Raw genomic sequence first — 60,948 nt, 5'->3', positions numbered from 1 at the left:
ATGTAAATGCCTCATTTGTTGGTCTTTGTCATTTTCCAAAAATATGAAGTAGGGTAAATTAAGCTAATTCAAAACCTGCTTCAAATGGAAATTTTTCGCTACTCTAAATGGAAACGCCATTGTTTTCATGATAAATACAGTACTAAATTACTATATTTATAAAGTGCGTACCATTACCATGAGGTCAATTCAATTCAATTTATTGTCACACTCAGTGTCTTACAAATCCAATGATTTTTCTTAGACTATACAATTAATTTTTTCTTTGTTGCAACCGACTCTGCCAAACTCCTACCAAAGCGTCACTTTATAGAACTCAAATTTTTTTTCTGTATTCGTTTTATTTAAATTTTTTCTGCAAAATACTTTGAATTGAATTAATTGACAATAGATTATTGTAATTTTTTGACACTGCAACGGCTTTCCCATTTTCCATTGAAGAAATGCTGATTTTTATGGTTTTCCAGTGTATCAAAACCATGGTCACTTGTCAATAATCACATTTTCTTCTATATATATTTTTTTTTATTTAATTTTTTCCACAAAATACTTTGATTGGATCCTATTTATGATAATTTTTTGACAGTGAAACATCTTTCTTAAATTTGAATTGAGAAAATATCAATTTTATACGCTTTTTGATCGTAAAACTACGATAATGTCAAACAATTCTTTTGTAATGTTGTTATTAGAGATAATTTTTATGCAAATATTTAAAATTAGTAATTCCAACGTTTTTCTGAAGTATTTCAAGAATGTGATTAGGCATACTATCGATTAAATTTTCGATGAAATTATCTTCAGGCTTATTCCAGGTATCTAAAATTGGAGATTTTAACGCCAAAACGTAAGTGTATTGGCAAATATCGGCGAAAATATGGCAAACAAGAATCCCCCAAATATTCTCAATTGGATTGAAGGCAGGAGTTCAAGAGGTCAGGTGGTCACGCCAAGATTTTAATATTCTGAGCTCGGATCCAAAATAAAGGTTTTGGGCTCATATAGTTTCGAGTAAATTGTAAATTCAATTTAATTTTCAGATGAATTGTTCCTATGCGATATTTAGCATAAAAAAATATTTGAATTAATAGGTTTTCGCTTATTTATTGATATAAACTAATACTTGGCCCAGAAAACATGTGTAAATATACTAAAATAGCATAAATATGGTTGCTCAAATTAATTTCAACTCAGCAAATTAAAATGTTAAAATTGCTCAACAATTCCAGATAAGCCGTGACAGGCGATATAGGCACCCTCATTTTCGTTGTTTCTGCAAATGAGGTCCAACTATGTGAAGTAGTTCCTCAAATTCTTCAGTAGCAATACGAAGAAAATTGTTGTGTCCAAAAAAATCACCTGTTGCGATATCATCGTACATTTTTTCAATGAATCCGTGGGCAGATCTCTCTTGGATCCATTTTCTGGCCCACAATCTCTTCCTTTTACCTTGAGACACATTTTTATTGAACATGTATCCTACATAAAGTAGGAAAATTTCTTCCTCATCACTGGACTCACTCATTAGCAAATTTCTCGCAAAAATGTGTCCTGGCTATGAAAAATTTCAAGTGGTTCTCGCAATTTTAATGCTCAATTTGCTGAGTTCAATTTAAAATTAAATTGTGAAAAATCCTAGTGTGATAGCGTGAAGTTTAAAGTGTAATATTTTTAATACAAATTGAATTTTTTATTACTTCTTTTTAAGGAATGTTGTTTGGAACCTTGTAGATAGTTTATCGTCTTTGTTTTCTCTAAAATCGATCTTAATGCATTTTAAAATTAATAAAAATTGTAGACTTATGGCGCTGGCACACCTTTTCAATTTAGTGAAATTAAATCGATTGAAATTTTACCTTTTACTCTTTCAAACTGAAATAAGATATGTTTGTCTCTTTCTGTCAAATGAAATTTAAAATTGAAATTGAAAATGAAATTGAAATTTCAATTTTCATTTGACAGAAAGAGACAAACATATCTTATTTCAGTTTAAAAGAGTAAGAGGTTAAAATTTTAATCGATTGAATTTCACTAAATTGAAAAGGTGAGCCAGCGCCATTAGCTTTGGTGGCCTATTTCGGCCAACTTGGTTCTCATAGTTCCGTGTCCTTCCGGAATTCTTTCAGTCTTTTTCATATCATCTCGACCATAGAATGGACATTTTTTGCTAATATTTTGCATTGTATAGTCGCCAGAATTTGCAAAAATTAAAAATTCATGGAATTTTGAGGAATAAAAGAGATGGCCGAAATTGCAAGCTGGCCGAAATTTGGTACAATTACCCTAATATTTAAGGTCTATGAGTGTCAAAATCTCTAGATCCAAAATTTTGGCACAATCTGACGAGGTCGGATTTCACCTGTGATCACAAAAACAGATTGTTAAGAATCTCAGCTAAAATCTAATTTTGACGTCATTGCCCGTACAAAGCTGCATAGACTTCCCTTATGGCAGTAAAATGCAAGTTATTTTTCATTTGAGTCGATATAAATTTATTTTTTGTAAGCCAAATCTGCGCCTTTTCATCCTTAAATAATCTAAGTTTAATTGTTTGATTGAGACTTCATTGAATTTAGTGTTATTGAAAATCATGCGTGCGTGAAACTGCCCCACTGCTGGTTCTAGGGGGAAGTGGGGCACCTTTGAAAGTGGGGCACTTTTGAAATTGAGATTTTTTTCTATGTTTAAGTGGAATTGAGCCATATCAAAAAGTAATTTAGCTTCGCAGTTTGTTTGTGCAGCTAAATTATATCACGATAGGGCTCAATTTTATTTAAAAATAAGTGAAAAATCCCTATTTCAAAGGTGCCCCACTTCCCCTTATCCTTTTTTAATAAAGTTTATTCATAATTTGTAAGATATTACGATGCCTTTTTAAGTAAATCCTTCTTCAAAATTATTGCAAAAATATTATAGACTGAACTATTTGTGTAAATTGTGCAAAAGTATATTTCAAGAACTATCACTTAAATAACTTCCATTTGAGCGTTGTAAAAGTAAATGTAGGTAAAATTGGCTTGTAAATTTTCATCTCGAATCATGATGAATTTTTCATGTGCCAGACACTAGGACGACGAGCTTATTGATCTTTCAGCTTGATGCTGAGGATAAATATCTCAGCAATAATGATTATGATTCATTAAAAAAAAAGTTCCAACATTGTGGGTGATATTTGTGCAACTGTGTGTATTAAGTGCAAATGATACCCGAAAGTGACTCCTAAAGTGTTATTTGAGACTAAAAATAGCTCAAGAATCGGACAGTATTCCCCCATTCGGGAGATATCCAATGCTCCACCCATCGGAATGGTGGCTGAGAACCAATGAGACGCTTCTGGGAGAATGCCATGCGCTGTTCCGGGAAAGTCGGGGTGATTTTCCACGGGACAGGGATGAACTGGTGGAATTTGCTAGCAGAGATGGCTGTGTGTGATGTAGGGGATGCTAGCAGGGATGAATCCATCCCTGAAGTGGGATTCTATGGAGAAGGGTACAATTTTGGCGATTATGTGTGATTGTAGCGATTGGACTATGCCATAAAGTTCATTCTCATCATCACAAGTCCTTTGCTCTCTCACCTCTCTGGGTGCTCTTTGGTCCTAATGACGGTCTGATTGCCCACTAAAGTGTCTCGACGATCCGACGGGATGTGAACGGTGATTGTGATTCCCCAACAATTAATTGAATTTTCACTTCCGCCAAAACCAGACTCTTTTGGATATTCTTTCCTCTCCTTGTAAGTCCTTGTATAGCGTAAAAATGGAACAACTGGCGGATTTTGTGACCAAGTCCTTTGAGTACAATAACAATGGTGTTCTGGACATTCAGACCACTATGAAAGTGGTCAGTGAAACACGTCCCAGTGACAATGAAGCCAATGGTTTCAGTGCTGAAAGTGCGTCGGATGAAGAAACTGTTGATGTTGATGTGATTGATTCGCAATCAGACACAGAAGACAGTAAATTCATCCCACAATCGCCAGCCAAAGTGCTCCAGAAGAAAACAATAATGGATATCTCCAATAGTGTCTGTTCAGTTGATGACAAGGATATCCCTGTGTCGTTGATTAAAAAGAACAAGATGAGTAGTTTTCTTACAACGAAAAATTGGTTGATTTCCGACACAGAAGTCTCCAAGACTCTCCCAAATCTTCAAGGTAAGCCTCTGGATTGTGCTTCACACTCCCTGATCTGATCTTCCAGGGATTTGACAGTGATCTTGTGCATTCCAGAACCGAAGAAGCAGGAGAGTGACATGGACACGGATGGAGTGCTCAATCTCAAGTGTTCCCTCGAGAATGGACAGAACAAACCACCAACGGACGTTTGTGTGAAATCAGGAGGAGATTTGAGTGCCAAAAATTCAGGAAAATTGAAAAACTTCCAGAACGTTAAACCAGGTTAGTATCTATCAATTCGAAATACGGTAAAAAGAAATAATTTACAATCATCTCCAATTTAGTTTAAGATGAGCAAAACAAAAAGAAATGACGAAATGCTGTTCTTTTCGTTCTTGCTTTTTGTCCCTGTAGGGAAATTCTGTAATAGTATGACAATGTCATATGACAAATTTAAAAATATTTATATATGGTAAATTCGGAAAAATAATCAAAAATGAAGTTCACGTCACGTATAAAGAGCTTAATGGAACTCCTTGCAATGGTCATTCGAGAATTTGCTATGAAAATTTGTCATATGACATTGTCATATCGTTACAGAATTCGCCTACTGGTCTTTTTCTGCTCTTTTCCCACCTAAATCAGTGAGGAAATCTCAAAATTCCAAATTAGAAAAAAAAATTTAAATTACCCCACTTTATCCAAAGTTTTCTCGAGTAGTTTGATAAGTTTTCATTTAAAATTGTTCTAAAAGGCGGTCATATCTTTAAGGAAAATAAATGAAGTGGATACTATTTTTTTTTATACAAACAAGACTTCAAAGGCATTATCACAAATTAAATGAAATTTATCTGACACAAGTAAATTTTTGTTATTATTTGTTTTATTCATATAGAATATAGAATAAGAAGAAGTAATGGCCTCTACACACTAGAGAAAATTATGTCCATATTGAAGAGTTTTTCCTACGCAAGCGGAGGGAATTTGCTTCAATATGGACATAAATTTCCCTAGTGTGTAGAGGCCATAACTTTGGTAGTCCAAAAGAGACAACACGTAAAGGAAAAGCGTCAAAAAGTTGGTTAGTTTTGACGCCTAATCACTTTTTTCACCAAAAGTTGGTCACTTTTAGTCAACAACTTGGTTGACACACTCCCTAAACCAATTTTTGATTCTATTTCACAACTCCCGACCTCTTTTGTCTAATATTGACAAAATGAAGATAAAAATAGCACTCTCATTGTCAACAAGTTAGTTGACTTTAAATTAAACAGAATGAATTAACTAACTTTTGTCTCCTTTTGATCCTTTTTGACAATTTTCAACTTCTTCTTATTCTCTCTAAAAAATCTCTCTAAAAATAGGTGAGATCGTTAAGAATCTCACCTTATATGGTTGATATTCAATTAGAGGAGATTTTAAAATTTAAAAATAATTCCTTATTTGAAATCACATGTCCTCAAATGGAATCCAAACTCAGCCATAGTATTTTATGGAACTCCTTTGTAAATGACTAACTTAAAAACTTTTCCTATGTTTCTGAATAAATGTAACTCATTGACCCCACATTTTAAAAACTAGGGGAAAAGTGCCAAGTTTTTAAAATATATTGCAGAGTCACATTTATTCAGAAACATAAGAAAAAACTAGTTATTACGAAGTTTAGGAATGTACAAATCATGGGCACTTTCCCTATTTCTGAGAAGTTCTTGAAGATTTCCCAATATTTCTTGATTGCCAGAAATAAAAAATATTTTTCAAAAAGCGATATTAAACTTATCAAAACTTGGCATTATAATAAGCAGTTTTGGAAAAAATAAACAAAATAAACAAAAAAAAAGTTTTATACCAATTTACAGGGTTTTCTATGTTTCCTATGTTTCCCATGTGTTTCTAGCGTGCCGAAAAAAATTTTGAGTTTATTAGCTGTTTTCTGTAATTGTAGAATGAATTAGCAAAAAATACAAATACAAAATAAAAGCCTATTTAATAACGAATAGGCAACCAAAAACCCCAACTTGGCAACCTACGAAGTTTTGGAGATATCTCGTGAAATGTGTACGAAAACAGGAAAAAAAATTACACTAAAACCGGTCGCATTTTTCAGAACTAATGTTACCCCCTGCCAATTTACGACCGTTCTTTCCTCCAAAAAATAGAATCAAAAATTGTATATAAAAGTTCTTTCTTTAAAAGAAAAAAAAAATGAAAATATCTCTTTCCAAACTGGAGGTATTTCGCACTATGATTGCTTACCGTGATATAGATTGTATTGAACGGTCTGCAGACTGTCTCTAAGTTAAGTGCCTTTAATATACAATATTAAGTTAAAGTTTGTTTAATAAATTTGCATATTTAACAATTAGAGAAACTGAACTATTTGAATAAAGCTTGTGCCCTAAACACGCTTACGACTTATGCCGAGAGGCGGTTTAACGTAATTATAAACAAAATAATCATTCGATTACATTTCTATCAGTTTCTGAATAATCCGTCTCTCGACTTATACGACTTTACGGACTTCAGACCTAAGTCTTAGCCATATGGCTTAATTCTTCTAAATTCTTATCAATGAAGATGTTTTAGAAAAAAAAATAACTTAGAATTGGATTATTAGGGACAACTGATCTATTACATTCTGATAAAACAATAAAATTGGTTGATATTTAGGATATCGAGACCTTCAGAAACTGGGTTAAACCTCTAATCTGAAGACCGCTTTTGTTAGTGGAAAACTGATGGGAATTTATTCATATCATTACTTTGATTATAATTACGTAAAGCCGTTTCTCTGCTCAAATCGTAAGTGTGCCTAAGGCGTTAGACCGCTTTATACGATCCTCAGACAATAGGTTTAACTTCGATTTCGATTATGATAAGTACACTGTATTCTAAGAAATTAATGATTATTTTTTTTCTACCATTCTAAATCCAATAGTCTTTTTAAATTTTTCTGTTTTGAAATTGTAACACAGAAGTCGTGAATTTGAACTTTAAGATTAAGTTCAAGATCGTAATCAGCACAAATCTAAGAATATGACACTAAAAACAAATTATCTAACCCTCTAACTTTCTAAATTCCTCGTCTGTCTCCTTTTTAGTCTTTGAATTGAAACAAGTGTTTATGAAAACAGCAAAAAATGTCTTTAAAAATTGAGACAGGGTAAATACGTCGATTTATCAACATTTTTGTCATTTACTTTATTCATTGGTAATATATTAAGCATAAGTATAACACTTCAATAACTTTTTAAGAGGAAAAGTTTGAGCATTATTCACTGGATACTGGATTACTAGGTTGATTAAAACAGTTTTGTCCTTTTAAAGATGAATCTTATTCGAAATCTATTTGAAACTTCAAAAAATACGGAAAAGTAAAAAAACACACTAAAAATAGAAGTAAATTACTCATATTTCAAATATTGTAAAATAATACAATCACATTATAAGGGGAAGCGCGCTACCTTCGGAAAACTCAAGCTTCGAATAATTCATTTTTTTCAATATGTTTTTAAATTAATTTGGCCCTTTATAATATTGTGTTTTAATAGCTGGTTCAATGCCTTAAATATCCAGAAAAGAGTTATGAATGAAATCCATTAAAAACATAGAAAAAAAATGTCCGAAGCTAGAGGCGTCCGAAGGTTGCGTGCTTTCCTCTAAATAAAATAAATTATAATCAGAGAAATAATTTACAATTTTGCAAGAACCTTTTAGTCTTGAAATTTATAGAGTGTAACATTTCGAAATTATGAAACATTATTAGAGTTAAAAAATGACAAGAATTAACCTAATTTATAACGAGGTAAAAAAAATTTAACCCAAGATTCTTGTTTTAGTTTAACCCTTTAAGGACGATTGGAACACCGGTGTCCTATAAAGAAAATAATTTTTCCTGACTACCTAAAGTTAATTTTTTCTCATGTCTGTACATAATTATAAAGTAGAAGGTTGAAAGAATCTAGAATATTTTTTGCAAGTCTCTAGCTATTTGCTATGTAGTAAATATTTATGCTCAAAAATGTCGAATTTTTAAATTCTCAAATTCATAATTGATTTTATTTATTTTTTATACTTCTAATATTTTTTAAGCAAAATCCTTTTGGCAATAAAAACTACAATACTCATACGTAATTATTTTTCATTAAAACGAAAAATATAATTTATTGGTATTTATAAAAAAATTACTCAAATTTTTGGGCTATTTTTGTCCCTATCGTTCATAGACGCACAAAATACCTACACAAAATACACCGAATCAGACTCTGTTGGACTTTCCAAGCTTAGATGTAAGACTTATCATTGATTATGTTTTCCAGTTTAATTTTTATTGTTGATTTTCAGTCCGTAAAAACTGTCTCGTCGTTAAAGGGTTAAATAGGTACATTTTTGGGTTTTTGCACATCTAATAATTAAAAAAAAATAAATAATTTTTTTTATTATACCCAGGAATTATATTTAGCGTACGTTAAGGCTTCCGTAGCAAGGCCATAATCTACATGAGATAGAATTGGATTATTTTGAAACATTTCCAATTTGGAATTTTGAAATTTCTTTACTGTTTTAGAACACGAAGTAGTGTTGTTCTTTTTCTTCTAGCTTTTCTTTTTAGTTGTTTTTCTTCTATTTAGTATAGTCCTAATTTTCACTATGACCATTTGAAACAGTGAAGTGTGGAAATTTAAAAATTGAAAAATTGGAAATAATTCGAAATAACCCGATTTTATTATTTTTGAAAAATTGGAGGAATTTAGCATTTTGCTTTAAATACTAGTAGGGTAGTTCTGAAGCAAAACTTGAAATGAGATTCCTTTTCTTTAAAAATAAGTATTTATCACCCCTGTCGATATTATGGAACGTGTTTAGCAGGAAAAAAATTTCTAATAACTGAAATCATTTTCAAAAAACAATATAATTAAATTATCCCACTTCCAAATGATTCTAAAACGAGATGAACCGAAATATTGATGTCTTTTTTGTAAATCTTGCTTTTGTTTATCGTATAGCGAGTTTTTCCTCACTTCAGAATATTCAAAATAAAAACAAAATTGCCCAGAAATTTGGCAAATTAATACTTTTTCAAAATATAAAAACCGATGAATAGTGGTATTAATTAGGCCTTTATTTTGTTGAAAATTATTTGCTAACCTAAACTAAACATTTAAATTAATTCAATAACACAACTAATATCATAAATCCAACAGGAAAATTTTACGAAATTCAGTATATGCTTTTGCATTATATTCAATCACGATAAATCGTATAATAAAATCTATGTTCGTTCAAACCAATGAAATAAATCGATTTTATCTTCTAATATTTTTTTGAAAATTGATACAAATTGAAACTCAAATACAATTGCGCTAGAGTTTGCTCAATAAATTGCACCGTACATATAAATGTTGTATTTATTGATTTTCCCAATACTTTTCAATATATCAGTTTTTATTCTTAAATTTAAAATAAATAAATAAATAAAAATTGAAACAAAAATCCGTTCTGTGGATGTTAGATTTTATTGCATTTTTTTCCTGCAAATTTTCATGACCCATAAATTATGATGATGTGATATATATTTCATCAAACAATTTTCCGTATAGTCAGACCAAACCCCCGAGGGTTGTTCTCATGGGATTTCTGCTGGAAGTTTATGTGATTGTGGTGTGTGATTTAGATTGAATTTTCGAGCATTCAAATTCAATATTATCAGGGAGATAGAATTCTAAAAAAAAAGAATAAATAACACTAAAATACGTCTTTTTGTATTTTAATTGATTACTTCCTTTTTCTTTCTACAAAAACAGTTTTTCCAACATATATTCCCGATGAAAGGCGAAATATTAAATCCACCTCTTATCACATTCAATTCACCCTGCATCAATATTTCTTCAGTAAAATGTCCCTATGAACCCTTCTCATCTCTTTTTCCGTGACAATTTGCACACAGGGGAATGTGATTCAACTTAATCAAATTACTCGGGACTAAATCAAAATATATTTTACACACTTGACTATTAAACTATGCAAGTGGTAAAATGTCGAGTCGACCCTCTCTCTTGAAGAATTTTCAACCGCGTAAACATGAGGAACATACAGACAATGTCAGCATGTGGCTTTTGCATGAAATAAAGGGTCGGAATTACTCACCCTTTTTTAGTTCATTTGGCACACAAAGGGGATAATTCCCAAGAAGGGTTCACACCTTTTCAGAAATTTGTACATCAAGTCAATTGAAAAAATGTCGATTCCGCTTTTTATTCAAGGGGAAGATGCCTTTTTGTTGAGATTCTTTTGATGAGTCGGAAATTGATGTAGTTAATTATTGAGATTTGATACACAGAGCACATTTTTATGCTCGAATACATTATTTTCTATACCACTGATCTATTTCTTGTGAATAAAAATCGGCAATAAAATATTAGAATGAATAAACTGAAAATCATTAATAATGATTTAGGGAGAAGTGAAGACTTTGGGGCACTTTTGAATTGGAGAACCTTTGAAATTGGGCTTTCTCTCGTATTTTTAAATGGAATTGAGCCTTGTCGTGATATAATTTAATTCAACAAAATGATTGTGAAGTTAAATTACTTCGTGATGAGGCTCAGATGCATTTAAAAATTGGAGAAAAAAATACAATTTTAAAAGTTCCCCACTTACACTATGGGAATCTGTAACAGTAAACAGGAAGTTCAATAAGGCTCAATCGAGAAAAGGCTGAAGGCCCCAAAGAGATCCCACCATTGGAGAAGTCGCCAAGCAAAAACTAAAATCATTAATAAAGGGAAACCAAAGAGAATAGGTTGATAGAGATTGTTCAAACTGTAAGTGCACATCGGAACCAATTCATCGATCGACCTCTTAGAGACCCTAGATATCTTATCGTTAGACCTCTAGACTTGACAAATATGCAGGAAACCCAGGAAACGACAAAGCCTGGGATCATGTCCTTTTAAATCATAAAATTAGGAGTTATTTAATTGAGTTTCGGATAAAAATTAGTTATCGATTATAAATCTTGGCTTCTAGGATTTGGTATAGTTCACAATTGCTGTGCCATTAATCTGCAATGGACTATATTCCTAAATGAACCAGAAGTATTTAAGGCCTTCTGGATCCCGTTTCAATCCTGAAGTATCGGACCACCCAATCGGTTATAAATCCCAAATCGGTTATAAATTAGTTACAAGTTAACGATTCTTAACAAATTGCAATCGGTTCAGGCGTTTCAGGAATTCCAAGACTTTTCCAACATGTCCAAAAGTGACAAAATTCGGTTGAGAATTGCGCTCTCTAGAGTATCTTAAACATTTTGATCTTAATAAATCATTATTAGGAATCATTTAACGGTATTTTCGTTTAAGAACGAAATATTCGCCTAAGGTAATATTTGGAAAATATCCTGAGCTTAAAAAATATAGCACGACGTGTTTTTGAATAGTCCCAGAAAACATGGTTTGGTGTGGGAAAATTATAGGGTCATGCTAATGGTCTCAAGATCTACTAATGGAGGGTCCCCACAAAGTCCGAAGTTTCTATTTCTAAACGGTTGTGCTCTAGGCGTGATAACGCTCGGACGGATAAACAGCGTAACTAAACTCGCTCGTAACTTCAGATTTCCAAAATTCTACCACAATTCGACTCCTTAAAGGGGAAGGGGTCGAAATATACAACTCTGTAGAGTTCGAGCAGTATAAATTCTATTTTCAATAACGACAATTCCGTCGAAAGTCTTAATTCACTTTCTTGTCTTTTTTTTTTTTAAATAATTATAATTAGTTGTTCTTTTTCTTAATTAATTATTATTCCTATTTTGTTGAATATCTATCAGTTTCTTTAATTAACTTATAAATATAAGTTCTTTATTTCAATTTTCATTTTATTTCTTGTATTTTACTTCTAAATATGTGGTATTTTTTGCAAATTTTAAACATTGTAACCTAAGAGGGGTTATGAACTATCCAGCAAAAGATTTATTCTGAAAAAGATTTATAAAAAGAAGTGTTTTATTAGTCTGATAAGTCTGGCACTATGTATATTACTTTGATTTAATCGGAGTTTGCCCTATATTCTGTATTCCATCGAAGATAAACTAGAACATCCAACTTGTGTAATTACATTCCAACTTCCTACAAATCCTCCTTTCCATATATTTTTAGGTATGACCCATACTCAAACCTATTTAGCTTCTCTAAAGATTTTTTTTTAAATTATTGCAAAATTTAAAGTGGATAAAAACTAAAGAACCAAGTTAAAAATTCTTGTTATTTCCTTATTACTTCTTTTTAAATGAAAAACTTTCAGATAGAGGTTCTTGTATTTTTAAAACTTAGCCGAATTTAGTACTTACAGAGTGATTTTACATTCAAGAGGGCATTTCGGAATCCCTTTATCTCTTTCCATTTGAATCAATTTTCCAGACAAACAAGAGACTTCAGCCGGAGATCGTGACACAAATAGATATGGTAGTTCATCTCCCACACCTCCAGCCAGCGGTGGCTCAACGAACGTGGCCTCAAGTTCTGGAAGTAGCAACAAACAGCGTCGCTCGCGAACGAATTTCACGCTGGAACAGCTCAATGAACTGGAGCGTCTCTTCGAAGAGACGCACTATCCGGACGCCTTCATGCGCGAAGAATTGAGTCAGCGTCTGGGACTCAGTGAGGCTCGTGTTCAGGTAATAATTGAATTTCCATCATAACTTCTTTGGGGCAGTTGATTAATGATGAGAGTCTCTGGATTATTATTTTTTTTTTGCAAAAAGGTATAGCCACAAATTTAGTTAAGAATGGTTGAATCATGATTTCCCCGCGCCAAGAAAGTGAACAACGTCATTTATTACAGGCGAACATCTATCCAATCAATTAGTGGAAATAAATGTCTATTTGAGAGCAATCGGCGAAACGATTAAATCTCATTTATGGGAGCACAAGAAGGGGCTGAAAGTTGTGTTGTTCTTGAGGAGGGTGTCGGAGTCAGAGTTGCGCAAGGGTTTCCTTGACACCATCCTCTCTGGATGTTAGCCCTTCTTGTCGTGATTGATAGCGCAAATCTTAATTTAGTTAAGTGGAAATCTTGTTTGGGGGTTTTGTTGGCTTTTAAATTTTTATTGCATCGTCGTTTTGGGTGTTTGGAAAAGTTCTAACAGGAGGGTTGACATAGTGCCATGTGTCTCCTTTTTTTTGGGCATATTCTCTAGAATGAGAGAGAGGTGACAATATTTCTCACCACCAACTTCTGCAAAAACTTAAAATCCCAGAAAGGTCTTCCCAAAGACAACGTTGGAAAAGACAAATACGAGACAGTTTGGAGGCAAAAGTGGCGCCAAGGCAATAAATCACGTCACTCTGTGTCACCCAAAACTGAATTTATCGCCACGATCGTCACCCCAAAAAGCAATTGACAATTGGCTACCGATGTCCACATTCGAGCCACTTATGGACACTCTCAGTGGACACTTATGTTCAACAAATCTTCATTTTCCCTATTAGCGTCCAATCATAAATTTCCATTTCGACCATTCGACATTTCCTCATGCTCCAGGAACTAGATGAGTAGTTTTGGAAATTACAAGAGAGATTTTTGGCGAAGAAAGATTGTACTTCTAGAAATCAAAGAGACGCTGCTTAATATCGGAATAACATTTCAGAGATGAGCTAGGCCTTCCCGCAAGGGAAGCTCAGAACATGCATTATCCAGGAATGGAATGGTCAGTTCCATGCCTTGGGGAATCAAGTACAGTGAAGCTCACTTAATGCAATTAGAACATCTTAAATTCCAAAAGAAAAGGATTAGAACTTGGAACACTTGCATCTAAGAGAGTGCTCCACTGTTGGACCCATTAAGTTTAGCGCTAAAACAATTAAGAAAGAAGTTTCCTGAAAATTTTGCTAAGACTCATTTGTAACTCTTTGGAAATTTTGAATTGACAAATTTGAAAAACAAATCTGTACTTACAGCCAGTAAATGTTCTGATTCTGGATTGGAAAAATGAAGAATTTTATTACAAAGTTGAATATTGAAAGCCTAATTATAAATTTTTGTATAAAACACTCCCAAAAATCCAAATTTCATTTTTCCAAAAATGCTTCGTGCAAGTACAAGTTTATTTCTGCCTCCACCCAGGCACCCAACCCAGGCCTGGGTGGAGGCAGGATTTTTTTCCTGTCTCTATTTGGGTTAAAATTGTGGATTGTGAATCATTTGTTCTGATTGTCGCTCTCTGTGCACAAACACAAAACTTCTTGGGATTACGTACCAAGCGAACAGAAGTCTGTTCAACCACTTTCATAATAAGTTTATTTCGTGCGTTAACAGGAAATATTTCCTTTTTTTTACTTTACATTAATCTACTCTATAATCTTCAATCTGTCCACTGAAAAGTAAATTTATTGTAAACACATCTCCAAAAATCAAGTTACAAGCTAAATTTTTAACATTATTTAATAAAATTTTTTAGATAATATAGTTTGAATGTTGTACCTTTGTGTGTTGAAGAGCTTTAATTAAATAAACTTTTTATTATGTTGAAAAAAACATTAAAACGTACGTTAGCATGTTTTTAGTCTTTGTAACCTAACATCTTAAGGCCATTTATTGATACTTTGTTCAATTACTGGTCTGAATTAATATATTACAATTGTAATTCGAACTTCAAGCCTCTTAAATAAAACCAATCCTTATTAAATCGGTTTAGAAATAAACTCTCTGAACTTGTTTAACTTTGAGCATGAAAACTCAAATTTGAGGACGATAATAGGTACAAATTGACAAAATATTTAGACTGAAATCGAAATCAGATCCAAAGACTTCTTGGAAACAAACCTACATAATTCAACTTTTGAGAATATAAATAGGAAAGGAGGGGTCATTAAAGACCAGAAGTCAATATCTCTTACGGTTTGATCTCTAAGCCATTATAGAGGAATTTCCGGAAAAACCGTTATTAGGAATGATTTAACGATATTTTAATCTAAGGGCGAAATGTTCGCCTGGGTAATCTCTAAAACATATTCAAAAATGAAAAAAAAATCGCACGACGCGTTTTCGAGCAATCTAAAAAAACATGGTTTTCGAGGGGAGGGGAGGGCTGGGGCAAAATGAGGGCCATTTTAACGATCCTTATGGGGGTCGACTTATGGGGGGGTCCCGCGAAGGTCCCAAATCGTTATCTCTAACCGCTTGACCTCTAGAACTGGCGACAGCCGAACGGACAGGCGGACAAACAGCGTGACAACATTTCTCAGAAATCGACTGAAACGTGGAGATTTGTTAACAAAAGTGGTCTCCGGGGGGTGTAAGGCGGAAATTTGGGAGGGGGTATCAAAAAATCGAGGGATTATATACTGCTCTTTCCGTGGAGTTCGAGCAGTAAAAAATCAGTAGTTGCTATTCGAAAAACTAATCTGTTCATTTTTTTTCTTTTCATGGAATTTCGTAAATATGATTTTATTTATAACCGTGAAGGAAAATCTGTAAAGGGCTAGAATTTTCGTTATTTCGATCACTCTGTATCTGTAAATCATTTTTTCGAAGAAACATATATTTCGTAATATTCTTTATAAATGTTTGTGAATTCCTTCTGTGGCCTTACGCTTGGAAATCGTATTAATTCACAAAAAAGTTCGTAAAAGTTTGTACCTTGTCACAAACTGGCCTCAATTCTGAGATCAAGATCAAGAAAATTTCAAGATTTTGATATTCTAAAATCAAAAAATCAAGATCAAGATGTCAAATGGCTTGGAATCTTGAAACCCAAGACACAACCCGTGTGGATATCAAGATTAGCAATTCTGGAACCAATATTTTAAGATTTCAAGATGTCAAATTTCTTGTTTTCTTGAATAATTCCAAGTACCTCTCGGAGGTGCTTGGAATTTTCAAGATACTAACAATTTGAAGAGTTTCATACGGAAATGACTATTGATGAGAAATATTTCTATAAGAGAAGGTACAAAAAGAGAATTACTTCGAAAAATACTGTAATTAAATCTTGTAATCTAATCGAAATGGTACGTATTTCTAGATGTACATATCGAAGTACACCACCCTGAGGATACCTGAAAAAATATCACATCTTGCATAAGCATTTCTTGGTTTATCACAGGTCACAAGCTTGGTTTGCACTTCCTGTACTCCCGTTTATAGCCTCTCATTTATTCTTTAATACGTCCTAAAGTTAATTTTCCTAATTTATATGACGCAATTTCGACAAATTCAACAGAGAAATGAAGATATTTGTAAGAAGTGACGTTTCGCTAAAAGTGTGAAAAGTCTTGAAATCTTGGTTCTTAGCTAAGACATTTTAAGTTCCATAAATACTTCCCGTCAGAATACGAAATCTTGATTTTGGAAATATTTGACAGCTTGAAATTTTGATCTTGATTTTGGTCTCAAAATTGGGGCCATTGTTCGTAATATGATCAATTGACAAAAATTTTTTGTTTTTATAAAATATATGTTTGTAAATGTTCGTAAAACACACAGAAATGTCATTTGTTCGTAAAATATTACAAGAGTAACAGAAATTTACGAATAAGGTAAAGTACCCTGTATTCGACCGGTTCCTCTATTTGACCGGTAGATTTATTTATTCAATTTAATTATATTTGCTATAATATTTTGTGTATGATCTAACATTAATAGGTCAATTATTCTTTAAATAATACGAATCAGTGACAAATTCATAGAAATTGATGAAATTCACCATCAAATATTCAAAAATTGACCCACCTGTCGAATAGAGGAACCCGGTCGAGTAAGGGTACTTTACCTTATATGTTTGTAAAGTAATGAAAAATGCTCGTCAAGTGCTCAAGTTACGAACAATTTTTGTGAAAATGTAAAAAGCTTTTGCGAAGTTAGTGTAAATTACTTCGTAAGTTCTTAGCAAGAATTCATAAACATTTAGGAACAATTTTAGAAAATATTTTTTTCTGTGCAGGAATTTACAAACATTTATGAAGAATTTTACGTAAAAAAGTGTTATTTATTGCTTTTTTGTTTTAGAAAGTGTCATAAGAATTAAACTAATGAATTTTCCGGCTTCGATGTTTCTTTTAGGTGTGGTTTCAAAACCGTCGTGCTAAATGCCGAAAACATGAAAATCAAATGCATAAAGGTAAGAATTGTATGTTTTTTATTTCAAAATATTTAATAAATAGCATTAAGGTTATTGTTTGAGAATATTTTAAGAAGTACTGCCATATTTCCTGAAATTATAGAAAATTCACTTGAAAGGAAAGATAAATTTATTATTGCGGAAAAATCGAAAATTGCAATAGCATTGTAAAAAAAAACGAAAACATAGTTTTCTTTTTAATAAAAATACTAGAAATTTTAACTTTTAATCCATTGAAGACGTTGGTCATTCTCAGGAAAAAAATACTCAAATTTCTTCTAGAGGCAAAAAACAAATCAGCAATAAAAAAATAAATTCAGTTAGTTTCTTCGGTTTGAAAAATTATAAGTATCAAAAAATATTTTCTTTCTGATTGATAGTCTATTCTTCCACAAAGGGTTGAAATGAAATTGTCATAGATATGAATAATAAATTAATAATATTGATGCCGAATTAATAAATAAATTTATCAATAATTTCATTAATTTATAAATCAATTCTGTTTATAATAATTTATCATATCGCTCATTTGAACTTACAGGAACATAACTCTAGCCACAAGTTTATTTTCAGTGAAACAGCTTTTTACTTTACATTTTTCATTGCTTTTTTTATTGTAAAAAAAACCAAAAGTGAAAAATTTAAGAGGAAGGATTTGAAGATATTCTACTCAAAGTATACTGTGGCAAATAATTATGTCCCTGTTATATCGTATAGAAATAGAATACAATTTCTAATTTAAAATTCAAGTTTAAGATGATTGCCATGTTTTTTATTAAACAACAAATAAAATATTGATATTTCCCTTGATAACCTTTTTACTGGTCGTATTTTTTTTTGTGAAATGCTTAAAAATTTGATGAAACATAATATTTGATTTGCCCATATTTTTTTCCAACATTGCCAATTGAATAAGTCCCATAAATTTTGTGTATCTGAGCAATTATGATAAATTTAGCAGAAAATTCATTGCATGGTGTTTTTCCCTGTCCCTTTCCATCGATTGCCGACAATATTGTATAAAATTGAAATTCAATTTTTCAATTTTTTTACACACCACCATCCTTCTCGTTAAAACTGCGTTCCGGGCTTGCACAGGATAAACCCCAACATTTAAATTGCCTTTTATTAAATTGTGTTTATTTTTCGTTCAAATACAATTTCCACTGTGTAATATTCACAATCAAATGGGATTATCAATTGGCTGGAGACACAAATGGTGGACGTTTTTTTTTGTCCTTTTTTTCTTTGGTATATACAACCTTCGTGAGATGGAGTTTGAGCAATCAAGTAGTAAATTTACATTAAGTACAATCTCTTCCTAATCTAATAACTTGGGAGAGAAATGGAGAGAGAGAGAGAAACGCATTCGTGACTAAATTTATAGTCCTTGCCACTTTTCCTGGGTATCGAGATGAAGAAGTGGTAAAATGATTTTGAGACCATTGAGACGCATTTTCATTTGCCTAACATTTATTTTTTATGACCAATAAATAAGAGTGAAACTCAAGGGTTTTTCCCTTACCGTCTGGGGGTAATTTTCCGGTACAAAATTGCACAATATTGGAAGGATAACGATGCGTTTCGCATTTGGCATTCGGTCATAATATTAGAAAGATAAAAAAAAAATGTTCAACAAAATTGCAAAATTCAATTATGTTCTCGGAAGAAAAAGAGTCCGTACAAGAAAACATTTATATTTTTTACCCATCTTTCCTTTCCAATGTCCCTGCTGCTTTTTTCCACCCTCCTCTTTGTCCCTTCACATCCCCATTCCAAATCCACATACGCGGGTGAATTTAACAGATTACAAATGTAACGCAATCATGTAATTAAATTAGAGACTTTATGCTCATCCTCCCTTCAAATGGTTTTGGCGAGTGAGGGGAACTTGACTATTTGCTCAACGAATTTATTCTAAACACACTAAACTCACTGCAAATCACGGAAAGTCCCTGGATCCTTCAGGGAAAAAAAGAAACAGGAAGGACAAATCGATTGATGGATTTTGTGCTAGAACACTCAACCGCAGAAGCCTCGTTAATTAATTTCCAAAAGGACCATCAGACATATCAATTACATCTAAACGGTCTGTTCTATTAATTGTGCAAATTTACTAAAATTTTATTACCTGCCTGAATGTATATTACCCTATGGGGGTTGTTAACTAACTACGTTTTGTGGTTAACTGAATATTTCATGTATTTATTTGTATTTATTTGTATTTATTTTTCCTTCATGTGTCTTGACAGCAGCCCCCCACTATTTTATAAAGTCAATAATAAGAATTTTCTGCTAATATGTGGATTATTCTGATGAATATGAAGAAAGAATAACACTTCGTAGAATGCTCGATATTGTAAGTTCGAGGATATATCCTAAAAATTGCTTTTAAAAATAAATATGTAGGGTAAGTGTGCCAAATTCCGGCCAGCTTGCAATTTCGGCCACCTTTTATATTCCTCAAATTTCAATTCCTCAAATTTCAATTCCTCAAATTTATTCTTCAAATTTACATACTCTAGAGCAGAGGTGTACAAGAACCGTTGGAAACCGAATAAACGTCAAAATAAGTTTGTTCTAGTAGCGTTTTGACCATTGACAAACATGTTTCATTTGACGTTTATTCGGTTTCCAACGGTTCTTGCACGCCTCTGCTCTAGAGATTATACAATGCAAAAAATAACAAAAACTTCGACAAACGAGATGACGTGAAAAAGGCATTGGGAGAATTCTCGAAAGGCAAAAATCTATGAGAATGAAGGTGGCCGAAATAGACCACCAAGGCTATGTCTACATTTTTATTCATTCTAAAATATATTAGGAATTATTTTAGAGCAAATAAGGACGGTAAACTGTTTACAAGGTTCCAAACAACACTCCTTAAGAAGAAGGAATAAAAAAATCAATTTGTATTAAAAATATTACACTTCAAACTTGAGACTTTGGCTCTTGCATGCAACTATGCCGAAATTTGGCACACTTACCCTATCTCATGAGTTTGTTAATTCATTTTAATCATTCTACTACACAGATAACATTTTTTCAAAAATTTGTTCGTAAATGTTTGCGAATTCATACTAGGCACTTAACCCCAGTGCAGTGGAAATTCACAAAAATTTACGAAGAATTTTATGAAATACTTTTTTTTCTGTGTGAGAAAAAATCGCGGTCGTAGGCGGAGGTGGGGCTACTTTGAACTGTGCGGTTACATTGTTATACGATTTTTTTGCCTATTTCTAAATGAAGCTAGGCCTTCAAATTATTTTATTTAGATCCACAATTGTTTTGTCTACCCATATTACATCATCTTAAAACTCAGCTTAATTTAGAAATATGCGAAAAAATCGTATAACAATGTAGCCCCACCTCCCCCTAAGTTTAATTTTTCACTTCTTCATTTTTTGTATTTATTGGTTTATTGCCGATTTAAATCTATTTCTATATCGGTTCACATTTTGACTGTAATTGCAAAAAATATACCCAAGTAACACTGCATGACAAGAAGCACAACATTCGGTCATGAAGGCGTAATTTGAATGTCTATATGCTAAGATTACAGGATGATTCAAATTATACTAAATTGATAACAATAAATTTAGCGCTGTAATGTTCATGATGAAGTACCAACGTCACGATGACCGTTAAGTTTGATCGGCTTCATAACCATCAAAGAATTTTTGTGATTCATTTTATCAGAACGAAATCGTACTTTTAATCGTACTTCTATAAGCCAATTATAAGACCTTATAGCTATATAGTGGGATAAAAAAATCTTTTGGAAAGCTGTAAAATACAATTGGCTTCACCAAACGCAAAACTGTCAAAGACCTTTTTGAAGAGTGTTGTTACCTTCCAAACACAGTTTAGTATGACCCGATGTGAATTATATATTGTGAGATATTGCTCACTAAAGAAATCTTGCGAAAAGAGCTCAGGTATTTTTACTTGACCTAACAATATTAATATTATACAGATATTTAAATGTCTCTATAACTCTTTTGGGGAATTATCATTATTCAAGTGAAGGAGTTTTGTGATAATAATTGTTAATATAATTTAGTGACAACATTGTTAGTTAGCGAAAAGAATAATGAAAAATAGAATGAAGTAAAACTTACCGTTTAGTAATTTAATTGTAATGATTACCTAATTATAACGTAAAACATACTCCCTTATAGTCTGAAGAGCAATTGTGATCGCCGTCACGTTCTTTATCACAGTATGATAAAAATAACGCTCAGTTTCGCTCTAATGATGTCCGAATATTACCGATTCTCCACGATGTGAATTAAATATTTATTTACCAGTAGGGGCGTTAAAAGACACCCTTTTATGCAATTTAGCTGTTTAGCGATTTCATTCTTTTTCCTTTCCTCAAGTTAGTAATAATTCCAACAATTTTCGTAACAAAAAGTTTATTTTTAGCACACAGTTGAATTTTTAACTATTATCATTAGAATATTTAACCTTTTAGTTGAATATACAAAAATTATTGTTATTTTTGGGAATATAAATAGAAAATTTTAACGAGTTTTTTTTTTAAGTAATCGTTGTAAAGGTCTATTTTTGGTTGTAAAATAAATTTTCTGCATTGAAAAATTGCTTGCAATATTACTATCATCAGTCCCATTACATAAGATATCTTTCACGGTATACCTAAAATAATTAAAATAATCAACATTATTTCATTTTTTATTGAAAAAGTTCTTTTTTCAATAAAAACCGAAACCGAAAAAAAATAACCGAAAAACCGAAAATAAATGCCGAAACCGAAGATTGACATTTTCAATATGATGGGAAGCTTTCTATGATAAAAAGTACTGCTAAATCGCACGATACAACGCGTGACGGCGATCACAATTGCTCTTCTGATTTGCGTATGTCAATAAATAGTAACTATGACCATATAAGATAAAAATTACGTTATTTTTACGTTAAATAATTACGTATAATTACGTTAAATTTTCATTTAAATTGTCTGTATTCAATTTTGGGATAGTTGAACACGCAATTTTTCTTTGTCACTGTTACTTATAAAAAAAGATTGTCTAAGGTTAATTGAATGATGACAATATAAACAATATTATAGTAAATTTATTAAATAATTCAATTTCCAGCATTCTATAAATTTTCAATTATATTAATTTAATAGAAATTTAGTAGAAACACAAAACATGGTATTAGACATTACAAATAAGATGCTTCTCAAAGAGCAGGGATTCATATCAGGTTTCTCGTTGTTGCTCAATAAAATCGGAAAATGTTAGTGGCAGAGAATATTTATTTTGCCATTACCACCCACTTTCTGCGGAGGTAAAGCCCCTTCTTACTGCCTCTGTCCCTCTAGCCTTGGAAGGTGATGGTATAATCTACATTGGAGGATTTTTATGGACGTGCAAAAAGCTCAATATTCATTTATCACGTCCACCCTTCGGCTCTATGTCGTCTCTTGAACATTCAACTTATCCCAGGATTAAAAACATCTTCACTTAATTAATTACACACCCAGGGAATGTCGGTGGATGATGGGAGAGTGGGTTAAATCTCTCCGGGGGTAACTTCCACAGCACTTTCAGCCTCTATTTGCAATTATCGCACGATGGAGAGGTATGTTGCTCAATTTTACGTGCATTAATTCAATTAGAGAAGGAAACAAATTTGCAATTTTTACCACTCTCTTCCCTCAAGTCCCGGGATCAGAATGGTACGATGGGGATATAAGAGAGATCTCTGTATTAAAAATTCAGGTGGATCTGTTCAAAAAGTGGAAAAGAAAATTGCCCTAATTCCCCATGGGTGCTATTTTCCATTAGAATTTAGATTTAGATTCTTTCATGGCCACTCTCTTTACCCCCAAACAAATTACAAACTTTCCAACAATTTTTTTTGACTCACTTTCCACAAATAAATTTAATTCACTGCCGACGGCTCTCCTTAACTTTCTAAGAAACTCTTGGATTTTGAAGAGCTCCATGGGATAATTAATATCGTGGTAATGTTTAATCAAGCATCTTGATGAATTGAATGTTGTCTTGTTCAACGCCACTAAGCACCACATTCGTTTAATTAATTTTCCATCAAAATGGATTTTCAACATGAGGTACTTTTAGATTGAAATTAATCCTTGATAAAGTACAATGGTAAATAGAGTGAAAAATTATGCAAAAAGCTTTTTTTCTAGACGTAATAAAAATCAAAAAATAATATTACACTTATAAAAAAAGAGGGTGCGATTAACTTTTTTTCGTCATAACTTTAACACTTTTTAGGTGTAAAAATATATCAACATCTCCGAAAAGCCCGATATAGAAATGTATTTAGTTGCATATTTCTCGCTTCTCGAAAAGTTATGCTAATTTATGTAGGTATTTACTCGCCGAAAGTTTTACATGACATCAATTTTGATAATATTTTCCTTCTTACTCTTTGCTGATATACATTCTAGGTGACGAATTATTTTCATAGACAGTTACACTATATAAATAAACGGTGTTTGAAATGATTTAATGTAGAGTAAAATCCAGTGATCATCATTACTTAGAACCCTTAGAACGCATGTTTTATAACGTCAACCTGCGCTCCTTAAATTTTTTTTCTTTCACAAGTATTATCTATTAATCTGTAAAAAACAAATGTCAAATTACCAACATAGTTTTCTTTAGTATAGTTTTAGCCCTAATTCATTTTTTAACTTGGTTATTATTGAGTTCAATAAAATATTTAAATCCCACCGCGTTATCTGATTGGTTAAAGCTTGAGCTTTGAATGCTCTTGTCATTTTAAAACTGTAGCCAATCAGAGAACGCGGTCGTACAAAAATATTGTGTGAGATGAAATTTTTAATCACATGTAATTTAATAAATGCGATTAAACGTCGTAGTTTAATTTCCAATCCTAAAATATTAAAGTATTATAGCGTTCTTTCATTGGTTTAAGCTTTGAATGCTTTTCAATGCTGGCCATTGCAATAGGGCTAAAACAGATATATTTTATGCTCATAAATTTACATGTATCTGTCTAAGTCTAGATAGCAACTTGCAGTAGATTTACGATTTAAGAGAAGTGTAAAAAAAATAGAAATTAAGACTAGTAAGAAAAGTAATGGACCCAAGTAATTCCTAAAAATTTTCATTCATTTTTTTTTTGCCTTGTACTAGGAATTCTGCTAGCGAGCCAGAGTCCGCCGGTTTCAACACCCCTTGAGCCCTGTCGAGTAGCTCCATATGTAAATCTTCCAGCTCTCAGGTGCTCCTCGGGTTCTTCAGCTTCCCAAGCCTCCAACACTGTTCATTTCACGACTTCAGCTGCCTTCTCCGCCTTCGATCCAGCTCTCATGACAGCTGCTCACCAAGTAAAATCTTTTCATGTTTCTGGACAAGTCTCAAGGATCTAACAATCTCTTCTTGTCCCTGTAGTATGCGGCAGCGATGACGGGAGCTGTGGTGATAGGATCAAGTTCAGGCCTGACCAGTAGCACTGAGCTCTTCCGATTGTCCTCGTCGTATCCCCTGAGTATCGCCGCCATCGCGGCTGCTCACAGCAAGAACTCCAGCATAGCTGATCTCCGACTAAAGGCCAAGAAGCACGCCGAGGCGTTAGGCATCGAGAATGCCTGAGGAATCAGAAAATTTGGGGAATTATTCAAGAGTGGAAATATACTATTAGAACTGTGATTTTTCAATTATGGGACTGCCTTTCAATTTATTTGAGTTCATTCACTGAAAAAAAAGGGGTGCGATTAACTTTCTTTCCTCGTAACCTTAACACTTTTTAGGTGTAAAAATATATCAACATTTTTTAATGTTAATTTTACACCTTTTTAAGTGTAAAATTAACCCACAATACACCTAAAAAGTATAATATTTACACCGATTTCGGATCAATAATGCAGAGTAAAATTAACATTTCCCGAATGTTATTTTAACTTTTTCGGATTTCTCTCAGTATTCTCTTCTCAGAATTGAACCCTTTGGAACATTTTAAAGAAATAAAAACTTTTTTTTATCAAAAAGAGTAGTAATATACATTTTAAAGATTGCGAATAATAGAACCCACATACCTTTTTTTAGTAAATGGCAATTGCATTTCGCTCTTCCAACCATCAGTTAAACTTAATTAAACAACGATATTAAATTGCTTTAATGTTTTAAGATCACAAGTGTGGATTATTTCAAGTTAAAGGTATCTATTTATTCGGCCAGTGAGGATATTCAGGACAAACGGTTAAAAGTTAGTAAATGAAAAAGATCGAATAGTTAAGAAAATTTATTTTACTTGTAAATTTGTTTTCTTTTATAATGATTTTTTGTCTTTCCTAATATTCATTAGATAAATTCATAATATTATATTCTCCAAAGGTAAAACCAAATCTATCTATCTAAAGGTAATAGATTAGCTATGAGGCTCAATTTCCTAACCAATTTGGTCATATTTGGATTTTTTTTAATATTTTAAAAGAAGAATGGTCAAAACGGTCAAAACTATTTGGGCACTGGTTCCGGAATCGCCACATAAGATTAAAAAATTGCAGGGACCCAGGACCAGGACCATAAATTCTGGGAATCCTTGTGAGAAAAGCCTTTATCCTTCCGAAAAATCGCTGTTTTGACAACAAATTACGCAAGAACGGTTAAAGCGATCTTGATGAAATTTGAGGGTCAATTTATGATTTAAACTTTTTATTCATGCATAGCAACCCCGCTCTTCTATCACCTCTTCTGGTAGCTCCCATACAAAATAAGAATATTTTATTTTAGTAGTGAATCGATAATATACCCGAAATTACACAAATTTACATTTTCATTTATCCATATGCTTGTTACTCATGCCAGATCATTTCAAAATTCGCTTTTCTTAAGAAATTTTGGATTTCGGAATGTTTTTGTTATTCACGAATCAATATAATCGTTAGTAAACCGGTATACACCCAAAAATCATGCAAAGAAGTGGCAAAGCGTCCGAGTCCTAGGCTTTGCGAGCTGCTCTAACTCCCGAAAAGGAGCGCTGCCTAATATTCCTTTTCGAAAATTTTTCTGGTGCATATAAAATTACTGTCGAATTAAATTTGTCTATAAATCACCACAAAACCATCTTGAAGTTGAAAATTGTTCAAGAGGGTTTCAAAAATCATTAACCTTTTAATTAATTAATTGAACAAATCGGGTGAAAATTAAGATTTGACCTTCAATAATTCCAAATGGCAATTTTTCTGGTGAAAGGTGTTAAAAGACGGAATGTTTCAGTTGGACTACGTCCAAAACATTTCCGAAAATGAACGAAATTGCCAGGGCCAATTTTTTGCAAAGTTAGGAAAACCTTATTTTTTATGTATTTTTGGTGAATAGGGAACTAATGCAGAAGGATAGGAAAAAAATAAAGTGATTAGTTTTGAGATAATGTCATTGAGTAGAGTCGATATCTCTTACCGTTTGAATTTTATATGGGTCAGAAAGACTGAAAAAGTGCGAAAAACAGTATTTTTAAAATAAATCTATTACCGTTACTTTTCCGATCCAACACCGATTATGACCGATGCAGTCGGGTTCAGAATTACCAGACCTTTCAAAAAATCCAGATGTAACCAAATCCGTTGAAAATTAGGCCCTCCAGGGTGGTTGACCTTTGACCTTGAATAATTCAAGATGGCGAGTTTTCCGGTGATAGATGTCACAGGACGAAATGTTCAGCTGAACGATATTTTTTTGTTTCGTCTGGCTAAAAAAAAACGATTTTTGTAAGGTAAGTGTAATAAAGTGAACGCAAAATTATTTATTCTCATCCCCTAGAATGAATTGATAGAAGTTGTAGGGGAAGGCTCTTAGGCTTCGAACACTTCAATTTTTTTATATTCCTTCACTGAGAAAAAAAGAGGGTACGATTAACTTTTTTTCCTCATAATTTTAACACTTTTTAGGTGTAAAAATATATCAACATTTTTTAATGTTAATTTTACACCTTTTTAGGGTAAAATTAACATGAAAAAGAGTAACTTGAACCCCTAATACACATAAAAAGGGTAATATTTATACCGATTTCAGATCAATATTGCAGGGTAAAATTAACATTTCCGGAATGTTATTTTAACTTTTTCGGATTTCTCTCAGTGTTTATTAAATCTGACCAATCTATGACGCTATATTTTTAAAAATTGTCAGAGCTCTTGAAGGAATATGAGAAAAACATGAAGTGTTCGAAGCCAGAGTACGTGCGAAGCCTGAAAGGAAAGTCTTCCCCTAATTGCTTTTAATCTTACCTACAATTATCTGTCTATTCATTTTAAATTTTAAATTGAAATGCTACGATTTTAATGTAAGTTTCTCACTTAAGAGACTTAAAGGCTAGTATTATCTCAAGTTCTATCCATATTCTATCTATTAATTGATTTAAGATTATTAACATACAATTTATTAGAAAAATATTAAATTAATGCTAATTTTAAAAAAATTAAAGAAATTGAAAGAACGTTTTTTTTTGGAAATTCTAAAATTTAAAGTCTGCTTATTATTATTTATCCAAAATAGTTTTTTTTATCAATTATACCCAACGCACAATAACTTTTGTTTGTAAACATGTTTTCAAAATTTTCTTTAAGAGAGAAGGAGATGACTAGATCTTTGTTTCATTCACTCTCATTGAAATGCCATTGTTTACAAAACAAAAGTTATTGTGCGTTTGGTGTTATTTATTTTACTACAAAATCATTTTTATAATAAGTGCTTTTTTTGTTTGATTGCATTCTCTTTGATTTCTTAAAACTTCTTTCAGTTAATTTATTTTAATGGTAATGGTAACCCATGCTAAAAGCAAAATAATTTTCTTCTGTCTATTTTTTTTTAATTAATTTTGAGGCACTCGAACTTCAACTCGAAAAGTTAAAAATTTTGCAAATGTTTCTAATGTTTAGAATTTTTGACGGGAAATGAAAACTTCCTGATGCATTTTATATTCGATTAAACCTTTTGTAAAATATTTTAGTAGTTTAAAAGGTATTTTCTAGAAGAGGATTCTGAAGGTTTGAAACGTTTGCAAAATGTTTAAAGAGGTTCTCAAGCTGACCAGTAATTTATTTATTTTCCACTAACTTCGAGGTCTTCTCACTTAAAAAAAAACAAAAGGAAATTAATTTAATAAAGAAAATAACATAATTTTCTTTGTAATTCGGCGACTAAAAATATAAGTCGAACAACTCGATTTTTTACAAAAATCGTATTATTCGCTTTTTGGATACTTCTTTGCACCCTCTACCTTCTCTGTGAATTAAAATAATTATTTCCAAAGTTATAGAAAAAATAAAATCTCAGCTTCAAGTCGTTCTCCTGTAAAATTTCCCTACTGGGAGATATTCGCTTTTTATTCTAAGGATTCTAAGCGATCGAATTAATTGTCGGATAGGTGTCTAACCGCCTCTTTTTTCAATTCCTCTTCGCAGGTTCCATGGGTTCAAGTCTTTACTAACCCTATCACATTTCCCTTGCTATAATTCCATGCTGTGACCGTTAGTTGTGAAGTGGCGCTGGTGTCGGAAACTAAAATGTCAAAATTTTGTAAAAACTTCAGTCTGGACTATGTGTTTTCCACTCTTTCGCGCTAAATGGTGAAAATTCTCGCTTTTCTCAGGAAATCCAGTAAATTTCTCGTGGAAAATGCACCAATGATGAAATACCTCAACGTGGCTGAGAAAAATGATGCAGCAAAGACGATAGCAGGGTATCTTTCGAGGGGATCATCCCGAAGGGTGAGTTTTAGGTTATGTTTTTGTCTGCGACTTTTGTTGATGTCTTGCATTTTGGGGCTGCCGGGCAGCGAGAAGGGCTGTCTGTGTACAATAAAATATACGAGTTTGATGCTGTGATCAATGGGAGAAATATCCAAATGGTGATGACTTCGGTTTCGGGTCATTTAATGACGTATGACTTTACTGGAGCTTACCGGAATTGGCGGAGTTGCAATCCGGCACAATTGTTTGATGCTCCAGTTACGAAATTCTGTCCGGAAGTTAGTGTTAAGATCCGTCAGACGCTGGAGAGAGAGGTGAGGGGATGTGCAGCACTGGTGATCTGGACAGATTGCGATCGAGAGGGTGAGAATATTGGATTTGAAATTGTTGAAGTTTGCCGGAGTGTCAAGCCCAATCTTACGATTTATCGGGCAAAGTTCTCAGAGATCACAGCTGCGTCTGTGAGGAGAGCTCTGGAGAATCTCGTGTTGCCGGATGAGCGACAGAGTCAGGCGGTAGATGTTCGGAGTGAGCTGGATCTGAGAATTGGGGCAGCTTTCACGAGATTCCAGACAATGAGGCTGCAGGCGATCTTTCCGGCCATTGTCGACAGTCTCGTGTCTTACGGAAGCTGCCAGATTCCCACACTGGGATTCGTTGTGCAGCGCTACAAGGAAGCTGAGAATTTTGTGCCCCAGAAATTCTGGAAGCTAAAGCTGACGCATACAGTCAATGAGCTCACGGTGGAGTTCAATTGGGCACGGAATCGATTGTTTGACAAGAAGTGCTGTGAAGCTATTTTCCTTCTGGTCAAGAGGGATCCACCTCTCCTGGCCACTGTGCTGTCAGTCACGCAAAAGCCCAAAAGCAAGTGGCGTCCGCAGCCGATGGATACCATTGAACTGGAAAAACTCGGATCACGCAAGCTCAAAATTTCCGCCAAACAGACCATGCAGATTGCAGAGAAACTCTATCAACAGGGTTTCATCAGTTACCCTCGCACGGAGACCAATATGTTCTCCAAGGAGATCAATCTGAGGTCCCTTGTCGAAAATCAAACTTCCCACCAGGATTGGGGACTATTCGCCCAAAAAGTGCTCGAATGGGGTCCAAATCCACGCAATGGCAAGAAATCCGATCAAGCCCATCCTCCAATTCATCCCACAAAATTCACATCTTCCCTCAGCGGCAACGAACAGAGAGTCTACGAGCTCATTGTCCGGCACTTCCTGGCCTGCGTCAGTCGAGATGCCACAGGATCGGAAACTCTGGTATCAGTGGAAATTGGCGGAGAGGAATTCAATGCTTCCGGATTGGTGATTCTCGAGAGAAATTATCTGGAAGTGTACATCTACGATCGTTGGACAGCCCGAGAGATACACAAATACGAAATGGGCACAAGTTTTGAGCCGACGTCAATTGAGATGCCCGAGGGCAGTACAACGGCTCCTCAGATGCTGACGGAAGCTGATTTAATTGCCCTGATGGAGAAGCACTCAATCGGAACGGACGCCACTCATGCGGAGCACATCAACACAATCAAGGAGAGAGGATACATCGGAGAGGTAGAGAATGGGTATCTGGTACCAGGGACACTGGGAATGGGCCTTGTGGAGGGATATGATGCAATGAGCCTAACCCTGGCACAGCCGCAGCTGAGAGCAGGACTCGAAGCTGATCTCAAAGCAATTTGTGATGGAGCCAGGCAGCCTCAAATTGTTTTGCAGGTGAGTTGATTTGAAAACAAAATATTTCAAATAAATCGTAGGCTACTGCGATTAATTTTTACCCTGTTTACTCCGTTTACTTAGGGCAGAATCACATTGACAGTAAAATGCTCACCGTCACCGTCAAATCCCTCACCGTATTTCGTTGATTTACGCATTTTCATTGCAATTTTTACGCAAATTTTCCATTACGATATTACCTTGTCTCATACTCGTTGGCACTAGGTGAAAATAGTATAAGAAAATTGAATAAATAAAGCGAAAATACGATGAACGGTAAGCAAAAAAACTGTAGGATTTTTTGCTACAGTTTTTCGTACAGTTTTTTTTTGCTCACCGTTTCCCGCATTTTCGCTTTATTTCTTCAATTTTCTTATATTGTTTTCACCTAGTGCCACCGAGTATGAGATAATGTAACACGGTAAATAGAGAATTTGCGTAAAAATTACAATGAAAACGCGTAAATCAACGAAATACGGTGAGGGCTTTGACGGTGACGGTGAGCATTTTACTGTCAATGTGATTCTACCCTTATTCAAAAAATCAAAATCCAATATAAAAGAGAAAAATAATGAAATATCCAAAATTTAGCATTAAAATCCGCTTTCTTGACCTGAATGTGCTCAATAATTCTGTTGAAGTTATCATCAAAATCGGTTAACACTTTAAGAATGAGGCACTTTTCACTTACTGAAAATTAAGAACAAATGTGGTATACGTGTAGGATGATTAACTAACGGATGGAGCATTTTAATTCAGAAATGGTATATTTTTCTTAAATTCTTTATAATTTTTAAGCTTTAGATCCCACAAAAATAAATATAACACGAAATGGTAGCCACATATACAGAAAATATATTTTTATTGAATTTAAAGGGTCGACCGGGTGGTCTGTGGTCATGTAAGCTCAACACCAAAATTAAACAAAAAATAAATAAATTAAAAAAAAATAATAATAATAAAATAAAATAACATAAAATACAATAATAATATAATAATAAACAATCAAGATTCTACATACACACTAAATCTTAAAAAATGCACAAAATTCATTAAGCACTCAAAACCAAAGGCGATATTAACAAAGCCTTAAAGTTTAATAATAATAATAATACCGTCGTTGCGGGTGACTTTGCACTCGGGGGGTGACTTTGCACTCTGCTGTTTGTGAGACTTTGAACAATTCTAGCACTTATTGATGGTCTTCGCCGATCCGGTCTACCATGTCAAAGTATATAGGGATATGTTATGTACCAAGTAAGGTACAATGATCCTCAAAAGGATTCTTGTAGTTTCAGTAATAGTCAATGAAATCCTAGTATGGGTATTTTGTCAAAAAACGACTCCGCGAAAAAGTTATCTGAAGATACAATTCCAAAATCGAATTGAGAGAAGTAAATTGCCCAAATCTATTCTAAATTTATCTGGCTAGAATAATCCACGTCGATTTTGTTCTCTGTTTTTATTAAAATACTATTTTTCACTATAATCTTCCTAAGAACGCATGATTTATATAATAAGATTGCATATAATGGTCTTTCTTAAGCTTTATTATAGAAGTATTTGGCTAAAAATTATCTAATTTTTTGATAATTTAAGATAAAATGACCGAAATCTACAAGATGGTATGGTCGCCATCTTGATTTGACGTTTCTGTCCGCCATTTTGAATAACTCTCAAAACAAAAATCTCATCCGATTGAGCTGAAATTTTAGTATGTTGTAGCTGATGTCAAGGCCTTTTCAGAACATATATAGCATCCGACCTAGGTCAAGCGATTGTCTGGATACTGGGGCTCTAAGTTCAAAATTTTGAAATTTTCATGAATACAGAACTACGGAGAGCTTCTTTTATCGAAACCATCACAAAAAAGACAGTACTATCGTTAGGCGATGAGATCTAAATAACAAACAAAAAGAAAAGTAATGTTTTTTTGTTTATAACAGCATATTATTTGAAGATCTGAAAAACTTTTGCAAAGATGAAAAAATAAAAAAATAAATAAATGCACTTTTCATTTATTTTTTTTAATGATGTAAGAGTAAATAAATATATAAAATAAAATCCTCAACCATTTTTAATGGTTACTGAGGCATTTCGTTTAGGTTTTAAAATTAAGGATTAGTAAATAAAGATCGCCAAAATATGAATATTTCAAAATGTTAAACTTTGAGCCTCTGTATCTAGGTAAATACTTGACGTAGACTGGAACATAGATACATTCTGAAAAGGTCTTGACATCAGCTACAACATACTAAAATTTCAAACCAATCGGACCAGTTTTAGGTTTTGACAGTTATTCAAAATGGCGGACAGAAACGTCAAATTAAGATGACGATCATGCCATCTTGTAGATCTCATGCATATTACTCTTAGATGTGAAGATCTTTATTGTCGTTTATTATCAGAAATTGTTAATTTTTTAGTATTTATTAAAAAGTGCAAAGTCACCCGCACCTTATCCCCAGTGCAAGCATTTTTTCTTGATTTTTTTAAACATAGTAAAATTTTATAAAATTAATGCTAGTGGCACAAAATCCATTCATTAACAACTGAATTCAAATAATTTTACTCAAAAACCCCCCTCCCTTCACTTTAACTATCCACTTTTAGAAGGCAAAGTTGAAAAACAGCGAAAAAACGTGCAAAGTCACCCGCAACGACGGTAATAAAATTTTACTGGTGTTACAGATAGGAAATTTTTCAGAACAATTCAAAAAAAAATGCGAATTTTACGTATTTTTCATAAAGGTTTTAGGAACTATTATCCTCGTGCAATCATTATAAATTTTGTGCTAATAACATAATATTAGATACTCTTTCTTTTGGTAAAAGTTTTAAAATGATTGCATTTGGTTTTATACAGGCGGGTGACATTAGTTCTGAAAGTTTTAGTGTAACTTTTTCCCAGCTTTCACACACATATCACGAGATATCTCCAAAACTACGTAGATTACCAATTTAGGGTTTTCGGTTGCCTCTTCGTTATTAAATTGGCTTTTATCTTGTATTAGTATTTTCTGCTAATTCATTCTACAATGACAGTAAACAGCTAATAAAGTCAAAACTTTTTTCGGCACGTTAGAAACATTATGGGAAACATAGGAAATGTCATGTCCCTGGTTTTATACCAAAACTAAAAAACGACTTAAGAAAAAATATACCACATTTTTGTACGGAAAATGTATGAGAATTGAGAATGCTCTGCCCTGGTAAACGTATACCGCAAAAGTACTCTCGCATCATTCATCATTCATCGGTTCTCAACTGATTCATAAATCATTCAAAAAATCCATCAAAATTGTTTTAAAAGTAAATAGAATTGAATTTCGGTTAAAAATGAGTTATCGGCTATAAACTGGTTCATTACCGATTCAAAACCGATTGGAATCGGTTCGGTTTTGTCAGAAATTCCAAGACCTTTCCAACGAGCCCAAACATGACCCAATTCGCTATATAAATGCGCTCTCTAGTGTCTTTAATTTTTGACCTTGAAAAATCCTTATTGGGAATGATTCAACGGTATTGTGTATAAGGGCGAAATGTTCGGAGGATAGAAGGCGGAAATTTGGAATTTTCCATGGAGTTCGAGCAGTAAATTGGGTGCCAAAGCGTCCTAGGCTCTGCGAAGCGAAGTTCTCGAACTCGTGACTTAGATGCTATACCTCAAAAGTACTTTCTCATCATTTACCGTTTATCGGTTCTCAAACGATTTAAATCGATTCATAAATCACTCAAAAGATCCCGCAATATAGTTTTTAAACGTTAATAGTATTAATTTTTGGACATAATTTACTTATCTGTTCATAACCAGTTCATTACTGGTTCAGAACCGATTGAATCTGATTCAGATTTGTCAGAAATTTCAAGACCTTTCCGATGAGCTCAAACATGATATCATTGGGGTAGAGAAAGGGACAGATAATCCTAACCGGCTTATGTAGGTGAGATTCTTAACGTGAGCTAACTCGGAGTGCATGCAAATTCGATTTGATGCTGAAGTAGGGAGACGCCATTCAGTTATCTTGAGTAAAATTCGTGAAATTATACAAGTTTTGTATTTGAACCAAAATGTCAAGGATTTGGATGAACTGACAGAAAAGTGTTATATGGGTGAAATGTAGACCAGAATGTTCTCTATAATTTTGCCGTAGAACTTGAACTCATCGATTACTCAGAAGCCAAGATAAGCGAGGTTTTTTGTTTCTTAACTCGTTTTTTCATCCAGAGTGCCCCAAGTAGTCATTTGTTGAACTTCAACTATATCAAAGAATTGTTGTATTTTGCGGGACTTTCCATTTAAACCCCTATTTTAAGTGTCTTGGTGGAGTAGAGGCAGTCAAATTGGCATCTGAGTGATTTCAAAGCGTTATTATGGGAAAAATCAATTTTTTCACACTTAAACGGCAAAATCGGAGTGATAGCGTAGTCTGAGCGGAAAATGATGTATGGACGAAATGTAGAGACAAATGTGCTCTACAATTATGTTGAAGTAATCATCAAAATCGGTTCAGCGACAGTCGAGATAATTGAGGTTATGTGATATTGAAATTGGTTTTTCGACTGTGGCGCCCTTGGTGTTGGTCCCACGAAGTTCAAATATTCTAGAAAGTTGTAGCATTTGGTGAGATCTTTCGTTTAAGCCCTCATTCATCAAAATCGGTCACATAAAACCGGAGATATGATTTTTTGAATTTTGTGAACTTTGACCCCTCATATCTCCGGTTCTATTGAAACCACAGCGCGCATACGCACCATTTTGGAAACGTCCTAGACTGGACTACAACATACTAAAATTTCATTAACTTGCACAATGCCGTTTTTGAGAAAAGTGACTTTGAATTTCGATGAATTTTGACGCTATCACAGCGCCACCTGTGGTGACTTTTTGAACTTCCATCTGAAAGTGCTCATCGAGACGAAACCAAAAAGGTAAAATTTAGGTCGCTATGTTAATTAGAACCGGAGATAGAGGCCGGTCAATGTTCGAACTTTGACCCCTTATAGCTCGGGTCAGGGGTTATGGATCGACTTAAGGTTTTTTTTGTTTGATAGGTATAATCAACGGCTACAACATACTAAATTTTCAGCCCGATGCACAATGGAATTTTTGAGTTATTTAACTTTTAAGATTTAAAAATTTTCTTTTTAAAAAAAGCGCCCCTAGCGGTGGTTTTATGAACTTGCGATATTAGAAGGGGAAGTGGCATTTCACGAGAGCTTTCCAAAAAGCCCTCACTTTTTAAATTCTGACAATTAGAACCGGAGTTATGGCCATTTTAAGAAAATTTTTTTGGACCCTTATAGCTCGGGTCAGGGGGGTCGGGGGACCTTAAGTTTGGTATTGATGGAAAGCTCTAAGGCCCAGCTATAACATACTAAAATTTGAGCCCGCTGAATGCCATAGGGGCGGAGCTATTGAGAAAACAAAAAAAGGGGGGTCTTCAAAATGGCGGAAGGAGGGGTGGGGGGTGGGGGGTCTATGCACCAAGTTGCAATTTTCACCCGATATATAACCTTTGCCGAAAACCGCAAGTCGATATCTTTTTTAGTTTAGGAGCTATTAAGCTCCAAAGAGCGGCCGGCCGGCCGGCCGGCCGGGAACGTAAATTAGCCACATATATATTCGTGATCAGGAAGTGCTGAAACGCATTTTGGCCAAATTTGAGGTCGATCGGACGACATGAAATTTTGTTAGGATTATAGTAGGTGAGATTGTTAAGAATCTCACCTAATACGCTTCCCAGAGCCTTCTTAACTTTTGACCTTGAAAAACCGTTATTAGGAATTATTCAACGATATTTTCGTATCAGAACGAAATATAGGCCTGGACCAGAGCGAAGTATTCTCATACATTTTCCGTACAAAAGTGTGGTATATTTTTTCTTAAGTGATATTTTAATTTTAGTATAAAACCAAATGCAATCATTTTAAAACTTTTACCAAATGAAAGAGTATCTAATGTTATGTTATTGGCTCAAAATTTATAATGATTGGACGAGGATAACAGTTCCTAAAACCCATATGAAAAGACGTAAAATTCGCAATTTTTTTTAATGTTTCTAAGAAATTTTCTATTTGTAACACTAGTAACATTTTAAATTCAATAAAAAGGGACAGATAATCCTAACCGGCTTATGTGGGTGAGATTTTTAACGTGAGCTAACTCGGAATGCATGCAAATTCTATTTAGAGCTGAAGTTGGGGGACACTATTCAGTTATCTTGAATTAAATTCGTGAAATTATACAAATTTTGTATTTAAACCAAAATATCAAGGATTTGGATGGACTGACAGAAAAGTGATAAATGGATGAAATGTGGACCAAAATGTTCTCTATAATTTTGCCGAAGAACTAGATATAGTAGCAGTAGAGTCTCTCAAATCTGAATCTCTCATATTCGAACGCCGTTTGGATTCAAAATCTCAATTGTAAGGTTATGTTAGAAAGTTCGTATTCTATGTGAATGAAAATCATATTTATGTGCTTCTTCCCGAATGTTTACGTACATTATGATCGTATAAAATGAAAAGGAAGTACGTTACCACTAAGACTTGCAAGAAAGTACGGGAATTTGATTCAAAGTACAATTTAATCTCACACAAATTTCGTTACTTTTGAAAAAATCGTTCGAATTTGGGAGGTAAGAAATGTCAAAAATACCCCCCGAGCGTTTGAATTTGGAAGACTCTACTGTAAATCAGACAGTCGAGATAATTGAGGTTATGTGATATTGAAATTAGTTTCTCGACTGTGGCGCCCCTGGTGTTGGTCTCATGGAGTTCAAATGTTCTAGAAAGTTGTAGCATTTGATGAGATCTATCGTTTAAGCCCTCACTCATCAAAATTGGTCAAATAGAACCGAAGATATGATTTTTCGAATTTCGTGAACTTTGACCCTTCATATCCGCGGTTCTATTGAAACCACAGCGAACCCACGCCCCTTTGTGGAAAGGTCCTAGACTGGTCTACAACACTTAAAAATTTGATTAATTTGCACAAATGATTTTTTGAGAAAAATGAGTTTGAATTTTGATGAATTTTGACGCTATCACATCGCCACCTGTGGTGATTTTTCGAACTTCCATCTAAAAGTGCTCACCGAGACGAAACCAAAAACCCAAAATTTGGTTTAAAATGTGAATTAGAACCGGAGATAGAGGCCGGTCAATATTCGAACTCTGACCCTTTATTGCTCGGGTCAGGGGTTATGTTGAATTGAAGAAACAGTTGAATCTTTTTGTTTGAACTACTTTTACTCCGCGCGATATTCGTTCTACGGCCGATTTATTCAATAGAAAGCCCCTGCGGGTATGCAAATTTTCTCGATGCGTAATGCCATTTCACGCTTTTTTTTCGGTCCCGAAAATGTGTTTAATCCCGGGATTGAGTTAAAACAAAAATATTTTCGGAAAGATAATTTTATTGGGAGTTTGGTTTTTTAGTCCAATGGCTTCTCGTACCTTCTTCTCAATTCCCTTCAATAAGGAGTTGACAAACCTGTCTCCACGGTAATGGATGGCTTTCTTCAGCTTCCTCTCGAAATCCGGAAAATTTTCGGCTATTTGACCCTTATTCCTGACATTTGTTTTTAAAATTTCCCAGTATTTCTCAATCTTCGGGAGTGCAGGACGGGTTAAACATCTTTCCCATAATCTTGGAATCCTTTGATAAGATGATCGTTGAGTTTCCTCCCAAAAAGGAATAAAAGGATAAATATTAGAAAAAAATTGTTTCAGGAACAAATTGAGAAATATCGCGAAGCGTTTCGGATAATCACGGAAAGAGCACAAATGTTGGATGAAAAAATCGGTTTTCGCTTCAATTCAGTTCCGGAGCAAAATGCTGAGCCACCAAGTAGTCAGATGATTGAGGAAGTCTTCCGGTGTCCACGATGTCGTTCTAACAAAATGGTCCTAAAGCGAAAGGCGTCTAATAATGATGTCTACCTTATGTGTATGGATTATCCCAACTGTAAGTCTGTTATGTGGTTGAATGATTTTGTGAAGGAAGCTACGGTATCGTCGGAGTCTTGCCGGCAATGTGGGCCAGACACCAAGAAGCTCAGCATAAAGTTTAAGCAGAGAAATGCACTGATATATTTAGGAGTGGATACTCCTGAATACACAAGTTGTCTTCTCTGTGATTCCAATCTGAGAAGTCTTCTGGGCATTAATTTGGAGGATCTGAGTCGTGGAGGTGGGTCTGGTGATGGAAATTCTTCTGTTAGGAGTCGCGATGTCCCATCTAGTGGATACAGTAGCGATAGAAGTAGTACAGTTTCTTCTCGGAGCAACAATGTCCCCTCGAGAAACAATAGTGTGCCCTCGAGGGGCTATGGAAGTCAGAGAGGAGGAAATTCTTCGTCCAGATCAACAACAAATTGTCCGAAATGTTCACAGCCACTGAAAAAGTAAGGTTACTTTAGGTTTTTTTTTTCTGTGAGAAATTAAGGAGGAATGTTTTTCAGGCTTACTGTCCGGAAGGATGGTCCAAATCACGGAAGAGAATTTTTCTTGTGTCCAACGCCCGATAATCCATGCAAGACATTTATTTGGGCTGATGAAGTGCCTCAGAATCCTGGTAACAGGGATTCACCTCCACCTCCGGCTCCGAGGCCATCAGGCAGTCGTGGAGGTGCTAGCACCACCGGACGACCTCGACAGAAAAGAAAATGTGCCATCTGCCGAAGAGAAGGACACACGAGAAACAATTGTCCAGATCATCAACCGACATTCAGCTGAATAAATGTTCACAGGTAAAGCAAGATTCAATTTATTTTTTTTTGTCACCGGACCAATTAAAGCAAAAAAATAAATTAAGCCTGATATTGCGCTTAATCCCAAACTCGGTAAGAACCACAAGGCATGAGGCAGTAAAGTGAGGAATTCGGGGAATCACTGATGATTTGCCATTTCCTCATGAACTCATCATCCCTGACGAGAGGATTACGTTCGCAAATCATCACTCATTTTTCATTGGTTGATGTTCAGAGAAATTGGTGAGAGTGAGAGCAAGGGCGGTCCTTCTCGGCAAAAGGGATGATTTCCCCTACTCTCACGTTGCCTTCTATCGTGTCCTTTATTATGTATTTGAGAATTCTTCTTAAATGTTAACAATGAAGTGATTCATTTGTATATAAATACGATTATGGATTATATTTTTTATCAATAAATGTTCAACATTTTTTTAAAGAAAGAAATTTTATGTATTTATTTTCCAATAAAAATTACTTTGTATAATCTATTTTGAAGAAAGTGTAACCAAGTGAAAAACACTTTGCAAAATGCTCGAGCTCGTGAGTTTGATTTTAAAGTTTGTTCCGTTTCACTATGTTAGGGTAAGTGTGCCAAATTCCAGCCAGCTTGCAATTTCGGCCACCTTTCTTGTTCCTCGAATTTCCATGAACTTTTACATTTTATGTACTCTAGAGATTATACAATGCAAAAGAATAACAAAAAATGTAGCTTTGACAAACAAAATGACGTGAAAAAGACATTGGAAGAATTCCCGAAGGGCAAGGAACTATGAGAATGAAGGTGGCCGAAATAGGGCACCAAAGCCATGTCTATATTTTTCTTCATTTTAAAATGTATTAAGAATGATTTTAGAGTAAATAAAGACGGTGAACCCTTTACAAGTTTCCAAGCAACACTCTTTAACTCTTTCTGGACCGCATCTGACTTGGCTTGGTGGGGATCTCAGTGGCGCAATAGGCAAGACCGTTGGGACTCAACTCTCACAGTTCGAGTCCTGCCCGGTGCATGCAACAGAATGTCAGGAAAAGACATTTTCACTATGATTATAATGTAATAAAATGCACTGCCTCTGCCCGAAAAACTTCAGGAGCACGGAAGAAGCATTCACCACGAGGAAGGCGTTCCTGGACGATTTACGATCAGCAGACTTCCAATACGAACACATTGTAATGAATATATTATAACTCAAAATAAACTGTCTTCACTGAGAGAAATCCGAAAAAGTTAAAATAACTCTCCGGAAATTTTATTTTACCCTGCAGTATTGATCCGAAATCGGTGTAAATATTACCCTTTTTAGGTGTATTATGGGTTAAAGTTACCCATTTTCATGTTAATTTTACCCTTAATAAGGTGTAAAATTAACATTAAACAATGTTGATATATTTTTACACCTAAAAAGTGTTAAAGTTATGAGGAAAAAAAGTTAATGGCATCCCCATTTTTTTTCTCAGTGTTGGCTTGGTCTCTAATACAAATCGATTTATCGTTTTTTGTAAGCTCAAAATCTAAGAAAGAATTCAATGATTAATGAAGACAAAATATTGAAAATCTGAAGTGATTGTAATACCGCCCTGACGTTTGCCCGTTTACCTATTGCAAATTGCCCGTGTGGGGCAATTTGCATTATTTTGATTTGTTTACGGGATTTTGTAAATCAACGAAATATCCAATAAACATTTTTATAGGAAATTTGTCATGACCTCATGACCTAGAATTTTTCAAAAATTCTGCATAGTTCTGAGTGATAATTTTTTATAAATGATATTCTGTAAAGTAAAGGCAAAGTATTGCAAGAACTCCAGAAACTGATAACAACGATTTGGAACCATTTCGTCAATATTTCGAAATTTTGAGTCTTACTTTCTATTTCCTACCAAAAATCCTGAAGGACAAAAGTCCGAATGAGACAAGGTTCCGAATACCCAATACAGTAGACTCTCGCTTATCCGTGGACTCTTTTTCCGGGTGACATAAAAAAATCCGTGAGGTAGTTGAATTTTCCAAATTTTGATGACACATTGTTCCCGTTTTGGATTTTTTTTTGTTAAGCAAATGTGCTCTATCTACTGTAATTCTCACTCACTGTAACTTTTGGACAGTACGCATGTTTAGAGAGATTGTCGGATTCAGTCAGGTCAGGATTCACTCCATAAATTTTCAATGTAAACAAAAAAATCTTTGGATTTCAAACAATTTAATGGGTATCACTCTCAAAATCCGTATGACATTCTGGTCCCGCTTTCACGGATAAGCGAGAGTCTACTGTAATTTTCTTTTGTCATACCCAGAAAAGTTCCTTTCGTCTCAACAAGCGATACTATTAATTTCCCAAATTCTTGGTTTGCGGTATTTTTTTATTCGGGATTTTGGCTTTTCGGGATTTAGGACTTTTTAGGATTTTAGACTTTTCGGGACTTTGCATTTTTCAGGATTTTGGGCTTTTCGGGATTTGGACTTTCGAGATTTTGGCTTTTCGGGATTTTGGGCTTTTCCGGATTTTGGACTTTTCAGGATTTTAGACTTTTCGGGACTTTGAATTTTTCAGGATTTTGGGCTTTTCGGGATTTGGACTTTCGAGATTTTGGCTTTACGGGATTTTCGGCTTTTCGGGATTTTGGACTTTCCAGGATTTTAGACTTTTCGGGACTTTGGATTTTTCGAGGTTTTGAACTTTTCTGGATTTTGGACTTTCAAGATTTTTACTTTCGGGATTTTAGCTTTTCGGAATTTTGCACTTTCCGGGACTTTCGATTTTTTGAAATTTTGGAATTTTCGGTTTTTAGACTGTTCAGACCTGAACATGAGGAAGTTAAAGAAAAACTTCGAGGAACTATATGAAAGATTATTTAAAAATTGCACAAGTACTAACAAAACATACACTCAATTAAATTTAGGTAACCCACTTAGAATAGGAAACGACAAAAATCCACCTAACATGCACTTTTTCCCACCCAATTTTCCACATCACACGACACAATTCAATTTTTGTATAAAAGATTGTAATTATGTGAAATAAAGTCACTTATCACTTCGTCACTCATGAAGAAGAACGAATAAGTCTTTCTCTTATACGTGAGGCAGGGATTTTGAGCGCATTTTCATTAATTCGCTCAGTAACTACCTCACCATCACACAGAGCGAACAGCTCGTAATCTTCTTGGCAACACTGGACTCATCCTATACCACCAAATTCTTGAGCACCCACTCTTCCACTCTATACCTTGTCCTCTACCTAACCGTCTATAAGATCCATCCCCTATACATAGACCTTTTTCAGATTTTGGCCTTTTTTCGACTTTGTATACTTTTTGGGATTTTGGACTTTTCGGAATTTTGGACTTTCAGGATTTTGGCTTTCGGGATTTTAATTTTTCGAAATTTTGATTTTCGGAATTTTAACTTTCGAAATTTTGACCGGAACCCCTTCTAAGTTTGAGCAGTAAAACTCTCTTACCACCCATTGAGAAAAGTCGAAAGTTATAATATGGGTATTAAAGTGATAATAATAAATTATGGTGGCACAACGTTCCATAGAGGAACTTAGGCCCTCCCGCAAAGAGAGTTCGGCACATCCATTATTATTTTTATTATACAGGAATTAGATTGTCAGTCCCATGCCACGTGAAATCACGTATAGTGAAGCTCACTGCATGCAATTTGAACACCTTTAACGCCAGAAAAATCCATACGGACCTAAAGGGGATTCGAATTCGAACCCAGGATACTTGTATACTTGTATCTACACAGCGCGAATGCTCTACCGCTTGACCCATTGAGTGCGATTATAATACTCAAACTATTTTTCGTATAAGATAGGAAGATTATAGAATTATTTAGGATATTTCTTACGTATGTTACCCAAACCATAAACTAATAATAAAAAGAGGTTATTTGATAGTCCGTAATAGAAAAGCGTTGTTGAAAAGTTGTTTGGCATTTGCGCTTAGCATCCTCTTGACCAAAGGTGACTATTATGGCAAACAAGTTGCTTGACACAGTTTCTGTGTTGGCCAATTTTTGTCTCCCTTTTAGTAATTCCTGATCACTTTTTGTCTCTCGATTATAAATAGGAGACATTATCGCACGATAATTGTGCACAAATTAGTTCACTCTAAAAATTGAACTCCATACATTAACCAACTTTTGTCTCCTTTTGACAAATTTCTACCTGTATTCTCTGTGTAGGTTATATCAATAAAATTAATTTTCCATAACATCAAAATTAACTGCCAATTTCCCTCTTGATTTCTCAGAAATGATATAGTATTAGCATTTACAAATATTATTGGAATTGTTGTTGGAGATATAAATGAAACAATTTAAATCATTAAATACCTCCAACGAACCCTCTGCCATCATTTTCTCATTGGAATCTTGGCAAAGAGAGAGCCATTGCGCATCATCCGTTTGTGTTTGCTAAAGCGGGGTGGAATCTCATGGATGATGCTTTTAGGGGTAAGAGTCGTGCCACTTCCCACTACACACTAACCACTTATATCTGCAATTTCCATCCATCATTTTTCCCGGTCAAACACGAATTGATCGTTGATGGTGAAACTTGGTAGATCGTTTAATGTTGAGTGGTTTACCGTGATTCAATTTTGCAACAAAAAGGATAATTTATTAACTTCGCAAGAGAATAAAACAGATTATTTTGAGGTGTTCAGTGAAATAAAGATGTTTCGATAGAGGAAAAAAAGTATACATAGAAGTGAAATAAAATGTCTCTGCATTTGACGGAGAAAATCCCGGGGAATTCAGGATTGGCCAAGACCCCATTTCTCATTGAGGACATTTTGTATCAGAGTAACAATGGTACAACGAAGAGCTCCACGAAGGGTGGTCAGAAGGTGAATTGTGAGAGTGAACAAGTGTCTCAGGTGCATCTGGTGAATGGACGCGAGGAGGAATACCAAAAAGTGGCTCAAAGTGATAGGTGAGAGGAGTTTTGGGATGTGAGTGATTTTGCTGGTCAGTGATTGAAGTTGGATACTTTGCAGATACTCAGGTATTATTCACAGCAACAGTAGCACTCATCAGCCGCCTCCGCCAACCTACACATCCCTCTATCCACCCACATCGGCCCCTTACAGTGACTCAGGCTACCTGCAAATGGCCCTGGGCGCCTACCTGACTCCGTCGGCCGGCGGATATAAAAGTGTTGATCCCTACTTTCTCTCACAAGGTAGGTTTAGAATTTAGAAAAAAAAACAGTCAAAAGAAAACACCTCCTTACCAACATAATTTTGGTAGTCTTCTTAATTTCTCATACATTTAAAACAATATTTTTAAAACAAAATAAAAAATGAAAAAATGCTATGTCGTTTTCAAGAGAAAAAGAATGAGTTTGATTTTAATCAACGATTAAAAAAACTAATAGCTCTAACGGCTCTAACCGATTGGCCTCTAATCCGGTGATAAGTCATACAGAAGATTGGACAATAAATCGAAGCGACAATTTTTTCTTGAAACTCAAATTTGCAGAGGGTAGAGAGAGAACCTTTGAACTGGGCAAGTATTCAAATTAAGCTTTTTCTCTTATTAAAAAAATTAGGCTTATTATAATGTAATTTAGCTTTACAATTCGTTTATAAAGCTAAATTATATCATGGTAAAGTTCAGCTCCATTTAAAAATATGAGGAAAATTTCTTTTTAAAGAATATCCATTTCAAAGGTGCTTCACTTCCGCCTATGTTCATCAAAAAATAATCTCATGAAGGGAAAAATTTGATTAGTTAATAAAACAAAAATAGTGTAAATCACATTTCAGTAATTATTTTAGCTAATTTTTTCAATTATTTAGATAGATAGATAGATACTAGTGTTTATTTCATGTCATAAGAAACAGAATTCTCTTTGATAGCATTTTTTTTATTACCGGCCAAAAAATTTTAAAAAATCCTGTTTGAGTTTTTAATCATATTTGTTTCTTTCTAATTAAATTGTGTAAAGGTGTCTACACATTGGGAGCAATTTTCGTCAAAAATTGCGTTTTTGACAGAAATTTGACGTTTCCCCCTACAACGCTGCAGGGAATTTCCTTCAAAAAAGCAATTTTTGACAAAAATTGCTCCCAATGTGTAGAGACCATAAAGTATAAATATAAAGTAAGTAAAAAAAAACAAATACTTGACCTAAAATTTGAAAAATATAATATAGTTGTTTGGTTATCTTTCTTTCAAATTCATGCATACATACATTATGATATTTTGAACACGTTTGAAATCTAAATCGGTCTTACTTCGAAGGAAATACAACAAAATTTAAATAATATCTTGTTTAAATCTGTTGAGAATTATAGCTTTAAAAGCGATTTGATTTTTACAAAATAGGACATTAATTACCCTAATAGACTCAGGCTAATCCTTGAGAATATTTAGCCTGTAAAATTTGGAAATAAAGAATTAGGTAAAAAATAAATTTATGCAATGGAACTCTAAAGCCCTCAATGTAAGACATTTTCTGATAAATCTTTATTGCCAAATTTTACATGCTAAATGGCTAAAATATTCTCTAGGATCAGCCTAAAAGGTTATTTGGACCCTTAAGCATACGTAGTATTCTTCAGGATTAATTTTAAAATATATTGACAGTTTCATTCCATACTTTAATCTCCTGAATCTGCTAAAATATTATATGACAATATTTCAGTAGAGTTACTTTAAAATAAAGGAACTTTTCTTATTTTTAGTAAATAAAAAAGGAATTTGGACAAAATATATCTGTAACATTTCTGCAGGAATAAAAGTATGTTAGGATTATTATAAATGCAATGAAATACAACCGTTGAAATAAAGAATAAATAAAGAAAGATAATCATTTGACCTTTTCTAGCTTTATTACTGAAAAACCCTATTTTCGAGAACGTGTGAGAGTAATGATCATTCTCCTTAATTCATATTACACGTTTACACGAAAGTTTATTTAATTCAGGAACCGAAGTCCATAATCTTTAACAATTTGGTCCTTATGAAACCTTATCTATTTACGTATTGCTATAAAAAGAAACAATTTGCAAAATATAGTGAATTAAGGTTACCTCATGTGGATATGTATGTAGGGATATCGTAAGCTCTAGCAGACGTATTGATCTTTCAATAACGGAATAAACATTTTTCTTTAACCAAATATTTCATAATGACTTTATGAGTAAAATAACTAAGATTCAACAGTAGGGAGATAACCTTCGGATGCGCCTAATGCTTTCTGCAAGGAAGTTATCTCCCTGGTATTTTTATGTACACCAGTTCTCCAGCTATTCAATAACAATTTTCTATGCAAAATTAAGGCATTTTTCTTTTTTAAAAGTAGGGCATTAGTTTGGTATAGTTAGTTAGTTTGTTAGAAAAGAGTATTTTAATTAAAATCGTCAAAAACTCAAAGAGATATCAGTTACATAATCCGCTTTATTTTCAAATTGTTACCGTCGTGGAGCTTTAACTGTAGAAAATATCAATTGCTGGTCTTCGGTGACCCCCGTAAAAAACACAACATCTCCAGACGTTTTTTCTCCCTTCCTCTTCCAACCCTTCCAAATCCATGTTTTTTTTTGGTTTATGTTGAAACCGGATCATACTATTCCATTTATTCTTAGATATGTTTTGGAAGTGGTCCATAGGCAAAAATTTCACCCAAACACATCTATGACCTAAAAAAACTCTCCATTTCGACCACTCAGGATATAAGTCGAACAACTCAATTTTTTACAAAAATCATTTTATTCGCTTTTTGGATACTTCTTTATACCATCTACCTTCCCTGTGAATATTATATTTGAAAGATAATTATTTTCAAAGTTATAGAGATTTTAAATCTCAAAAATCTTATACTCTGCATGTAAAATCTCGGCTTCAAATCGCTCTTCTGTAAAATTTGCCTACTGCGAGTTGTTCGTTTCTTATTCTGAGCGGTCGATTTTAACCCTCTAACGGGTAAGATCGCCTCCAGGCGGTCTTCACAAAAATCACATTTACAGCGACAATAAAGGTTTTATTTATTTAAAAGTGCTATAGTGTCCTCGGTATTAGTCTTATAAACATCTCTTAAAAGTTTGAACTCATTTTGACTCCTCGTTTTGTTGCTATTCCCAGTTTTGTGTAACAGGTCAGAGAAAAAGCAACAAAAAATATTTATGCAAAAAAACTCGTTTCCAATTTCCATAAAAATACCGATTTAAAGTTATCTGACTAAAATAAATTTATTTTTTACTGAAAGATATGTCATTCTACTTTGTATATTTTATTTAAAAAATTTGAAAAAACTAAAAGTGTGAATTTAAGAAGCAAAAAGAGTTACAAAAATTTTTATATTTTCTCATCTTGCGACTAAACTAAAAAAGATAATGAAGAATGGATGGTTTTTTCGACTTTATTGGATCATAATTATCCTAGAAAACATTGTTTTAGAACTTTTTTTCGCATATTAAAGAAAACACCGTTAGAGGGTTAAATTTTCGAAGATCAAAGTTTAACAAGTTGAGAGGTGGCCTACTTTTCAACCGATTTGGTTAAATTTGGATTTTTTGGAAAGGTCTTGCAATCAGTAATGAATCGATTAAATATCCGTAAATTACTTATCTTTTTCGTATTTGCATTTTTTGTGTGTCCGTATGCTTGCAACTCATATCAGAGTATTCTAAAATGATCATTTCTTTACTAATAATTTTTTTATTTTGAAATATTTTGTGATTTATGTCTGTCTCGTGAGTTCAAGCATTACGCAATGCTGTAATGCTTTCCATATCTCCTTGTTAAAAAATGCAATATTTTTGAAAATAAATCAAAACAAAGCTTTTTTTATTTGTTAAAATTTTACTACTTTTTACTTGGCTTTTCAATTCAAATTAAAATTAAAATTTATGGCGTATCATAAATTATTTTTAGTCACACAAAGAAATTAAAAGTATACAAAAATTAGTACAGGTACATTTCGTTTAATAGAATGTTATCTCTTACCATTTGAAAATGTAGGGCAGTTTCACAAAGTTGAAGGTGTTTTTAGTTATATTCTCTGAAAATTACTATCATATTTAGCGTTTTAGTCATTCTTACTGCCAAGAATGATAAAAGATTAGGCACATATTCTTCTGATTCTCAATATCTTTTCTGCATCACATTATCAAACAGAAAAGACAATCAAAAATATTTATTGGAAAATATTAAGTAATAACCTCAAGGGATCTGCTAGGAAATATGTGGAAATAATTAAATTATCGCGTCCAATTTGAGAGATACAGTGTGACCAGTATTTGATTGAATTACCAAACTTTCTCCACTTGTTTTCCTTCAATTAACTCTCACAATCACCAAAAAAAATATCCCCTGATACAAAGTCATGTGCTTTAATGTTCCCATGGGAATTCCCATTGCAGGAATTTTTGCTGGATCACCTCTGTTTCCGGGAAATGGATGTCCGGATTTGGCTTTAGGACTGGGAATGGGTGCTCTGAGGCACTGTCGCCGACGGAAGGCGAGAACAGTGTTCAGTGATCCTCAGCTGACGGGCTTGGAGAAGAGATTTGAGGCCCAGAGGTATCTTTCAACTCCTGAGAGGGTAGAATTGGCATCGGCACTGGGTCTCAGTGAGACACAGGTGAAGACGTGGTTTCAGAATCGACGCATGAAGCACAAAAAGCAACTGAGACGACGAGAACTCAATTCTTCATCGTCTTCGGGTGAGTGTCCAGTGAAGAAATGTGGAAAGAGGGGGTCCTATAGGAACTTTCAGCTATTGAACTTTCTCAAATATTGTCCAATTTTCTTGTCCAGCTCTTCTTGGAAAAGTTACCACTGCAAATTGAATTTCAGCAATTTACCCTTTCTTATGCAATAGCCTTCAAATTGTTGGGAGGGTGGGCGGAGGGTGGGTGTTCAAAGTTTTGCCCAAGAAGAGACTTTCATTTTACCATCTTAATTTTCTACTGAGAAATTTCTTGAGGACAAACTTTCAATTGAATTACCTATCTGAGAAATACCCTTCTACTCAGTGTCTCGTTATGAATTTTTCTCTCTCGTTACATCTTGTGTGCCTGCCACTCCAGAACCCATGGATTTTTCACGAACTGACAATCAACAAGGCACCAATTCCTCCAATCAATTTCATGCGAGTGGGGAAGGTGGATCGGAGGTCAAGAAGGCTAATGAGAAGAATGCCTTTCTGATGTATCCATCGGCAAAGGACATGTACCAAGGCAGTCAGAATAATAATAATGTCTTTGGAAAGATGTGCGACTTTCGGGCAAGCCAAGGTAGCAATGCCAATGAAAATCTCCTGAGTGATGATAATTCGGACGAAGAGAGCAGTGATGTAGATATCGTTGGAGACATCAAGAGCCAAAATATCGGGTAGGTGCTCGTAACCTAAAGACCCTCCGTTAGATGCTCAATTTGAAATTTTATGACGATGTCCTTGGAAGAAAAATCTCAATCAGAAAATTTTCTTTCAAGATTGTTTATAAAATTTCAATTAAAAATAATTAGAAAAGTTTAGTTCTCCTTTTGAGAATTACACTTTGAGAATATTCTTAAAGTTGAACTAAAATAAATGCTATTCATATTTCATCTTTTGCATTAATTTATTGTGAGTTATTTAGTTTAAAAATACACCACATAAAATACATTAAAGTGCGAACTGGATTAATTAAAATGTTTCACAAAACACTTTAAAAAAAATTTATCATCCCGAATAATGCTCGACGCACAATAACTTTTATTTTGTAAACATGTTTATGGCTTTTCAGTGAGAGTGAGTGAGGTCTAGGGTAAATGTCCTAATTCAAAACCATTTCCTGACGCTTTAACTTTGACAGAAGATTCAACACATTAATTTCATATTTTTTTCCGAAGAGAATTACATAAATTTGCTCCTTGACTCTTCTAGAATGTTACTGTTTAGTGAAAATTCTTTAGATATAATTTGAAAACTCCTTAAATACAAGAAAAATACGCGAGCGTAAAATGCTTCTATTGGGAACATATTAATGCAAATGGAGACAAGGGAAAGTTTCTAATTGGAGACAAACAGTGTAAGTGAAACCGCAGCGAAGGGCTTCCAAAACCTTGTTGAGTTGCTCCTGAGTGCAGGATTTGTTCTTATTCCTGGTCTTTTCTCCTTTCCCATCTAAAACAATAGGAAAATCTCTCCAAACAAATCATATTTCCGGGGTTTCCTATTGAAGCATTTGTAGACACTTCAGAAAAACCCTTTTTGTTCACGAAATAGGTAATTATTTCATTTGAAAAATTCACGTACAGTTAACAATAAATATTAGCACTTAATTTAACTAAAATTAGCCAGAACTATGACATAGGGTAAGTGTGCCAAATTCCGGCCAGCTTGCAATTTTGGCCACCTTTTTTGTTCGTCGAATATCCATGAACTTTTAGATTTTACGTACTCCAGAGATTATACAATGCAAAAGAATAACAAAAAATGTAGGTTCGACAAACGAGATAACGTGAAAAAGATATTGGAAGAATTCCCGAAGGGCAAAGAACTATGAGAATGAAGGTGGCCGAAATAGGGCACCAAAGCTATGTCTATATTTTTATTCATTGTAAAATGTTTTAAGAATGATTTTAGAGTAAATAAAGACGGTAAACTCTTTACAAGGTTCCAAGCAATACTCTTTCAGAAGAAAGAATAAAAAAATCAATTTGAATTTAAAATATTACATTTCAAACTTAAGACTTTGACTCTTGAATGCAACTATGCCGAAATTCGGCACACTTACCCTAAATGTTAAACAAAACGAATTTTCATTTGAAAATATGGTCGATCTATGAAAAAGGTACATAAAGGTACACTTTTAATTTTTCTGAGAAATTAACAAATTAAAATTTGTGAATATGAATGTATTTTCGCTTTATTTGGAGCAAAATTAACTAAATAATGAAACTGTGGTATAGAAAATATATAAATATAATAATTTAGTACATCTTCAATTAGATCCACAATCAATTAGATTTCATCTTAGGAATGAACCATTGAGAAAGGTTTTCCAAAATTCATCGAAGCATTGCACAGTGAATTTCGAAATACTTTAACTTAAACGGACCCTCATGGTTTGTTTTCGTCGAGGTTTTCGTAGTAAAATCTCCCTAGTAAAATAAAGAATGTCTTGGTGGAATTTCTTTATATTTTTGGAATAGCGTCAACAACGTAAAATTCTAAAAAGGAGAACATAGACCTTTACTGACCAAATTTCATATGCCATGTATAGAAAAAAATTATAGTCAAGTGCAAGTTCAATCAGAGATTTTAATTTCGAAAGAACAATTTCGAATAAAAATACCTTCATTTAAATAAGCTTTCGAAGATCGTATTCGAAATAAAAAAATCCAGTTTTATCTTGAATCTTTAGAAAATATTAAGTGTTTTCAACCGTTTATGAGTCTACTATAAACCGATAATAATTATTTTTTAACCAAAATACGTTCTACTGTTCGAGAACAGTATCCCTCGGTTTTGAGTTGTATAAATAATTCAACTCTTTTCTTTAATGTCACGTTGTTTGTCCGTCTGATCCGTTTGGTTGTCCAGTAGACTCTCACTCAATCGGCTCTTTATCAATCGGGCGACAAATTTTGTTGATAATTTTCACGTTTAATTATAAAGCTAAATCGCTCAAATTCGCTGTAGTTCTTCCTATTTTATCGTGATTCTTCATAATTGAGCGCTTTTTGTGAAATTTACAATGACTGACGCTCAAATCTATCGATAATTTGGATGAAATTTTACCCAATATTCCCGATTGAGAGAGAGTCTAGTGTATTTAGCTCTAGAGGCCAAACGATAAAAGATAGCGACTTGGGAACTTTGGGGAGACTCCCCTTCCATAAGTCGACCCAAGGATCATTAACGTGTCCCTCATTTACCCGCCCCCTTTCCCCCTCCAAAGCCATATTTTTTGGGATTGTTCGAAAACACGTCGTGGGATTTTTTTTTCATTTTCGGATATGTTTTTGAGATTACCCAGGAAGAAATTTCGTCCTTATATGAAAATCCCGTTGAATCATTCCTCTTAACAGTTTTTCAAGGACAAAGGTTTAAAAGGCCTTATATAGAGCGCATTTATCAACCGCATGGGGTTATATTTGGGCTCGTTGGAACGATTTCATAACCGATAACTATTTTTTATCCGAAATTGAATTGTACCACTTTTAACACTATTTTGGGCGATCTTTTGAGTGATGTATGAATCGGTTGAGAACCGATAAACGGTTAATGATGCAAAAATATTTTTGAGGTATAGCCTAAGTCACGAGTTCAAGCATTTCGCAAAGCCTGGAACGTTTTACTACCCCTTTTTTTTGTTGAATTTTCAAAAGAGAAAATTCATATTTTTATGGACATGAATAAATTGAGAGTGAAATGTAAAACCGAATCGAATCCTGAACTCATCTGCATTGTTTCAGATGGACAAAGAGAACAAGAAGACTACGAAGAAGTACAAGACTTAGTCTTAAGAGTGTACTTCTTGGTTTTCTTTTTGCTTTTCCCATCTGAAACTATAAGGAAATGTTAAAATCCTTTAGGTTCACAATTAGGCTATTGTACCCTATGCAACGTAAAACCGAATGCAAATCGCTCGAAATCATCTTCATCAGTCCGCTGAAGAATTTTATTAAATTAAAGATAACTTTATTAACTTCATTTGGACGAAAATACGTAGAGCCCATACACGTATTTCAACTTTATTTTTAAAACTCATGTTAAACCGTTATGGATTTATAATAAAATATATTTTGAGTAATAATAAGTTTAAAATTATCACATAATTTTTCCTCTTATCTCTTTTAAAACCTTTCATTAATTTAAATATAAATTTTGATATCAAATTTTCACCTGGTTAATGCCCTTTGTTTATGATTTAATTTTTTAAACAAATATTTTTTAATTCAATCAATAAATTAATCAAAAGATGAAAGAAACATTGTAATTAGAATCACAGTAACTTTATAGATGCAATTCCTCTTTCCAATCATTCAATAGATTAACCGAAAGAATACTTAATCTATAAGGTATAAAATGGTGTAAAAAAAATAGTTAATAAGTCATTAAAATAGTGAGTATGATATATAATGTAAAAAAAGTGAGACAATTTACAAAAAAAAAGAAATCCAAGAAATAGATGATTATTCAACGAAATGACTCTTTGTCGAACATTGTGGATCATTGGAGTTGTTGAAGAGGAAATCCTCTGCCATTATCGTATCCAGCAGCAAGTTTGTTTCCATAGTGACTCCAATCCCACATCCAAAGAGGAGCATGGAGAAAAGTTTCCGCGCTTGGGATCATGAGTTGGGCTTTTGCGGGAGCAAAAGAGGCGGAGTCTTGCGCTTTTCCCTATCTTTTCCAATGGACTAAATCCCCCTTTTCAGCACGGATGCCGTTCATCTGGGAGGAATGGGAGAGGCGCCTGAATGTGAGGTGAGCATTTGCCATTGATTTTTCATCTTCTCCCTTTTCCCCCCGGTCCCTCTTTCAGCGCTCCTTGGCAATTTTCCAGCAAATGAAGCCAATTGAGAGGCGGAAAGTGGCGAATTCTGCGGGGAGACTCAAATGATGAGAATTTGTGGCAAAATTATAACATTTTCAAATTGTCTGGCGCAAGTCAGAAACTTTTCATTTTGAAATTAGATTAATTCCAACAAGATTTGATTCCGTGTAGATCTCTATTTCTTAATTGTAGTACATCGTGATGAGAATTATTATATGATATCTCCAATGTTTGTTCTTTGTATGATAATAAAGAGGATGATTATTTTAATATCAATATACAGCCTTGAATTATTTATTGAAATATATAATGAAAAAAGTTATTTTTCGTAAAAAAAAGTCGTGAAAACATCAACTATTTAATAATTTATCAAAAAGTGAAATATATTGCAAGATAATTTGATAGAATCATACTTTAAACAGTTTAAATCCCTTTTCGATTTAAAGATAAAAGTTCATCCTTTGTGTTGACATTTCATAAAATACCCGTTCTGGTCCCTTTGCTATAAAAATAAAATAAAAAATAGGGTTGCAAAAATACCAATATCTCTGACTGATAAGAATCTTCTCACTCAATTAAACAGTTCTCTCTCTCAAATTCTACCATGTAATCACTGACATTTAGTATTTAAGTGAATTGTAAACTTCCTGAGTACACATCCCACACATCACGACCCTTCTGTGCCTTGTCCTCAATGAATGGGAAGTGCTCAGAGGGCTTGGCTCTCTAATAAATCAAATCATCTACCATTTAATTTGGATGCTTAATATTGTCGCTAGATCAGCACAAGGGATGCCTGATTGAGTCTTCTATCAGTAATTTTGACGATTGAGGGAGACTCTGATGTTTCAGGGCAACAATTATGCCAGGACAAAGGTGACTCGCCCCGAGAAGGGGTTATACATTGCCTTTAATTTTTCATCGTGATATAATTTTGCAGTAGTTGAATTAGACATGATTTTTCACTGGATAATGAATTTTATTGAGGCACGAGAAGAGATTTGATCAATAGGGGAAACTAGGGCACCACCAAACACGGGGTACAGATATTCGACTTATGAGGATAAGGCCTATAGCAATTTATAGACGCTATAGGGATGCTTGTCCACTGAAGAAATGGTCGAAATAGTCCAAATAGTTTAAAAATTAAAATTAGTGTTTGGTGCTACCCTGTGTTTGGTGGTGCCCCAGTTTTCCCTAAAGTGCTTTTATTTTTTTGAGCCTTCAGATCAAAATTGTACTTTCGACGGATCAGAATATAAGTAGAATAAGTAGATTTTTTGCAAAAATCGTTTTTTCGCTGTATTCAGGTACACCTTGACACCCTCTATACCTTCTCTGTGAATATTATGCCGGAGAATTAATTATTTCCTAAGTTATAGGGGTTTCAAATCTTAAAAATCCTGTACGCAAAATCTCAGCTTGAAACCGCTTTCCTTTAAAATAGGCCATTTGCGACTTATTGGTTTTATATTCTGAGCCGTCGATTTAACCGTTAACACTTCAAGAACAAAAATCAGCAGTAAAAATATAGCTGATAAACATAATCAATGAAAAGTCTTACATGTGACCTTGAAAAATTTGTCTGATTTGGTATATTTTTTCCTTCTGAACGATAGGAACAAAATAGCCTAAAAATTTGAGTAGTTTTTTCTGACGATACCAATGTAGAGGAAAGTGCCCATGCTTGATACCATTGGAAGCTTCGTAATGACTAAATTTTCTATGTTTCACAATATATATATATGACTCATCGCAACCATATTTTAAAAACTATGGGAAAGTGGCCAGTTTTTAAAATATATTGCTGAGTCACGTTTATTGAGAAACATAGGAAAAATTTAGTCATTACGAAGCTTCCAATGGTATCAAACATGGGCACTTACCCCTATGTTAATGTTCACTCTAATGAAAAATCCTATGTAGTTATTGTACTTTCTAATGCCAAAAGGTCTTTGCTTAAAAATGGAAATATTTAGAAATTATAAAAATCATTCATCAATACGGTAATTCGAAAATTCGTCATTTTTTAGCAATATTTAACATAAAGCAAATAGCGGAGGCAGCCAAAATCCCGAAAGCGAAAATCCCGAAAATACAGTTGGAGATTTGCAAAAAATACTCAGATTACTACAATCTTCTACTTTATGATTACGTACACACATTAGACAGAAAGGACAGAAATAACTTTAGGTAGTCAGGAAAAATCATTTCCTCTATGGGAGACCGGTGTTCCAATTGTCCTTAAAAAGTTAAATGGTTAAATCTTAGCTATTATTAATCGTGTCAAATTATTATTATTATTAAATATTCCTTATCAGTACCGTAAAAGATCATAGCGTTTTATTTATTACTCGTACGGCTTGTACTGAATGAGGAACCAACGATTTTGCAGTTTATCGCCAGTATAGAGTTCGAACCGTAAGAGAAAAGAAATTTTTGGGCTTCGGTGACCCCTCCCTTTAGTTAAAATGCACCAGGGACTTTTTTCACTTTTTTTTTACATCTTCCCCTTAAATACGATAATTAAAAAAAAAAGTTCACGTTAACCCTTTAAGGACGAGAAGGTCAAAAATCGGGGGTCAGAAAAAATCACCTTTTCTGACTTTTTTCTGACTTTTTAGAGCAAATCACACCTTTAGACGGCCGTAGGAAAAATTTCATTTTTGGGTCACCGGTGACCCAATCGTCCTTAAAGGGTTAAGAGGACAAGTAAGTCACCTTTTACTACGTAAATAATGTTTTCCTCATAATACTCAATTTGATTTTTTTACTTTTTTTGTTTTTAAAAGTAAAAGTAAAAAGTTATTTTCTTCATCACCTGAACGATTGTTTTCGTCTTATGAAATTTTCTTATGAAAATTTCGAATATACGAATCGTTCATAGATATTTATTACCGTAGATGCGAGTGACTTGTCCTCCGTGGGTGACTTTGACCCCCTACTGTGCGTAACCTTTTCTTTAATTCTAATGTTTAAGAAGAATGGTCCTCACCGATTATGGTAGATCGGAGCGGTAAAGATCATCATTACATGCTAGAATTAAAGAAAAGCTTACGAACGGAAGGTGGTCAAAGTCATTCAGAAGTATTTTCTTGACTGATTTTTTTAGGATTTGATTTAATGGAAATAAATTTGATAATTAAATTGCAAATAAATTACCAATTAGTTTAATCTTAATGCAATTTTAGGAGAGTTTTATATATTGCATGGACCAGTTTAGTTGGGACATGAAACTAAACCCAAAACCAGTATCCAAAATCAGAGATTCGAACTTCGACACCTTATTATTTTTAAGTGCAAATACGCAATTAGAAAGTTTTTCTATTACTTGGTGCAAAATACTTGTTGAAAGTATTAAAAGATTACCCATTAATAAGTAGTATATATAAGTAGTACTAATACACAGGTTATGTAGGTGTGAATTTAATTTAAAGATAATTTAGCATATTTAGCGTCAATAATGTTGTAATGACAGACAAACCTATTTGGTATTTCATATTTTATAATAATTTAGTAATAATTTAATAATTATGCAATTCTGGTGTGCTTTAAAAAAATATTTCATTGACTCTTTTTGTCAAGGAGTAAGTAAGTAGTAAGTTTGAGTTCTAGCAGTATAACAATAGTAATTAAATAAAAATTATGAACATTCGATAAGTAAATTTGCTGATTTTTCAGTTAAAAAAATCAAGTTGTTTAGTAATTTTTTAACAGTCAATTTTAGTCAATAAAACTTATATTTCAGCTAAAAGTACTCATGGTCTGAAACCAAATCTAATTTTCCAAGATTAATTTATCTTTTCCAAGAATATTTTGATTCAATTTATGATTTCCGTCTGGATGCAGAACAGTGTTAATGAGTCCTATGATACTCTTTGTTTAATTTTATCTATTAAAACAATTTCAATTTTCAATTCCTATTATTTGGAATGTAAATAAATTTACGCAGTTCTTATCCCATTCTAACCGTTTACTTGCGAATCATCAATTGATTGATTGATTAATTATTATCGGCAATGATGCTCATTGTCAGTTTCGTACGATTTAAGCCATTGTGTTTGCAGATCGGCGTCCTTAGTTGTTGGTCCTTCAGTCCTCAGTTCAAAATCTTCATTCCTAAATCAGAAGTGTTTAAATCAATTTCGTGGGTCGTTTTTGATTGCTCGAGGTAGATTTCTTGAGGGAAATATGTAATAATTCTTCTAAAAATCACCGTCTATGGATTATTAATTATCCTTTTAAATTTTATGAAACTCGGTGAATTTAATAAAAAAAAGAAATTTCATTATAAACATCAAAAGGTTCTCTGGGTATCGTTTGGGCAGAAATATTCGGATGTTTTATTTAGAGTATCTTCTTTTATTCTCTTTTTTCGTGAGAGCCAGCTATAGAGAGTGAATAATATGGAGGCTGCCTGGAATATAATTCAATAATTCGGTGAATATGTGGAGTTATTATTTCGTTACCTATCTAACTCGGCACGTTTCGCAGTCGAAAAGAGTGGGTGGAATTGAATGGAAAAACAGAGGCTAGAGTTCAATTTGATTTGGTGTGATTTCAAAAGGATAAAAATTGCTACACAAACGACGTCAATTTTGTGTTCAATTACCGTCTATTACCAACATAAATACAATTTTGCATGCACTTATTATATTCCTCGGAACAGATCAATCTCCCCTCTTTTTAAAATTCAACCCTCATCCCGGATTTAGAGAGAGGGTGAGGGAGGCACACGCACTTGGAAGACCGAAAATCACATCAATTTGGGAGTGAACGCCACTTGATTTTACCATCTGTATAGTCCCCTATCCACTTTGACCTATCTGGAAATAGAGGTGGTGAAGCAATAAGGACACATTTATAGAACGTATTGTATGCAAGATTATTAGATTTAATACACTTTTGATGCGACTTTTTCCCTTGTCACCTATTGTCCCTTTTGGCTTCATCCTGGGAAAAGGAAAATACAATTTCTCTGGAAGAGGTGATAATCCTTTCAAAACAGGTGTATAGAGACTTTAATTAAGGCATCATGTTGGGAAGAACCGCGAGTAGAGAACATAAAGAATAATAAAGGACACAAACCTATTCCATCATGCTGAGTTAAACAGAATTTCGATAAAGTTCTCTTCATAGCAACTACGGGAAGTGCTGTTTCGCATAGGAACTTTATTAATAAAATCTACCAAGCTGAGTTGAATATTTACATTGTGCAATATAGGTTTTTCGTTTTGAAGAGTCTAAAGAAAAATTTCAAATAGAGTATTCTTTCTTTATCTATCTATGGATAGAAAACTGAATTCTTTTTAGTTAATTTTAAAAATATTTTAAAGAAATGGATTTACGATGAATATTACGTTAACATGTGTAAACCATGAAGACTCAGAAATGTTGGAAATAATCTGGAAATTTGAAATATTTACAAAAAATTAGCTTCAAATTATCAGATTATTATTTTCAGTCTTTCCAGAGAAGTAATATAAATTTAGGTCACGCCTCCCACACCTTCTTTAAGTGTTAAACAACTGTAGTACACATTTTAATCGTAAATATGCTGAGTAGGGGAAAGTGAGGCACTTTTGAAGTGGGGTGCCTTTGAAATTGGGTTTTTTTCCTATATTTATATGGATTTGAGTCATATCATGATGTAATTTAGCTTCGCAATTGGTTTGTTGAGCTAAATTATGTCATAAGAAGGTCCAGTTTTATTTAAAAAGAGGAGAAAAAAGTCCAATTTCAAATTCAAAGCAGCCCCAATTCAAAGGTGCCCCACATCCCCCTTAAACATTTATCAATAATAAATGAGAGGTTAGTATATTATGTAAGAACTGTTGGCGCTGAAAATAACCCGAGAAATGGGGCGCCAACAATATTTTGCATATAGGGGAATGTAGGTCTGGTTCACACAAAGTGAACCTTCAAACAACGCAAATTTTCTCTTTTTTGCAAAGAGGTAGTTCGTCATTTCTTAGCCATAAGATAATCATTATTAAGCTCATGAAACGAGATGAGAAATGGTAGGTCAGCTCTTTGCAAACAAAGAGAAAATCTGCATCGTTTGAAGGTTCACTCTGTCCGAACCATGCCTACATTCCCCTATCACGGTGTTTCTGTGTGTACGAGGGAAATTTTTTGAGCTCATGCTAATTTTCTGGATGCATTAAGGAATTTCGCACAGATTTCTTCGGCCCGATTATTTAAAATACTTCTAATATCTATTAAATTTGTTTAAAGAGTTCCCAAGTGCTTTTCTTGGTGAAAATTCACGTAAACAAAAGTTCTATAGTGTGTTTTAAAACCCATTTTAAACCTAATCTTAATAAACTCTTGAGAATTTCATAAGCTGAAACTTTGCTAAAGACATCAAGAAGACTTAGGGTAGACGCTGGTATTACTAAAACGCTCCTAATATCGTTCAAGCGATGTTTGTAATATCGACTTCTCTTCCAATTGATTGATAAAGAAAATAATTTTTCTACATGGACATTAATTATTATATAATTGTTTAAATATTATATGTTTCATGATGTCAAATAAAAAATGTCGCAATTTTTCCGATAATATTTGCACAAGAAATGTGATTTTTAAAAACGTGTGCACAAAATTACAATAAGTAGGCATTCCAAAAGTTCACTTTTGTTGCCATTTGTTTTATCCAAATACAGTCAGTTTTGTCAGTGAATTGAACATTTTATTTTATCTTAGTCTTATTTGTATCCTATCGATACAATTTGTATAGATATTGGAAACCAATTAAAGATTGAAGCTTATATATGAAGATTTCATAGGTACGTACGGTTAGTTGAGCGTAATAAAAGATTTTCTGTGATCGATAATCTCAAATTCTGATGTATGGAATATCGATCACTTTTTTCTTCAGTAAAAATAACGTGTAAATAACACCAAAAAAACGCCTTCAATACCGGGATGATGAAATGGAAAAAGCCCTTGAGGATGCCAGGAATGGACTTAGCCTTAGAGAGGTAGCTCGGATATACA

The 60,948-nt window shown here is 33.7% G+C and overlaps 3 protein-coding genes across 5 annotated transcripts; all 3 read left to right on the top strand.

The window, feature by feature from the left end:
- Positions 1–3,014: 3,014 nt before the first annotated feature.
- LOC129807632 (retinal homeobox protein Rx3-like) lies at positions 3,015–24,917 on the top strand. The gene is made up of 6 exons (XM_055857026.1): positions 3,015–4,155; positions 4,231–4,398; positions 12,537–12,793; positions 17,179–17,236; positions 24,397–24,590; positions 24,655–24,917. The coding sequence occupies exons 1-6, from the start codon at positions 3,759–3,761 to the stop codon at positions 24,853–24,855; spliced, it is 1,275 nt and encodes a 424-aa protein (XP_055713001.1). The 5' UTR covers positions 3,015–3,758; the 3' UTR covers positions 24,856–24,917.
- A 3,851-nt stretch (positions 24,918–28,768) lies between these two features.
- Positions 28,769–39,885, top strand: LOC129807630 (DNA topoisomerase 3-alpha). Of its 3 annotated transcripts, none has more exons than XM_055857022.1 (5): positions 28,769–28,973; positions 29,042–30,682; positions 38,423–39,096; positions 39,154–39,441; positions 39,540–39,885. In XM_055857022.1, the coding sequence occupies exons 1-4, from the start codon at positions 28,830–28,832 to the stop codon at positions 39,425–39,427; spliced, it is 2,733 nt and encodes a 910-aa protein (XP_055712997.1). In that variant the 5' UTR covers positions 28,769–28,829; the 3' UTR covers positions 39,428–39,441; positions 39,540–39,885. The 3 variants fall into 3 exon arrangements, with proteins under 3 accessions (XP_055712997.1, XP_055712996.1, XP_055712995.1); XM_055857021.1 differs by having other exon boundaries at positions 39,507–39,885; XM_055857020.1 differs by having other exon boundaries at positions 39,154–39,885.
- Positions 39,886–43,767: 3,882 nt separating this feature from the next.
- On the top strand, positions 43,768–50,065 carry LOC129807629 (brain-specific homeobox protein-like). The gene is made up of 4 exons (XM_055857019.1): positions 43,768–44,381; positions 44,446–44,630; positions 48,817–49,119; positions 49,486–50,065. Exons 1-4 carry the CDS (start codon positions 44,167–44,169, stop codon positions 49,791–49,793), a joined length of 1,011 nt encoding a protein of 336 aa, XP_055712994.1. The 5' UTR covers positions 43,768–44,166; the 3' UTR covers positions 49,794–50,065.
- The last annotated feature ends 10,883 nt before the right edge of the window (positions 50,066–60,948 follow it).

The sequence above is a fragment of the Phlebotomus papatasi genome, chromosome 3, assembly GCF_024763615.1.
Source record: "Phlebotomus papatasi isolate M1 chromosome 3, Ppap_2.1, whole genome shotgun sequence".
In the NCBI taxonomy this organism is placed as follows: domain Eukaryota; kingdom Metazoa; phylum Arthropoda; class Insecta; order Diptera; family Psychodidae; genus Phlebotomus; species Phlebotomus papatasi.
This window is presented reverse-complemented; position numbering and strand designations above follow the sequence as displayed.

What these genes read in the sequence shown, in the direction of transcription:
- LOC129807632 (XM_055857026.1), top strand. Translation starts at nt 3,759, where the DNA reads ATGGAACAACTGGCGGATTTTGTGACCAAGTCCTTTGAGTACAATAAC. An exon ending in CTTCCAGAACGTTAAACCAG is followed by an intron (nt 4,399 to 12,536) that starts GTTAGTATCTAT and finishes TCAATTTTCCAG; the next exon opens with ACAAACAAGAGACTTCAGCC. An exon ending in TCATGACAGCTGCTCACCAA is followed by an intron (nt 24,591 to 24,654) that starts GTAAAATCTTTT and finishes TTGTCCCTGTAG; the next exon opens with TATGCGGCAGCGATGACGGG.
- LOC129807630 (XM_055857022.1), top strand. Translation starts at nt 28,830, where the DNA reads ATGGTGAAAATTCTCGCTTTTCTCAGGAAATCCAGTAAATTTCTCGTG. An exon ending in CGAGGGGATCATCCCGAAGG is followed by an intron (nt 28,974 to 29,041) that starts GTGAGTTTTAGG and finishes GCTGCCGGGCAG; the next exon opens with CGAGAAGGGCTGTCTGTGTA. An exon ending in TGTTCACAGCCACTGAAAAA is followed by an intron (nt 39,097 to 39,153) that starts GTAAGGTTACTT and finishes AATGTTTTTCAG; the next exon opens with GCTTACTGTCCGGAAGGATG.
- LOC129807629 (XM_055857019.1), top strand. Translation starts at nt 44,167, where the DNA reads ATGTCTCTGCATTTGACGGAGAAAATCCCGGGGAATTCAGGATTGGCC. An exon ending in TCCCTACTTTCTCTCACAAG is followed by an intron (nt 44,631 to 48,816) that starts GTAGGTTTAGAA and finishes TTCCCATTGCAG; the next exon opens with GAATTTTTGCTGGATCACCT. An exon ending in CAATTCTTCATCGTCTTCGG is followed by an intron (nt 49,120 to 49,485) that starts GTGAGTGTCCAG and finishes CTGCCACTCCAG; the next exon opens with AACCCATGGATTTTTCACGA.